The sequence below is a fragment of the Styela clava genome, chromosome 9 (genome assembly GCF_964204865.1).
Source record: "Styela clava chromosome 9, kaStyClav1.hap1.2, whole genome shotgun sequence".
Classification (NCBI taxonomy): domain Eukaryota; kingdom Metazoa; phylum Chordata; class Ascidiacea; order Stolidobranchia; family Styelidae; genus Styela; species Styela clava.
The window spans coordinates 2,448,288-2,499,188 of NC_135258.1; the positions used below are offsets into that span (position 1 = coordinate 2,448,288).

At 35.5% G+C, this 50,901-nt stretch overlaps 1 protein-coding gene and 2 non-coding genes across 4 annotated transcripts; all 3 read right to left on the bottom strand.

Annotated features, from left to right (window-relative positions):
- Positions 1–2,186: 2,186 nt before the first annotated feature.
- On the bottom strand, positions 2,187–48,648 carry LOC120340107 (helicase ARIP4-like). Of its 2 annotated transcripts, none has more exons than XM_078115812.1 (28): positions 48,631–48,648; positions 39,218–39,380; positions 29,129–29,277; positions 28,495–28,577; positions 27,709–27,827; positions 25,478–26,313; positions 23,944–24,130; positions 23,172–23,304; positions 22,716–22,898; positions 20,581–20,747; positions 19,353–19,418; positions 18,095–18,216; positions 17,283–17,431; positions 15,843–16,039; positions 14,527–14,704; positions 13,736–13,896; positions 13,291–13,420; positions 11,688–11,893; positions 10,753–10,881; positions 9,941–10,078; positions 9,039–9,106; positions 7,935–8,086; positions 7,179–7,285; positions 6,538–6,663; positions 6,181–6,268; positions 5,727–5,802; positions 5,053–5,243; positions 2,187–4,382 (listed from the first exon to the last, which is right to left on the bottom strand). In XM_078115812.1, exons 2-28 carry the CDS (start codon positions 39,298–39,300, stop codon positions 3,198–3,200), a joined length of 5,409 nt encoding a protein of 1,802 aa, XP_077971938.1. In that variant the 5' UTR covers positions 39,301–39,380; positions 48,631–48,648; the 3' UTR covers positions 2,187–3,197. The 2 variants fall into 2 exon arrangements, with proteins under 2 accessions (XP_077971938.1, XP_077971937.1); XM_078115811.1 differs by having other exon boundaries at positions 13,291–13,450.
- Positions 43,932–44,005, bottom strand: Trnai-aau (transfer RNA isoleucine (anticodon AAU)). The gene has a single exon. It is a non-coding gene; the product is annotated as a tRNA-Ile (tRNA).
- On the bottom strand, positions 45,025–45,098 carry Trnai-aau (transfer RNA isoleucine (anticodon AAU)). Its single transcript has one exon. It is a non-coding gene; the product is annotated as a tRNA-Ile (tRNA).
- Positions 48,649–50,901: the final 2,253 nt, after the last annotated feature.

Genomic DNA, 50,901 nt, shown 5'->3' on the forward strand with positions numbered 1-50,901 from the left:
ATTATTCAATGAGTTTACCCTCGTCGCCAGGGGTTTGAGGGTCGTAACCCCTCTTTTGAATTGTAAAAAAAAAGCATTTTTAGTAGCTTAAAACAATTTTTAGACCCCCAAAATGAGTTTTACTCTCGTCGCCAAGGGTTTTGAGGGACGGAATCCCGTCCTTTTAAAATGTAAAAAAAGCATCTTTCTGTATCATACATAACAATTTTTAGTAGCCTGAAACGATTTTTAGACTCTCTTAATGAGTTCCCCCTCATTACCAGCAGCGTAGCCATGGGTTTTGAGGGCCGTGGAATGTAAAAAAAGCATTTTCCTACTTTCTGTATCATACATAACAATTTTTAGCAGCTTGAAACGGTTCCTCTCAATGAGTTTACCCCCGTAACCAGGGGTTTCAAGGGTCAGAACCCCCTTATTTGAAATGTATAAAAAGCATTTTTCTGTTTTCTGTATACAAAGCAATTTTTAGTAACTTGAAACAGGTTGTTAAACCCTCAAAACTCTCGAAAACTATGAATATGATTTTATATCACTACTCGTCTCCTAAAATGAATTGAAAACATTTCTTTCAAATCATAAGAATATATTTCTTGTTAACAATCAAAAATAGAAACCAAATCCTCACTACTACATTACTTTGGGTTTGTTTGAAAGGATCAAAATTTCTTATCAGCACAGGACAATTGTAATATGCAGTTTTACTCGTTTTATCTCCCAAAAATGATGTTTCCATTTGAACAAAAATTAAAAAGATATATGAAATCAGTAATATCATAATACCCTTGTGCTACTAAATAGAATTATTATAAAATTTTATTTCTGATATACCGGTATATAGGGTGTCCATAAAGCCTAAAATTTTTAAAATTGCAAAGGGAATTTATCGATATCACGTTTTCTCCTCTAAACAATATTAAATGAAGTAAAAATACCTAAACAATTACTGATTAAAAAACTACAAACCTGTATATATTGAGAACTGACTTCATAACAAAATTGAAATTGTGAAGGAATTTATGGACACCCTGTATATCATTATATACTTTACTAAACTTGGAGTCTAGAAAGAGTCATCCAGACTAGAGTGAAGTCAATCATGGTTCCTTGTGTTCAAGTCTAACCCATTTAATTTTGAATGGATCAAGTCACTCAAGTAAGAGTTCGGGTCACAAAAAACAAACTACTACTGTTGTTGTTCAAGGAGGAAATATATTTCCATAAATCACTATTTGCTCTAAAAATTAATTGACAACACTTCCTTCAAATAATAAGAATATATATATTTCTTGTAAACCATTTAAAATATAAACCAAGACGAGTCTTCACTACTACATCACTTAATAAGTTTGTTTGAAAAGATCAAAATTTCTTCTCAGAAAAGGACAAGTATTATATGCAGTTTTACTCGTTTATCTCTCAAAAGTGATGTCAGAAGAAATTAAACAGATATAATATCCTATTACTCTTATGACCAATGCGAATCGTTATTACTACGTTACTTAATAGGTTAGTTTAAAAAGGACCATAAATTTCTTCTCAGCCTGGCATAATATTCTTAAGTGGACAGTATTTATATGCTTTTTTTTATTCATTCGTTTATCTCACAAAAAAGATGTTTCAATTCGAACAATAATTGAACAGATATTTGAAATCAGTAATATCGTAATACTCTCATGCTACTAAATAGAATTATTATTCGAGAAATATAATTCTGAAATATATAGGGTGTCCATAAAGTCTTGAAATTATTTAAATTGCCAAGGAAATTTATCGATACCATTTATATTCGTACATATACCATATATATATATATATGTCATATATATTCGTAAAAATACTAAAACAATGATTAAAAAACAACAAACCTTGTCAAGTAAGATGATATATTGAGAACTGACTTCATAACAAAACAAAATTGAAATTGTGAAGAAAACGTTATGGACACCCTGTATATCATTCATTATGCAGCGTCTGCAGTGAGCTTGTTTATCTTTTTCAACACTATTTTGTTCCGTTCTTGACTATCGTGAGGGAATTCACCAATAACCTGACTTCTGTTAGATATCAGTAACTGGCCTTGTTCGAAGCAAAGCAAAAGTACGAGGTGCGGCTAAAATGAAACGGGACTGATGTCACAGATTGCGCAACACAATTAACCATCGGTAATCAACACTTTTGCAGTGTAGCAGCTGTTTTGACACAATATCGCAATTATTTTTCCTCTCGGGATCCATAAGCGAATGTGATAAATTTCTTGTTGAAAAAAAATGCTGTGCAAGGTCTGATTGAGTTTTTTGGCGATAGGGGGTTCAATTGCAGAATGACGATTGAGCAAAGAAGCGTAAGCGTTATATTGAAAAAAAAAATGTCCTTCCCCCTTCCCACAAAAAAAGCTTGGGGGGCTAGCAAGATATATTTAAAATCATCAAATTAAACACTAGTTTACAGCTTTGGGACTAAAAGTCCATTAAGACCAATTCCTTTGAAAAACATAAAAATATTTCATACAAATTCCTTAGTACAAGTTATACAAATAATTGAAAGTGAAAAAAAAGTGCAATAAATAAATAATCAATTATACTAAATGAAGAAAAATATAAAAAGTAGCAACTGAAAAATTTAGTTCAGAATAGCTATTGATACGCAAGGCATATTTTCTCAATTGCTTCAAACGAATCCTCAGAGCTGGAATAGAAACCTAGAGGTTCTACAAGCTATCCTTTTACTTGTTGAAATATTGAATATTTTTAAATACAAAATTTTAATCTACTCCGGGACATTGATTAATATAGGTAACAATGTGTCATCGTGGAACTCCGTAAATAATATTCAACTACTTCACAGGCTCCATAATATCAAAAGTTTGAGAACCAATTTGAACGAGGTGGTGGGCGTCAGATTCAACCTGTGTTACTAACATTTGAATTAAGATGATTGATTGACATGTTGACAACGAATCAGGTGCGATTGAAAGGGCGGGGTTTTTGGCTTTCCATAAGTGTGTGTACCAATATGAAGCTAAGCTAATTTATTCGCCTATTTTACATGAAGTTGTGTAAAGGGACGGAAGTCTATGGGCATGGGTTATATCCACTTGGCAGTCCCCTTTACAGTCCCCGAACTCGTAATAAGGAAAATCGGAATGAAATTATGACCTAACATTACCTGGTACACATACTACGAGTATACCAGGTTTTCTACTCAGTGGGCATAGCTTGTATTGACGAATAGGCATCGTTCGTTTCAGTTTGATTGGCAGTTCCAGTAGTTGAGTCTGTTTGTTGGTTAGAAAGAGCGGAATCTAGCTTGTGAATATTGTGCATTTGATCACTTTTTGCTCCATTCAGCTGACTTATTAAGTTTAAAAATGTAGGGGGTAACGTACTATTTTGTTGAATCGTTGACTCTGTAACGTAGTTTGGCAAATTCAAATTTTGCTGACTCATACTTGGATAATTTTGCTGACTCATGTAATTGTTTTCATGTGTCATGTTCGCAATTTGCTGACTCATATTTTGAAGCAGCATGTTTTGCGAATTCACAGAATCTGGCAACCCTGGTACAGTTTGATGACTCATCATTCCATACGAATTGAATTGATGCGTCGTGTTTGAATCTGCTAAGGAGGAAATCTCAATTGCAGAGTTTTGCTGTGTGACCGTTGGAAAACTAGAATTAGAATCTGTATCCATAGCAACACTCTCATGGTTCATTGCACCCATGTTGCTGCCATCTTGTTGAGGACCTTGCTGACCATTCCTAGAATTTTCAGAGTTTAGTAAGTTGGATAATGACGAATTGACCGCAGAATTCTGCTGACTCGGAAAAGTATTTTGCTGCATCATATTTAAATTTCGCTGACTCATGGCTGCATTTAGCTGATTCGCTCCTGGAACAAGCTGATTCATCATTAAATTTTGCTGAGTAAGGATAGATGAGATTAGCGGATTCTGATTGGACGCTTGTTGGTCTATAGACGACTGTCGACTAATAGTTGAATAATTTTGCGGATTCATCATTGAATTCTTCTGAGTCATGTCTAAATTTTGCAGATTCGTTAGTGAATTTTGCGGAGTCAGTTGAAGATTTTGTCCGATTGAAGAATTTTGTTGCATCTGTGTTAAATTTGGTAAAATTTGCGGAGTCATATTCTGCGGGTTTCTCAAAGATGCAGAGTCATCTGATTGTCCAGCAATCATGCTCAGTAAGTTACTTGGTTGCGGAAACGACTGGTAATTTCCTATTTGAGGATACGGCGGTCTGATTGGTTGTTGAGGCAAATAGGGATATCTGATTGGTTGATTTGTGCCAGTGTTTCGACGAAGCAAAGAGTTGAATGCGGCCTTGATCAGTTGAGATTCATGCTCTTTAGATGTTATCACCTGAATAGAAAACAAAATTGAAATTTTGGAAAACAAAAAGCAGCAACTGGTATCTAGCAATATGTAAGAAGCTAATATTATATGGAAGGAACAGATATCTTTTCGTCGGGATTTTTATGTGAACACACATGTCACATAAACAAACAGCACTTAGAAATATAATATTTTCAGCTGATGCGAACAACTTATGCGCACTTTGTGTGTAATCTCATAAACTTATCATTTATTATGTGAACACGCCTGTCACATAAACAAATAGCAACAACTTATGTGCACTTTGTATTTGATCTCATAAATTTATTTATCAAGAACGCATTGTATGTGAACACACATATCACATAAACAAATAGCACATAGGAATATAATATTTTGAGCTAATGCGAACAACTTATGTGCACTTTGTGTGTGATCTCATAAACTTAGCATTTATTATGTGAACACGCCTGTCACATAAACAAATTGCACACAGAAAAACGCATGATACTTTTAGCTAACGTAAACAACTCACGTGCCAGTTGTGTGTGATCTCATGAACCTATTATTATGAGCACATTTTATGTGAACACACGTCAAACAAACACATCACATGAAGAAAGTATCAGTGATAACCCTAGCTACTGTGAACTACTTGTGTGAACACATATCACATAAATAAATCACATCATTTTACCTGCCCTCCAGGTGTTCTCACAAGGGAGGGGGATTTCCCCTCATCAACTTTATGAGATTTAAGCGCAAATATCCTTCCCGTAGTTGTCCCAATATACATTCCCTTGGTGCCTTGTATCATATAGAACGAATCGCCAGCTGCAACAAGGGGTTTTGCGCTTGGACCTGCAGCTGATTGAGGAAGAGGGATGTCTGAAATAAACAAAGAGAGTAATGATCAAATTGTATTTATACAAGGATACTCGATGGCCGAAATAACCCGATCAATATTGTTGTGCACGGATTTATTCGAGGATCAAAACTTTTTTTGCCATAAGAAAATGGCAATTATTGCATGAACCACCCTGAGGCAGCAAGGAGTTCAGGGATCTTCTTGCACATAACTATCTCCCCAGCATTCGACACTGCGAACTCACGTATGGGGTAATCAGAGGAGCAGTGACCAAGCATATTCTCAACACTTAGCATGGTACAACACACTGCCAAGTCTAATAATTAGTCATATAATAAGCTCTCATTTTCACATGGAAAAAGGCGCTCCCGAAGTATGTGTACCAAGATGTCACGCAACCTGAACCCTAACCTGGTACACATACTATGTTCAGGTTGTGTGACATCTTGGTACACATACTCCTGTAGCGACAAAAAAATATGTAAAAATTTTATGCTAGATACCTGTTGTGGCGATAGTTTTTCGCACATTGATTCCTGCTCTTTGTAGATGAGCAATGATTTGAGAATCTGTAGGGGCCTGTAATAGAAGAAATCATGAAAGCATTTCTTGTGAAAAACTAGGACTCATACAAGTACACTAGTCACAGGGCTGTGGACTCTTGAAAAATCAACAATTGCCGGAATACTGTGGTATAAAAGTCTTCTTTGATAGACTGTTAGAAATGCTTAAAAGACTTTTTGTATTTAAATACCAACTTCTTTTATAATCATTGAACGTCTGAACGCTTAATAAATTGTTAACATATTTACAAAAAAATTCGTTCCGCAAGGACACCATTCAAAATTGGCACTTCTCTGCAAGCCGCACAATTTTTCCTTGTGGGCCACATTTGACACGCAGGCTACATGTTGCACACCCCTGGTTTAAAGTAATCTTTAATGTCATGTAACTTACCGCTGAACCGCCAACTCTCATTGGATATGGCGTCGACTGAATTGGACGGACATTTGCAACAGGTCTGCCACTAGCTGGTGTTGTAGAGCTGCAAATAAAAAATAAAGTGGAATAAACGGAAATTAGATGGAATGTAGCTTACTGTTAGCTAGTTATTTTGAGGTGGGCACTAGACTTCACAAATTCTAAAAAGGAGACATGGATTAAAAAGGTTGAGAACTACTGCTTAAATTTTTGGTTCCACTATTACTAACATTTCATTTCTATTTCGTAGTTTTGAAAAGGAAAAGTTGAGTCGCCGTCAAATTTGTAATTAATCCGTTATTTACGTAATCTCTCGCAGCAGCAATCACTTACCTCTGGGCAAAAATACTTTTTGATCCGGCTTTAGTTTTCCGAGGATATCCAGCAGCTGCGTAGAAACTGACGTAGGAAGGCCGACTGTAGTTTGTTGATGAGGCAGCTCTTTTTTCTTGCTCATACCTAGAATATAGGACAATCGTTAAATACAGGGTTCTTAAACTGGAATCTAGGCCCCATAATGAGCTATGGAATGTTTATAGGGGCCCGCGATCCAAACCTTAACTATATACCATCCGCCAATGACTACACTAATTTGGTAATATTTTTGACTGTAAGCAACACAAGAGCACACAAGTCTTTGGAGGAGGATGGGGGCGTGGGCACAGGCCATGAAAGTTTATGAGGTACTGAAATAGTAGTTGGTGTTAATTGCATTATTACACCAATGATGTCATCACTCACAGATGGCTGAGCATGATCAGTGATGTCATCAGTCACAGATGACTGACCATGAAAAGTGATGTCAACAGTTACAGTAGACTTAGCATGACCAATCAACTGTGAAGAGAAGTGGCCTTGTGATCTTTACAGAGTCTGTGACTTCTTATACAAAGACTTGTATGAAAAAAAATGAATGTCTGAAGTGGGTTATATGGCCCATCAATAAAACGTCGCACATCCTGCTCCAGACCTACCCTTTCTGAGCAGCTCTTTTCTCTGCTTTGGTCAGCCTTGAACCTTTGCAGTCCATGAGAAGGGATTCATGGTGAAATGGCTTCTTTGTGAACCATTGACCGTATGTCTGTAAGAAAATATGGCAAGTTGTAAAATGAGATAGCGATCGGAGACCGCCGACTTATCGATCTTCCAAAAAAAAAATTACTTAATAACTCGCTAATTATACGACATAATTCATGCAAAATTTCGAGCAGATTCATCCTCGCTTTTCGTGAGATATCGCGTAAGATACGAAAGTGTCTAACAGACAGACAGACAAATACCTATCAACATCTTACCGATCGAGATTGATAAGTAATAATCTTAGATGACAGTATATTTGACTTGAGATAGGATTTACCTATTCATCCCGGAAAAGGGAAGTCGATAAGACGGCCTAACCATATAGCGTACCACGGCCTCTTTTGCAATTACCAGCCCATGTCTTCAGGCGGCCTAGTATTAGATCGCGACCCATAGGTTGGGAAACACAGATTTAGACCAGGGGTTTATTGCGAGTATGTTACGTCGCTTACTAAAAATTATATAATTCGAAACACCATTTTTAAACGGATATGATAAAAGGAAGTCTTCCACAATATGTAGTAAATATGGAGTCCCATTTCAAGTGGATGGCCTAAACTTCCGTCAACATCTACTGGGCATGAAGGCACTGGGCTCAATTTTGGCGATGTCATTCTGATCCAAAAGAAAAAAAATATGAAGATATTCACCTTGCAAGCGCTCACTAACGTCATATCACTGCATTCCTTCTCACATTCAGAGAGATCAACAAACGGTCGATCCTCGTCATCGTAGACAAGTAGTTTCGTGATGTCCTGTCGTTCGAGACTCTGAATTGGATTCAATTCGTCGACAACGCGATCTGGAATTAGATCGATGTTATGTTTTTCAATCTTGTTGCATGGTCTATACCTGACGTGGGCAAACTACGACCCGCTGGCCAAATAACTAAAACCAAATTTTGATGTTTTAGCTAAAAATAGCTCAAGAGATTTGTTAAGATTGCGGTTAAATTTAGATTTGGCACGAGGCTTATTGTTTTTCCCTTTTGATTTTGTGAAGATGTAACTATTATTCATAAAATGTAACTTTTAAGTCACACTTACATGGCCCGTCAGTCTAGGTGGGCCAAATTTTTGGCCCCTGCTCGAAAAGCCTGGTCCTGCCCTTGCCCAAGTCTGGTCTACATCAAGAGTGTGCAGACTTCATTACAGGAGAACCAGATACACATAATTGAGCAAAACCGCAGGATTTATTCAAAATAGGCTTTCTAGTAGTTGCAGTATAAGGGGCATCATTATCAGAAACTCGCCCAGGGCAACAAAAAAATTTGACAAGCCCCTGACTACTGGGAATTTTAAAATACAACTATAGCTGCGTGCAGCTTTAACAGGCTTCCCGCGTAAAAAAAACTGAAGACGCGTTTTGCTCACTGGAGCGTGAAAGCGTGATCAGTCATGCATAAAATTTGCATCTTATTGCTAGCTGAGAACTTCTGCACATTTGAGGTGAATTTCAAGTTTGTAGGACCAATTTGAAAAAAAAATAATAAAAATAAATAATAATAATATTAATAATGAATAAATAAATAATAATAATAAAACACAGGAATACAATAGGTTCCCTGCTGACAAGCAGCGGGAAGCCTAATTACAGCCCAAGTATTGAGAAAAAACATGCCAAACCAAAATAAATAAATGTAAATATCCAAAATAAGGAGTGTAAGACTGTTTTTTAATCAACTTCACGGCCTCTCAGAAACTTGTCCCCACCGTTTGAAAAACACAGATCTACAGCCTGAATTAAAAACTCACCAGACATTCCTTGCTTTGAGATTTGCCGATCATAAATTTTCTTTTCCATGGACTGATCGCAAATCAACCTGAAATGAGAGAAATTTAGTTGGATACAAAAAGACAATATTCGTAGGGTAGTATTTTTTGCATATAACAGAGGAGAAAAGGTGATAAGACAGCTGAATATAAGATGAACGATTGCCTCAGGTGATCAGTTACATTCCATCATCATACCATACATCAGTTACATGTATGGTGTGGGAATAATCAGAGTTATAGGTCTGACTCAGTCAGACTGAGGAGGGCATTTGGGGTTACAAGAGGCGTGACCCCCTCCGTCTGATAAACCACAGATCACTTCTGTGGCCACAGAGTCTTCGTTTATCGTGACTCAATTAAAGGCTTCATGAGCCTAAGATTTCTCTTGACACTGAAGAACAGGCCACGATAGAATAAAAGTTGAAAATAACTGATTAAGATCGGGGCTTCCCGAACTGCAAGTTGCGAACCCGCAGAGAGGCACGCAATGAATTTTAGGGGTCGCAAAAAGTACACCAATTTTTCACAAAGTAATATATCTATATTATATCTTTTTTATACATTTGATTCGAAACGCAATCATTATAACTAGTGCAAAACATAAATCTCACGATTTCGATAGAATACTTAGATTGGGAAAAGCACGCTTGCATAACAATGACAACTTTGATTGCAAGACCCGAGAAGCAGTGCGCTTGCATCGCGATGCCGACTAAACAGGATTTGCAAAATATTGAAAGGGGTCGAGAGCTTAAGAGTTTGGGAAGCGCTGATTTAAATGACATAAGTACTATGGGTCTACGTTAATGGTTTTTCGAAGCCCCTTCAACATCGATGGATTTTAGATTAATTTCAATATTAATTCAACATTAACAACTTACCTATATATGAGACATTTCTTTTTCTGTCCATACCGATAAACCCGGCAGACTGCCTGTGCATCATGGCAAGGGTTCCAAGAGATATCGAACACAACAACACGATTTGCTCCGATGAGATTGATGCCAAGACAGCCAGCTCTAAAAGTTTGGAAATAAATTGAGTAAAGTGATAGATTAAGAAAATTTGGCAGTATATTGTTGAACTAAAAATAGACAAATTAATTCATAATTGCTAGCACCCATTGAGAGTTTTGTTGCCACCATTTAGAAACTGTTATTTTGCAGCTTGTGAATCTGTTTTAATAGCCAATATCACAATAACCTTTTTATGTTATAAATTTATTTTGGAGCTCCAGAAGTATGTGCACCAACATGTCGCACAACCTGAACATAGTATGTGTGTACTGGTTATGATTCAGGTTGTGCGACATCTTGGTACATAAACTTCTGGAACACCTTTATTTTCTCCTAAATCTACCCTAGCCTCAAATTCCTTCCTAAAAAAAAACAAGGCTAATTTAGAAGTTGCAAGATTCTGTCTTTATTACATGTATAAATCTTAAAATACATTATGTTCATAAATCTAACATTACTCTGGAGTTGGATTTACATTTTCATGTGCCTGATTTTACCTTACTTTAGGTTTTTAATATTTCAATGCCAGACTGGTATGCAAGCGGCCGTACCAAACTTTCATCTTCCACCCCTTAGGAGGTGTTCAATAGTCCCACAGCACAACATAACAGCAGCTATGGTATCTCTAATGAGGACAAAAGTTCTGACTAGTTACGCTTCAATGAACATTTATTTACCTTGTAGAAAGCAGAAACAAATGAACGGTATTGTTATCTTTTGCATTGAACATCTGGATCATTTTTTCCCGAACAGCAGTGTTGGTGTTGCCGTCCAGTCGAAAGTAGGATTCATTTTTTCGCCATTTCCTAGAAAGAAAACGTTGTTTTGAGACTTTCATTTTTAACAGAAAAAGTGTGCGGTGTGTGTGTACCAGGTTAGCGTTAGGCCATCATTTTGTTCCAATTTTCCTTATTTTGGTTCTATTACGAATTCGAATTCGGGGACTGTCTGTGTTAGCCAGGTGAATATACCCCCTGCCTATAGGTTTCAGTCCCTTTACACAAATTGATGTAAAGTGGGCAAACAAAATTAGTGGTTATACCGAAGTATGTGAACCAAGATGGCGGACACCGGAAAGTAGTATGTGTACCAGGTCAGGGTTAGGCTATAATTTTGTTCCAATTTCCCTTATTTTAGTTCTATTACGAGTTTGGGGACTGTCTGTGTTAGCCAAGTGAATATACCCCCTGCCTTTAGGTTTCAGTCCCTTTACACAACTTGATGTAAAGTGGGTAAACAAAATTAGTGGTACTCCCGAAGTATGTTGTGAATCAAGATGGCGGACACCGGAAAGTAGTATGTGTACCAGGTCAGGGTTAGGCCATAATTTTATTCCAATTTTCCTTTTTATGGTTCTATTACGAGTTCGAGGACTAGCCAAGAGACTCCCGTAGTATTCGTACCTGAAATTCTGGCCTAACCCTAACCCGGTACACATACTACGTTCCGGTGTCTGCCATCTTGGTTGACATACTTCGGGATAACCACTGATTTTGTTTGCCCACTTTACATCGAGTTGTGTAAAGAGACTGAAACCTATGTACACAAGGCATATTTAACTTTGATTTTCAATTTGAACTTTAATTTGGCAATTCAGCTAAAATCAACATACCTTTGCAACTGGGGTGTCCCCGGGGGGTTTGGCACGTTCATTTCATTTAAAAACTCTTCAATCAGCGTCAATGTTGTCAGCGACTGACTAAACACGAGTAATTTATCTCCTGAGGCCACTGAGTGGTGAATTATTTGCATCAAAATCAACATTTTTCCGGACAATTCTAGACGATCAGGAACGTAGTCATGAAGAAGTTCTTTCGCCTGTCAAAGAAAAGGTTTTATATTTATAATATTTTGTATTGCTGTTCATACACAAATATGGTATTAACCAACTTTTTAGGAATCTGTATAAGTTCTGGAAAACAATGTACGGAAATATAACAATTTTTGGGAGCTGTAATTCTTACGGTTTGGCGTTGCCAACTCCTAAATCAAATTTTCCATTATAGGCAGATCAAGTAAGCCGGTGGAAGCGTATTTATATTACGACGCTTGTGTTAGGTTTTTGATCATCCTAGCTATACATCAGTTTTTGTATGAGATGACATCTTCAAAATTTAAAATTGCGCTCTTTGTGGCGGTTTCCCTTTCACAATTCTGCTGCTAAGCTGCAATACGGTACCAGTAGGCTACTTCGACAGATTGCATACCTGTACTACTTCATGTCCATAAATTTGGAACCACTGAGTTGTCTTATTAATGCAAATATGGGTGCTTCCGAAATATTCGTACCAAGATGACGCACAACCTGAACAAAGTATGTGTACCAGGTTAGGGTTATTCAGGTTGTGCGTCATCTTGGTGCGAATACTTCCGGAGCGCCCAAATATGACTCTGAATCCAATTAAAATTTCCAAACCCAACAGCCTAATTAAAACCACATATTTTTCCATTATAACTTTTTAACCCCCGCGCTCTATTACTATGACACCCACATAAAATCTATCGTCGCTTACTAAAAATAATTGCTAAGCTAAGTCTTCCACAATATGTAGTAAATATGGAGTCCCACTTCAAAAGGTAATGAACGGTGGGAATAGGTAGCACCCCAACCTGGTACACATACTACGGGAGTACCGGGTTTTGATCATTCTAGCGATACACATTTATTACTATGACCTCCAAAAAAATTATTTTCAGTCCCACTAAGTACCATGTATAACAATAAATGGCTTGTAAATTTCTGTCATAATCATGTTGGTTAGTGATATTTACAATAAATTAGCATTCTAGCAGAGCTGAATAAAGGTATAACTTGATGTTTATGTGTGTATTGTGGCTCTTCACAGTAATAACATACGAAATGCGGCTCTTGGTCTCTGACTGGTTGGCCCCGATATAAAATTTGATTCAGTACATACACATACAATGGGCAAACCGCGGCATGGAGTTTTTATGCAGCTCTTATCGCTGGCAATAATTATATATTATCTAAATTTAACTAAGAGAAACTGTAGCGTAACAGTTTTTTTTTTAATTCTTTAAGCGGTTGAAGAATATATACTTTGCAATATTGTTATTATAAGTTTGTGTAAAGTTCTTTTCAGTTCACAGTAATCTAATATTAATAATTCCAACATCACATATCACATATTTCTGACTTGCTGCATGCGGCTCTCATATTAAAAAATTTTGCCCACCGGAACATCCACTCTTACCCATTCATAATTAATTCCTTTGTCCTTTTCTTCCGATCCGAAAGGATTAAAACCGACGGATTGAACAAGTTTTCCGTTTTCTGCAGGATTTGTTGATGAGGTTGTTGTGGCGGTGGTGGTTGGAGTCGACCTGGAACAAATATCCGACAGCAAAATGTTGCTGGATATTAAAATGTGTTTTAAAGAAATGTAAAAGCTAGCTATACCGACATCGAACGTTTTATTTTTCTACCAATCGTAGATTTATGGATACTCCCATGGTATGTGTACCAGGTTAGGGTTAGGACATAAATTTATTCCGATTTTCCTTATTTCAATTCTATTACTAGTTCGAAGACTGTCTGTGTTAGCCAAGTGAAAATACCCCCTACCCATAGGTTCCAGTCCCTTTACACAACTTGAAAATACATACTTCTGGAGCGCCAAAAATCTCCAAATTAATCACCTTATATCTTTTTTCTGTCGCCTTTTCTTCGACAAAACTCCGTCTAAAATTGCATCAGGTAGGTCAAGGTCGTTATCCAGTAAACTATCGTTGTTCTGTTGCTGCTCTTCGATTGTCTTACGAACCACAGTGCGGTACAAGACATCAGGGTGGTTCCAAATCTAAAAAGTATAAGTTAAGTATAAGTACCAAAAAAATGCCAAAATATCACAAAAAAATAATTTCGGAAGGACTTTTGAACTACTCAATACAGCTGTTTGATTCTTAAAGTCGGCCTGTTCATACTAATCCACTAGGAATTTTGTACCAAGAAAAAGGAAATTTTGAGGGATGTCTTATATTTTCATCTACAAAAAAACAAAATTACAAAGTAGAGAATTACGAGATTTTTAAATATATAAATTATGAAGACTGGTATCCATTTACTTATAAATAACAAAAAAGATTTCATGCTATCGATTAGGTCTTATTTTAAGGAGAGCTTATATTAAAATTATTTTGAAATTCAGGATTTTCAGATTAGGTCAGACTAGCTTTCATTTTAAGGCTTGGTTTTTATTTTGGCGCTCTGAAGTATGAATACCAATCAATTTGTGTAAAGGAACTGAAACCGATGGACAGGGGATATATTCGCTTGGCTAAGACAGACAGTCACCGAACTCTTAAAAGAACTAAAATAAGAAAAATCGGAATCTAACCTGGCACACACACTTCGGGAGTACCCTTATTTTTGGGGAAAGACAGTATTTAAACCAATCGGCAAAATATAACATTCACTTATCACAGCTTACCTTACAACATATGGAGAAAGCTTTGATTGGATTGAGAGAACTACACCAACTGCCTGATCCACTCTCTTTCTGCATCTTGATGAAGTGATTGTACAGTTTCTTTTGCCAGGGAGAAAACCGGATCATTAAGACGTATTCTTCTTTCGGTGGAAGAGAATCTTTGAGAACTACATGAGACCTGGAGAGCAAAGGTGTATATAAAACATGAGGTCTACTGAAGTGAACGACATACCGTTAGGTGAAATGAACGCTGTAACTGCTTAAATAATGTCAAACGTAAATATGATGTGAAATTTTGATGTAACTAAAAAAGTCTGTATAGCGCAGAAAAAAAAATCTTGAAACAGGCGTTTAGTTCAAATCAAACCTAGTCAATTTTCAACTAATCAGGTATGTACAGTTCAGCGTATTGTGTTCGCGCAAGACGAACTCTAATTTAGAAAACAATGATGATTTGGATTATATTTTCACACCACGTATTTGCTTGGCGCTATTTAAGCAGTTATAGTGTACTTGGCAAGACCCAAAATGTAATAAAAAATTTACTTGAAACCACATTACGAATTCTATGTCGTATTTTAATTTTCTAAGTTTTGAATTCTGTTTTAGAGGAATTCTTCCACTTCAGTATTGACTACCCATTTTATTACACTTCAGGTGAGCTGGACATAGGATTTGAACCATTGGAATAGGGATCATCGCAACAATGATTGGTACTTCTGAAGTATGTGAAACAAGATGGCGGACACCGGAGCATAGTATGTGTACCAGGTTAGGGTTAGGCCAGAATTTCAGGTACAATTACTACGGGAGTCACTCGGCTAGTCCCGAACTCGTATTTAAACAGAAATAAGGAAAATTGGAATAAAATTATGGCCTAACCTGGTACACATACCACTGTCGGCCATCTTGGTTCTCATACTTCGAGAGTATCCAATAATTTAGCCAAATATCCTTCCACTCTGTGTTCAAAGTAATATATCACATCAATAATACTAAAACGAGAATATCGGTCAGAGACCAAAGACTTATCGATCAAAAGTTAGGGGATCCCCCAAAACAGCGCTCTTACTCCATAGTGACACCTTGTGTCCCATCACTAATTAATTAATAACTCGCTAATTATACAACATAATTCGCCCAAAATCAATAGGCTTTTGGTCCGAGATAAGATGAATGCACATGCAAAATCTGGAGCAGATTCAATCTCGCTTTCGTGAGATATCGCGTGCATCCAACAGACAGACAAACAGACATACAGACAAATACCTATCAACATACTTACTGATTAAAATCGATAAGTAACAATCACCCACCTTCTTTGAACGAACCCTTTGAGTAACGAATGAAGGACGTGCGACCTGAATCTCATTAACCTGATGTCAGATTCGTTACTGTCTGCACATTGTCCGTTACAAATCGGCCGCTCAAACATATTCGAGAATTCTTGCTTTGTCCCGAGAAAATTTGGACGAACGAAATCCACCATGCACCAGTACTCTAATAGGTTGTTCTGAAACAGAGTAGAACAGCTGGTTAGAAATTGAAGAAATCTTTCAGATAATGGTTCTCAGCCTTTTTTGAACAATATTAGGATAGGATTTACATATTTCTCCCAGTAAAAAGAAAAGCTGATAAGACGGCTCAATCATATGGCAAACCGTGAACTCTCGTCTTGTTACCAGTTCATGTCAGGTATGGTATGGGATTAGTTAGCCAGAGATTTGTTTTCAGAAGCATGGACTTGAGTGAAAAAACATAATAAATATTGTTTCCTTCCCATAAAAAGCAAAAATTCCTCGTTTGGAATAGGCTGCTTTAAACAGGGTCACTGACAGGATTGCAATGCTAGGGGAATTCATAACAGACCCCAACTCAAGGTTGGAAGAAAATTCGTCTCCAGCTCCCAGCTGAAGAATATTACAACTTTGTCCACAGCTTTCGATTATCAGAAAACTGAATTGTGACCATAAATTATGCTCATGAAATTATGAAAGTGTTCGTATTCCATCGAAAAAAAAATAGCACAAAATTTGAGTGACATTTTAGGTCGTAATGGACTCCGTACAAATGTGAAAAAACATAGACTTCTAGTAATAATCCTGAGCAAATAAAATTTGCAATCAATTGCCGAGGAAACCCACAAACAACAATCCAGCGTAGCAATCTACATTGGGGGTGGAGCGAATTACAGCTCACCGAAGTGTTTTATCTTGCCCACTCATGCCTTTACAAATCACGACTATAGCATTTATGGATATAAATATCAATGAAAATAACGAATCGTCAGCTAAAATACAAACCGTAATTCCCCACGGGTGCTCCTGAAGTATGCGAACCAAGATGGCGGACATCGAAACGTAGCATGGGTAACAGGTTAGGGTTAGGCCATAATTTTATTCCATTTTCCCTTATTTTAGTCCTACTATGAGTTCGAAGACTAGCCAAGTGCCTCTCGTAGTATTTGAACCTAAAAATATGGCCTAACCCTACCTAACCTAGTACACATATTACATTCCGATGTCCGCCATCTTGGTTCGCATACTTCAGGAGCCCCTCCCCACGTATTATCTGCACCTGAATATAATGTGCCACTTGGTTGGTACACTAGCTGTTATTCTAGTTAATTGTAAATAAACTATTTTTAACCAATAGTTTCAAATGGGTTTTGAGCATCTGGCCAGGTAACCGGTAACCGGCCCACCCCTGATACAAACATTGCATATAAAAATCTAAAATAAACAACCAATACCAACCTGAAGTGGGTACCCAGTCAATACTATTCTTCTCCTAGTGGCGATTTGTTTCAATGCTTGAGAAATACTGGCGTGGCTGTTCTTAATACGATGACCTTCATCGCAGACTATCAAGTCAGGTCCTGGCTTCACAAGGTTCTCATAAATTTCTGTCACAAATTATGTTACAAGTTTAGAAACTTGGTAAGTGTTTTATTAAAATTTCTGACTATTAGAAGATAGTTAACATATTTCATAGCATGCAACTTACTATAGGATGGGATTTATCTCGGAGGAGAGGAGAGACGCTAAGACGACTTAATCATATGACAAACCACGGCGTCTTGTCTGGTTATCAGTCCATGTCGAGTATGGGATTTTTTAACCAGTAAATCGTTTGATATGATATCCACGATGTTTGAATTTGTCACATAGCAACAAGAAAGGTCCAAATGAGAAGAAAGACTATAGATCTTGCCTATAAATTGGTTGAATTTGTTTAAAGTACTTTGGATTTGACATTAAAATCAAATAGGGACGATGGGTGGGAAAAGAAAAAGTTGAACGACACAACAGCTTAGTTTAAAAAATATATCACAGCAAACTTTACTGAAATATTCATTTAACCCCCTGGTGTTATATAAAGTGTTATGTTATATATCTCAAACTTTTGGTGTTACGGATCCTGTAAAGAGGCCATTTACAGAGCCTCACAATAAGCGTATAAAAATAAATGTATTGTTACCCCGCAACACTTCGAGAATCTAAGATGTATTCTACGGATCACACTAGAAATATTTATTCCTTCTCATAACCACAAATCAAAAACATGCCTGAAGTTAATTCCGCAATCCTATCTTCTTCATCAAGGTCTATCGTTTCAATTACGTCACCTAATGGTCGGTTCTTCGTCTTTTTTCGCCGTCTTCGTCTCAGTTTTTGATTTGTCAGTAACCTGAGATTGGAAAGATAATAAAAGATTGATCTCTTTGAAAATATAAAACACCAAAGCGGAAAATTGTTATGTTCCTATTCAAATCGAGAAAATAACAGATCCTATACGCGTAAAAATGTTATGTTCCCATTCAAATGGATAAATGAAAAATTCCATAAGCGCGAAATAATAAATTCCATAAGTGCAAAATTGTTATGTTTCCATTCAAGTTGGGAAAATAATAGATCCCATATACGTAAAAATGTATGTTCCCATTCAACTGAAAAAATAAAAAATTCCATGTGTGCGAAAATGTTATGTTCCCATTCAACTTGGGAAAATAATAAATTCGATCAGCGCAAAAATGTTATGTTCCCATTTCAAGTTGGGAAAATAATAAATCCCATATGCATAAAAATGTTATGTTCCCAATCAACTGGAAAAATGAAAAATTCCATAAGCACAAAAATGTTATGTTTCCATTCGAATTGGGAAAATAATGAATACCAAGAGCACAAAAATATCATGCCGTCATTCAACTCGAGAAAATAATAGATCCCATATGTTCCCATTCAACTTGGAAAAAAAGCGCTGAGTTGTTATAATCCCAATTAACTTGGGAAAATAATGAATTCCATGAGCGCAAAAATGCTATGTTCCCATTTAACTTAGGAAAATAATAAATTCCATAAGCGAAAAAATTGTATGTTCCCATTCGACCTGGGAAAATAATAAATCCCATACGCATAAAAATGTTATGTTCCCATTCAACTTGGGGAAATAATAAATTCCATACACAAAAATGTTATGTTCCCATTCACCTTAGGAAAATATTAAATTCCACAAGCATAAAAATGTTATGTTTCCAAAGCACAAAATGGTATGTTGCCATTCAGCTTAGGAGAATAAAAATATTGTGCTGCCATCCAAAAAATATCAAATACTAAATCTCAAAATTGTTATGCTCCCATTCATCTTAGTAAAAAAAATAAATAGCATAAGTGCAAACAGTTATATTCCCTTTCAACTTAGAAAAATAATAAGCACAATAATGCCATGTTCCCATATACCAAAAGCGCAAAAATGTTATGTTCCCATTCAACTCACAATATGGGAATACCAAATACTCTTTAGAACTTATGAGAATGAATAATTACCTGAACATTTCATATCCCATCAACAAAACACCTCCCTCCGCTCTCCATGATGATATTACTTGCGCTCTGAAAAAATGGATGAAAATATATTTGATTTAAAAACAGTGATCTATTGCAGATTGGGGAAGGTTTTTAAACCAGGGGCCAAAAATTTTGCCCGACTATTTTGTCGGGCCATGTATGTGTGACGAAAAAAGTTACATTTAATGAACAATATTTGCAGTGTTAAAACAAATTTCTCGAGTTATTTCCTAGCTAAAACATCAAAATTCGGTTTTATTCGGTTGTGGCAGCATCAGGCGGGCCAGATTGCATTACCAAACGAGCCGATCATGTCCAATCTATGGGCAATGATATTGCAAGTGGATGCCTTAAACTATATAGCTTTTACCATGCCCAGCGGTTGCATGCAAGTGTTCATTATCTGTATAAGGTAGTATAAAAATATAAGGATGAAGAAGGCAGTAAGTCACCCTACTTTTAGAGGTCTGAAAATACCCATAACATTATCATTTTAAAACAAATTTAAAGAAAAATGAAGAACTGCTTTGTTTCATCGCTTGTGGATGGCACTTTCATCTATGCCTTGCAAGCTTAAAAAGCGAAAATCTTCCCAATTACATATATATTGTTCGACTTCTTTTTATTCAACTTGTATCAAAATTAGACTTTTCTCACTTGTGTAGCTGCTGGTTCCCGAAAGTTTTTTTTTGTAACGGATTTGGTTTTTGGACATTAATCTTTTTAAGTTTATATATTGTTCGATTTATTTCTATTCTACCAGCATCAAAGATAGACTTCCAATACGGGTGTCGCTGCTCGGTAACCAGCATTAGTTTTTTCCTGTCACCCTCCAGTGTGAAATGCCATTTTCATTTTTTTTCTTAGTTTTTCTTTGCATCAAGTGTATAATGTCTAAACGGTACTCCCGAAGCATGTGAACCAAGATGGCGAACACATAGTGTATATACCAGATATAACAGTGAGTATACCAGATTAGGGTTAGGCCATAATTTTATGCCAATTTTCCTTATTTTAGTTTTATTACGAGTTCGGGGACTAGCCTTGTGACTCACTAGTATTTGTACCTGAAATTATGGTCAAACCCTAATCTGGTATACACACTATGTTCCGGTGTCCGACATCTTGGTTCACATACTATGGGAGTACGGGTACCTTAAAAACTACTGACTGAAAGTATAATTCACAATGTTCCAACATTATTCACCTGACTTCCGTTGTCTTATGAATCTCAGAAAGCAGTCGAACTTTGAATTGTCTTCTTTTTGAATTGTCGTCTCCAACGCCATCTTGCATAGATGAACTAGTATTGTTAGTTTTTGCCATTGGAAGCCACATTTCAAATTCAGCAACCCAGTTTAAAAGAGTGTTCACCTTAAAATATAAAATACCAATATATTGCATATTTTCCTCTTTAGAAGTAAACCAATAGTGTGAAGTGAACACTGGATAGGGTGACAGTGTGTGCAAGTATTTCTTGGAAATTAATAAATGAAAAGTCGATTTTCAAAGGTGGCGAGAATTTTTTTCACCAGTATAAGGCATAACATTGATCACTTGTGATGAATGACTGATTTAAAAGAGCCACGCTCAGAGTAAAATCCCGGTCTTTTCAAACCAGGGGTGTATCACATGTGTGGGGGTTAAGAGTCTGATTCCCCCTCCCCCCCTTTTGGGGTGTTTGGAGCTCACTGGTTCTCAACCAATGGGCCATGGAAGGATTTTGAGGTGGGCCGCAATACTAGTAAAAATTGCTAGTTTTATTTACATCACAATAGTTAGTTTTGATCGTAGCAGCAATGAATGACAATGCTGTTTTCTGCTACAGAGTGGTAAATCCCATTCTAATTATGAACGTTAAAGTGTCCATTTTCGCAGAAACATCTTGCTTTTTCTTTTGCAATAAAAAGTTAATGAGCCACATAAATTTGTGTGCAACAAAAATGGGCCATGAAGAAAAAAAGGTTGAGAACCACTGCATCTAGCTGTTACGGTCTTCACGATCTAACAATAAGAAATTTCAGATTTGACTAAACATAGAATGAAACCGTGAGTAAAGATTTCCATTCTCCCCAAAAAATAGTGAATCCATGGAACGTTAAATATCGATGGCTGTTTAGATAGATTAGATTAGAGCTTTGTTTTAAGACAGGGTTTCCCAAACTGGGATCCGCTGATGGCACAGGGGTCCGCAGCAATATAAAAAAAGAGTATGCTCGATATTTAATTATTGATTTTAATTCATAAGGATTGAGCGTTGCGGATATATTATATCCATTGCTGTCAGAAAAGGCAATTAAAATTTTATTGCTTTTTGCAACGACCTACGTGTGCGAGGCATCATATTCTGCTCTTACCAATATGATGACAAAATACAGGTTGAGACTTGCAATAGAGTTGGACCTACGAGATAGATGGGTTGTCACTAATTGCTCCGAGGATTGATAAACTGTGCTGTGAAAAGCAATCTCATTCATCACATTAACCCTTTCCGTGCGGTGGGCACGTATACGTACCAACGACAAAGGTCGCTAGATTGCGGCGGGTACGTTGATGTACTCCACTGTTTTATTTAGCAATCGGTCGCAAACTGTTGGTCTAGTTTTTCCGGGTTTTAGTTTATTGATAAGAAGTCTTCTTCAAGATTAACATAAGCGACGGTAAATCTCGCTTTCGTTTACGACGGGAATTTTATTTGCGGCGGAACGAGGGAGTGTTTTTGAAATTTATGCAAATTTCGGTGTTTTTTGGGTGGTAATAGAAGACATATTATCCCTTCCATCTACCAAAGTATTTTGAGTTAGATCACGAAATTGCTACAGCAATATTATGCTATTGTTTGCCAACCACGAAGCGGTAACAGTAAAGGATTTAGCGAATATTTCTATTTTTTATCACGGTTTGAAGTTTCAACTCCCAAGAAAAAAAAATGCCTTTTTTCTATCCGGTTTGTGACTCAGACCACCACTTTTGAAAAAACTTTTTTTTTTAATCGCCAATTGCAAGCTCTTTAAATAAGCTTTCCAACGTGCCGTCAGTGGGCAGCAGAGGATCATTAATTTTTCGTTAGTCGATCGATTAGTTGTGGGGGTACAAATGCATAAAATCGGCGTAGCAAATACGATTATTTAATAAAAAAAAAAAATCGCCTGGAAAGGGTTAATGTGTCGTTTGTGTTGTAAACAAAACATTATCCTCCTCGTTGGTTAGGCACAAAAATTGATAAGGCATAGGATGGGGGTCCATCAAAAATAAAATTCACAAACAGGAGTCCGCGCAGGGGTCAAAAAATTTGGGAACCACAGTTTCAAGATAAAGACATAAAAAAGCAAGCAAACTTACCGGTACAACACAAAGTGCCGTTTTAGCACCAGTGTATCTCAGAAACACATCGATGAAGGCAATCACTTGCAATGTTTTCCCTAGCCCCATCGAGTGTGCAAGTATGCATCCGAAGCCGCTGCTTTTCTTGTAATGCTCCAGTGATTCTATAATGTTATCAAACATGAATCGAATTCCACCGATCTGTAAGATAAAATATAAGAATATAGGTTAAGAAATGATAATAGGGGGACAACAAACTATAATTTGCAAGATGGAAGATAGGTAAGAAGATAAAAAAAAAATAACTGTAGACTGTAGTGTTATATATAAGCCCTAGCAGTAACATAGCCAAGACTATCGATTTGTAAGATGAGAGATAAGGGAATGACAAATGATAATCTGTATTGCTTTGAATAATCTTCAGAGGTAGCACTGGCAAGATTACTTATTTCTAAGATACACAACAACAAATACCTGGTGGGGTTTAACAGCTTTTGCAAGACGGGAGGCTAAAAATATCTCTGGCTCATCTGGTGGTCGGTTTTTATTCACAAGAACGCGTCCCTCATGGTCGGGTTGATTCATGGCATCATTGACGTGCATTCCGCTGAAAGAAATAACAAGAGAAAATTAGTCCAGTGTTTAAAGCTAATATGAGCAAACTGCAGCCTGTTGGCCCAACTTGACACACCTGATGCTGCCACAACCAAACTAAAATCAAGTTTTGATGTTTTAGCTAAAAAATATATCTCAAGGAATTTGTTGAGATTGCGATTGAATTTAGTTTTGGCACGAGGCTTATTGTTTTACACTTTTGCTTTTGTAACACTGCAAATATTGTTCATAAAATGTAACTTTATACGTCACACTTACATAGCCTGCCAGATCAGGTGGAAAAAAATAATTGGCCCCTGGCCCGAATTAATGATATTGAGGGGTTGACAAAAACGGCACGCTTTCGAAGTGTGTGGGGTTAGCGTGCTGAAGAATTTTGGGGTCAGTGGTTCTCAACATAGGCCCGGCCCGCAAGGGGGCCACTGAGGGGCCGCAATGCTATAGCCAGGACTGATTTAACTTTTCCTTTACAGGGAAACTCCTCATTCTTCCATTCTTAGTCGTACTTCAGCGTCTCCAGGTCATAAATTAGTCACCCAATTGGCGACAAAGAAACGAACAGGCCTTGTGCCAGTCTGACCCCCAAAATCACCCCCTGGGTGCGCCCCTGGTATAAAACACCCACACAAACCTGTTATTGACATCTGGGTCCTCTACGATTTCATTATCATCAGTTCCAGTGAAAATAACTTCATCAGAACTTTCACTGCCTGAGCTGATATTGATTGTTTCTGATCGTTTCATGGCGGACTTTTTCTTTGGAGATTCATCGCTACTGCTTCCACTACTTATGCAGATCACATCGGATGAGTTTTGGGCTGAAAAGAGGAAAATATAATTAATTTTCTTCCAAGATTTTAGATAATTTTACAGGTAGCTCAAGGAGGGGTGACTAAATAATTAAATCGAATACGCAAATATATTTAATGTAGTTGGGTTTTAAGCAAGCAAGCAATAATATGCTATTTTTTTTCAATAACTTTGGTAATTTTTCAGGTATCGCGTTTCCCCGAAAATAAGGCTGGGTCTTATTTAAACTTTCTTCCGAAGAATATAATTAGCGTTTTTGACTAGGGGGTGTCTTGAGGGGAGAGCTTACATTAAAATCATTTTTCAAAATTCAGGCCAGGTCTTATTTTCATGGTAGTTTTTATTTTTAGAGGAAACATGGTAGCTCAAGAAGAGCTGACCAATTAATTGAATCGAATTCGCAAATATATTTAATGTAGTAAGTTTTAAGCAAGCATTTGATGCTGTGAGCCAGTGGTAGACAAACTGCCGCTATCTGGCCAATATCATAGTACCCAGGGCGTACCCTGAAATTTTCAAGTAGGGTTCGGAAATTTTTAATTGCTAAGTTAGATCATAGCAGTCAGCGAGCGGGCTGTAGGTTTTCATAAGGTTTAAAAAAGCGTTTCAAACTCCGAAAACTGCTATGTATGATACAGAAAAATGCTTTTTTTTATTTCAAAAGGGGGGAGGTTCCGACCCTACCCCCCTCCCCCTGGCTACACCCCTGGTGAGAGTGAAAACTTTTTTCATGGCGAGTTTAGGAACCTGAGCCGAAAACTGGACACTTAGAAATATATGGGATTCATCTACAAGCAAAGCAATCACAGAAATTGTGGAGTACAGTATGTTCCCAAGCTTTTTATTTTAAAGGGGGTGTTTCCAATTTTAGGGTGTGGTAGATATTTTGTTATTGATGATGAAACTATTTGTAACTTCTGAAAATGTGTTCGACTAATCATCTTCATCGGCATATGAGCGAATTTCTGAATATTCAAACACATTTTTAGGGGCTCCCGAAGTATGCAAACCAAGATGGCGGACATCGGAATGTAATATGTGTACTAGGTTAGGGTTAGGCCATAAGTTTAGGTATAAATACTACGGGAGGCTCTTGGCTAGTCTCCGAACTGATAATAGGACTAAAATAAGGAAAATTGGAAAAAAATTATGGCCTAACCCTAACCTGTTACCCATGTTACGTTCCGATGTCCGCCATCTTGGTGCGCATACTTCGGGAGCACCCATTTTTATTTATGTTAAGAAGTATGGTATCACACTTGAAAATTAAGGAGGTTGTTTAAAATTTTAGGGTGGGTGTTCACTCTTTATCACTCACTAGTGAAGTATTCTTCGATCACAGAAAGTTACGTTACCTGCAGGTCTTCTCATCAAAGGTGCTGGAGGCCTGAAGCGCTGCTGGGTTGGGAACGGTACTATAGGTAGATTAGGAACTGCTGAAATACTGCCGCTAGATGGCGTCAATGATTTTGTTAGGGCAGCATTCAGCATACTTTCTCTTGATTGTGGTGTGGGGGTTGGGAAAGTATACTTTGGGGCAGTTTGTGTTGCGGACAATTGCATATTTGGAGAAATGTTGAGAACTGATGATAAAATTTGGTCACTGGGTGTCACCAAAAACTGTTTTTCAAGTTGTGGTTGCGATAATGATGACTGTGTCAAGTTTACGGCAGTTTGTTCCCTAGACGGCATTGTCACATTATTCTGGGTTTGGGGAGTTGGAATACTCATAGTCTGGCCGCTAGAGGGCCCTTCTCTTAGAAGTTGCTCGAAGCGTGACACTTCGCTTGATAAACTTCCTGTTGATTCTGATTGGTGCAACATGGGTGCTGCCGTGGAAACTGGTGGCAAAATAGTCTCATACGCAGTCATAGTTTCACTGACTGACACTTGCGGGGATAAAATCCTTTCGATTTCACTAACAGGGGTCGCAGACAAAATATCCAAACTCGAACTGGGTATTGCTTCATAATCCATTGTGATGTCATCAACGAGATCAAAATCGTAGGGGATTTCCGGAAAATCTGTTCTATCTTCGTCATTTTCGTCGATAAGTTTAAAAGTGACGCCAGTCTCTTCGGTTTCGTCGTCGCTCGCGTTTGCGAAAAGACCAAGACGCTTCCGCCTTTCTTCTTCATCTCTTAGTGCTTGTAACGTTTCCTCTTGCAGTTTGTCTTCTGTGAGGATTTTTCTAGAAATTTACGAAAGATTGAATAAATACCTAATGCAGTGGTTCCCACTCTTTTATGGCACACATGGCCCTTTTCCAGAGGACTTCAGCACTTATGCCCCCCTGTTTGTCATCACAGTGGTATTTATAGTGTTATTTTTATTAGTAGATTCCAAATCCTATTATGTTTGAACTATTCATGCTCAATGAAGTGAAAACACTCTGTGAAATAACCCTGCCAAGCGTTGAAACTAAGAAGGGTGAGAAATTTTCTTGCAAAAGAAAAAGTAAAATCAGTTTTGCGTCTATCATTGTGGCTAAGGCTGTCCAAAATCGAATATTTTTTTATTCGAATCGAACCGAATATTTTTCTCGAATCGAACCCAATAATCGAATATTGTTGCGCAATCCTAAATTTGTCTCTAATGTACAATAAAAACTTCCTCTTCAATATTGTGACCTATGTTCAGTTATATCTGAATTATTGCTAATATTTTGCATAACTATGTTTTCAGAGTTATAAAAGGAGATCAAAAGCCTCTTTGAACTGGTCAAAAAATTAGGGTTTCGAAAACTAAGTGTTGAGAGTTGGAAATTGCACAGACTCTTTAGTAGTTGCTATTTTAATCCTATTATCATTAGTATTATTAACTCAATATTTTTTGTGTAATTTTCAGTAAAATGATAAACAACTATCAATATAGATATAGAAAAGTACAATTATTTGTCATAGTAATGAATGGATACAAAGAGTTGCCATTGGAAAGAATTACAAATTCTATTGAAAAAGGGTATTGGACCTCCATAACGTGTTTCAGTCCTGTACCATGTTCCGATGATTACTGACTCAACAGCTACAAACTGATTCTATTTATAGAACTGGCATTTTTTGCTGACACTAACTTTGCTTTTTTCTCCTTATGTTCTCTCAAAAAACGTCATCTTCAAATCTTTGTTACTGATAACTTTTCATTTATGACCATGCATAAAATGGATAATTACATGTCACCGGGCAATAGGAGAGACCTTTTTACAGCAAAGAAAGCAATAGGAACATGTTTTTGCTTGCCCGGTGAAAAACGTGGTGCAAAAGTGGTCGTGAGGCGCATTTTGTACCAAATTTTTGTGATTCGTAAATTGGCGGAAAAACGCTTCGAATAATTTGCGATTCCATTCAATTTCGAATATTTGGTTCGCTTGGACAGCCCTAACTGTGGCCCCCCCTCCAACTGCTCTGTGGCACCCATGGAGAGCCACGGTCCCCTGGTTGGGAACCACAGGCATAACAAATAACTGAATTTGCATAAAAACACAATGACAAATTATAACTATTATTATTCACTCTTATACATTATACATTGTATTATTACAGAGCCTTGTTCAAAAAGAGAATGGGATTATAGAAAGTCATTTCACCTGATTTTCTTCCTTTTGTTAGGTTGAGATTTCGTACGTTTCTTCGTTTCTCCGGTTATTTGTCCATCTTTACCAAACATTTTTTGCTTCTTTTTTGTCCTTGAACGCTTCTTTTCGACCTTGAAAAACAAAATGGCCGACGGGTAATGAAGGTTGACAGTTGCTCTTTACCAGGAATGTAAATTCAGATTTCGGTGTTCAGAATTTGGCATTTTTCATTTACCATATTTTACCGACTATCGTAATCGCCCAAATACCGCCAAGATCACCACCATGGCGTTTGAAAAACCCTGCTTTAAACATGTAACAACTGAAAAGTCTTGATGGTCTTAAATAAACAAAATGGGTGGAACATGAGAAACAGTTGAACAAAAATTCCTTTTTTTTAGGAAATTGTTATCAACAAAATTAAAATTTATCATTGGTTACCAAATACATCCCAAGTAAGATGGTTTTCATGGGGATAGTATTGGCCCTTGGACTCTTGGCGCTCCACAAATATGTGTACCAATATGGAGGTGACTAATTTTGTTCGCCTCTTTTACATCAAGTTGTGTAAAGGGACTGCAACCTATGGGGTATATTCACTTGGCTAACACAGACAGTCCCCGAACTCGTAATAAAACTAAAAAAAGGAAAATCGGAATAAAATTATGGCTTAACCCTAACCTGGTACACACACTACGGGAGTACCGGTCTCTTCAACATGTATGTTATAGCAAGAGTGATAATGATAATTCTAAAAGATTCTTGCCGCACACAATCCTTTAACCATGTCTGGCATACCTTATCTTTCTTAGAATTCTTCGTATCAGGGATTGATTCATCAGACTCTGAATCTGCTTCTTCTCCTTTGTCTATTATTTCTTCTGAAAATAGAAAATGAGGCAAGAAGCTTAAAGTTTAGAATTCAAATTTAATGAATGCAAAAAATTCAATCAAAAGTTCATGCTGACCGCTATCTACAAATATCTTTGAAGTACAGTATATTGCTAGTTTGGTATAAAATTTTAGAAGCGGCAAACGGGGATGGCCAAAATTGAATATTTCACTATTCTGATACATTCCAGAAATATCATTTCGAATACATTCTAAATTGATGGCAAGTTCATGTGGAAAATTACATAAATCACTATATCTTCATGTTAATCACATCTAAAACAACATAAACATAATGTCATTGGTTTCTCTGTGTTATTCGTTATCAGTTGAGATATTGTATGTTTGATCTGCTTGTCTGGCGGCTCAAAATTCCTAATTTTTCAATAAAATATTCCTAATTAATCTAAAATTAAAAAAATTTTATATCTGATATAATGGACAAATTTAGATTCTTATGAATATTCAAGTCGTTTTTGTCAACTCTGGCGCCAAAACACCAAGATAACCTGACAGTTTATCAGACAATTCAAAAAATTACCTTGTCCTACTGATCCTTCTGTAGGTGATGAAACTTTTATGACATCACAATCCTCCTCATCAAAGTCATCAATGTCTTCATCAGACTCAAAACTGCTCTTCCTTCTCTCTCTCTTGCCCGGCTTCAATTCTGACGGACCAGCCTTATTCCTGTAAAACAAAATTTTAATTTGAAAAAATGCAATTGCTATTTCATAACAAAGCACAGCATAACTTAAGTATTAGATTCTCAAAAGCACTACATATGTGAAAGAAACCCAGGTGTCCTGTGAGATATTCGTTTACCTATTCACAAAATTTTAATTTGAAACAATGCAATTGCCATTTCATAACAAAGCACAGCATAACTTAAGTCTTAGATTCTCAAAGTGTTCCATACAGACCCCACGACTGACTCTGAAAGAGAAACCTAGGGGCTCCACGAGCTATTCGTTAACTTATTAAAATACTTAATATTTTTTTGAATATAAAGCAGCAAATACATTGAGTCACTAAATAAAGTAATTTTAATTTATTCAGGGACATAAATTTCTGAGTACAATGTGTTTTTGTTTTTATAAATAGATTTTGGGGTACCATTAAAAATATTCAGCCTCTTCACAGGCTCGTAACATGTAATGTTTGAGAAACCCTGATTTTAGTGTTTATTTATTTAAAATTCAACTGACTTCTAAATACCATGTCATGTGGCCTGCATTTGTGTATTATAAAAAAAAATTTAAATGTAACTCAGAGAAGGCTGATATAAATTACTCTACTATTTAGAGTACATTCTGATATAAAAATTCACAAATGTACAGGGTGAATGCAAAAAGGTTCAAAAACAAGTGTTAAAACTATTTCACTTGAGTTCGGTAGGCTGAAACTACATGACACGGTGGTTGCTAGAAAAACAGAAAATTTGTCATCTGTGCCCTTCAGAGAAATGTCATAACCTAGAAGTCCAGGCTCATGTGGCGTTTTGAAGGTTAATTTGTGGGTGTCATTCAATTTGAACTATACTTATACGCATTTTATTTGTGAACTCATCTGTCCTCCAAATTTCCTGCTTTTCTAGTGACCACCCTGTGGTTTCAGCCTGCCGAACTCAAGTGAAATAGTTTTAACACTTTGTTTTTAACCTTTTTACGTTCTAAATACCGCCAATTGTTATGTCACTATCACAGTTTAAGCGTATGTATATTCATGACTAGGGTTGCCACTTCTGGATACATTTTTTTTCGAATCGAATCTCGAATCAAAACTTTTCGAATCGAATCTTTCCGAATCTGATTCCATTAAGCTTTTTTTTTTATTACATGCGTATGTTTGCCCAAAGTCACAAAAAAGCTCAAATCTAGAAGAAAAAAATTTGAAAATGGAATAGGCTATATAGCAAGGATGATAAGGGTTTTTCAGTGAATAAGCCACACTTATTTTCATCATGATAAAAAAGATGTAGGTCATAGATATCACTAATAAATGCATTGATGAAAAACTTGCTGTTGCAACTTATCTGTGAGTCTTACAATACTGAGTTATTGTGTTATACTTGTATCAGGGCTGAGGCAATTTGATGGAATTCATATGAGAAAATAAGCAGGGAACAGTTGTACTGTTATGTCGTAAACACAGTAACAGCACTGCTTTTCCTTGTCCCACACCAGTATATGTGACCGTGGTATTTCCCTTCTTGTTATATTGAATTAAGGCCGGCCTTATTACCGATTCTTTATCTTCAAAATCTTAGTACAATATTTTATATTTATGCTAGAAGCATAGAGTAATACGACAAAAACATTCTAATTGCATCTGAATTACTATAAATGGGAAATGCTTACAAGAATATGATTGAAGACGATAAAATTAACCACGATTAAATTAAATTCGATAAAAACAATCGTTCATCCGACTACGATTGCGAACAAAAATTTCCATAAATATTAGAGAAAGTATTATTTGTGGCTAACAGCGTTATTGGCTAACTCGGGCTTCATTATTAATGTGGACTACGTTTAATTTCGTAATTCAGAAAGTCCAAATATGCATAATGGACGCCGCGCTGACGAGCGATAATTGGTTGACGCTTTATCTCGATCGGACATGGTCGCTGGGGCTAAGTAAGACAACATTCGCACAGTATGCTCGGTCTGGTATGAAATCTGCCACGTGTTGATGTAAAACAGTGCACAAGTTGCCATTCCTCAAGTATTATTTACTCCCACCTGTCCGTTATGACATTTGCTCGAAATAATCCGAATTGTTTTATTCGCTTGTATCGCGCAAACAAAATTAAAAGTAAATACTACTTTTTTTTGTAACAGCTGAAAAAAGACGTGTATGTACTATTACATTATGTCCCCCTGATTTCGTTTATCGCCACTCGAGTGGAAGCCTGACAAACGCAAACAAAATAAATATATATTTTAGGATGAGAAACATGATTGTCAATTAACATTGCCGGCCGATGAACTCATTCAGTAATAGTTCTCTTCAAATGTACGCAAAATATTGCTCTCAGAACAAAGTTTAAATTAAATTTCAATCAAAATTAAACATTATCTAGACGTCGGTGGCCGATTCTTTATCCAATCATGCCAGGGCGTACAATAACTTAGTCGCAGCGCAGGTGTGCTGTTGAAAATTTTCATCAAAATTGTCACGAATTTTCAGGTATACGATCCATTTAAATTCGCGCATAATGGAAACTTCGGCTATTTAGTGGAAAACTGAACTCGCAGTTTGCTGGTAATTACGCCACACATCATCTCGAGTGATGCGTAAAAGAGTGTGTTGTGTCGAACTTGAAACAAATGACGGCAGACAAGTAAAAAAGTCAATCACGAAAAATTCATTTTCATTTATTTACGTCCCGTAATTTGTTGCTATTTGGAGTGCCGCATAAACGCATTCGGCAGTTTTAACGCCACCGAAAACAACGATTAACAAATGTTCAATGTTTTTCTTTCGGTCCCGTAATTTGGTGTTATTTGGAGTGCTGCATAAACGCATTCGGTAGTTTTAACACCGCCGAAAACAACAATTAACACACGTTCAATGTTTTTTTTTTCGGTCCCGTAATTTGGCGTTATTTGGAGTGCCGCATAAACACACTATGGCAGATTTAAAGCCGCCGAAAACGACGATTTAACGAACGTTCAATGTTTTTTTTTTCGCTAAATCGCTCTCTTTTTCCGAATCGCGTAAATCTGATTCGAATCGATCCGGAAAAGATGCGATTCGAATCGATCCGATTCGTAAATCCAAAAGTGGCATCCCTATTCATGACAATTCAATTACTGGTATCTTAATTATAAATTTAAATTGGGTTGCGCGAGACTGACTCCCTATCTTTCCTCCATGCCTTTATGCTAGTGGATCCGTATCCGTATAATGCAATTATGCTGTCTGTTGCTGGAATAAACATGACTATTCTATCCAATTCAAGAGTCCTGCCGCACACTAACACAAATTTATTTCTGTAACGTTTCGTCCGACTAAAGTCAGACTTCTTCAGACAAGCAGTATCGTTGTAAACTGCTTGTCTGAGGAAGTCTGACATTAGTCGGGCGAAATGTTACAGAAATATATTTTTGTTAATCTCAATTATAGATATAGATTATTCACGGCTTGTTATAAAACATACAATTATACAAATACAAATTTTTTTCTATGCACATTATTATTACTAATATAAGGCTCACATACCTGTTTTAAGAAATTATACAAAAAAAATTAAAGTAATATATTCCTAAATTCGTGATCACCTCTCATTTCAAATTTCTAGATTTTTGAATGAATTGATTTTTTCAAATTACATAAGGAATGATAATTTATATATTATAAGGTTTACAAGTAGTATTTTATAGTTTTTAGGTTATAAAATTAGAATACAAAAAAAACTTGATACTTAATGAATGGCCATAGATATGCCAAGTATTATTATCATAATTTATCCAAAGAACATTATTGGCCATATATAGTTTTCGTTCTAAAATAAATTCATAAAAATAAACTAAACTATATGTAAATTCATCAGAAATAATAAATTTTTAAATTACGAAGTACAATCAAAAAGTGTAATGTATGAGATAAATTAATAATAAATCTTTAAAAAATATCAGGCTCCAACTAATCTAAAGTACTATATTAAAATCCATGAACATCTTCGGCCATTTATAAGCTAGTGTTAAAATTTCATATACAATCAAGCATATGAAACAGGATACTTATGCATATGGCATAGTGCAGCGGTTCCTAAAGTTTTTGCTTGTGTGGCGCCAAATTATCAAGGTTACGAGCACAGTTACGAGAAAAAAAACTGCTTCAAAATAGAACTTAAATTTTGTGATTGTTAATGTGTAATTCATGGCCTTAAAAGTTTGCTATCAACATGTAGGCCTAAGGATTAAGAGCGAAAGATCAATTCTTCTCATCATCACCGCACACAATTTTTCTTATCAAATGCTCCAAGTAACATTCCTGTTTGCTGAACTTGGATAGGCAGATAAATAAACTGACAGTGTGACAATCTTTATTGTTATGTAACAATAGAGGCAGATCCTACGCAACAGAACTAAACGACAAAGAAAGATGAAATAAATTCATTGATTCATGTACACAGCATTTAAAATAAGAACCAATAAAAAAATTATAATAAATACAATATGTAAGACATTCAATCATATTTCAGTTATGTTTTACACAATTCTGTTAATCTTCATCCGCACATAGCAACTCGCCCCACCCATTGAGAACTGCTGCTATAGTGGATTATCAATCCACCTATCATTATCAGGCATACATACAGTTTAAAAAATTCTAAAAAAAGTGATAAAGTAAATTTCTACAAATTTGAATTTTCTAAATTACAACAAAAATGGTTTCCCGAGCCTTTTACAGAGAAATCTACTTGTTCATTACAATCAATTTCCTCTATTTTCGGCCATTTATAAATCTGTAGCCTCAAATTTCATTGCACGCTTTGATCAAAACAGGAAATAGTCGTTACATAACATCGACACAAAACAAAATGGCGGACAGCCCAAGGCAGAACGTGTCTGGGTTTACGTAACCTACTAAACGTTGTAGACAAAATGGCTTTCAAGAAACAAGGAATTTGAAAAATGCATTGCCTTGTAGTTGATTATATTACCTGTTAACAAATGCCCATATGTTGTTAATTCATTCCTAAATTTATTAAATCTAATATCCAAAATTACTTGTATCAGTTGTATATATTACTTCAAATTCTTCATTTTAAGTGTAATTCAACGTGCCAGGCATCATATACAAAAAGGCTCCAAAACAAACACGAACAACTTTATATGATGTACTTAAATTATATACTATTACTTACGGTATATTGTTTAATATTAACCATCATTAGCCAATTGCATGGCCACACAAAATGTTTTAGTTCTAAATGTTGAATCATTGCAAAATTGCCTCCAATCAAAGGGAGAATGCCGAACTAAAATGATGATCAACAACCAAAGGTAACTTGTTAAAGCAATAAATTCTAAGAAAAAAGGAAGTAATTTTTGAACATTTTTTTCTTTGTTTATCATCATAATATCAACTCACACTTTAATATTTGAAATTTAATCACCCAATAAATTACTAAAACCTGCTGGCTAAACACAACTTTAAAATACATCAGCCGATATAAAATGTTGCTCCTATGTTGAAACAATAAATTCTAAGCGGAAAAGAGCATGTTAATTCTTTGTTTGTTTGTTTATTATAATTTCAACTCACTAGTCACTACCTCAATAATAAAAACCTAATCGCCAAATGAATTACTAAAACCTGCTGGCTAGCCACAACTCAGGAATAGATTAGTCATACAAATAGCATAATTTTAAAAGTTATATCATATATTGTATTTACTATAGTTTAACTCTATTTATTCTATTAATTAGTTTATAGTTACTAAAACATAAATTAGCAAAGTTAATATAGAAATAAAAAAAGACAACAGCATAAAAATAGGCTATTACTTTTTAAGGACTTTCTGGGTTTTGTTTCGCATGTCATAGAAGTAAGTTTAACAACCTGTTCAAAATGCAATGTCACAGGGCTATTTGTATCACTTTTGATTCTATTTTTGAGAGGACGGCCTGTTCGTGAGCAAGACAGCTTGACAGAACATGCTACATTTGTCGTTTTCCATATCTATATAAAGGTAATCAGTTACAGTTTTAAAATAGACACGAAAACTAAAGTTTAAACTTAACAAAGTTCAGAAAGAACTGCACGAAAAAGAGCATGTTTATATATAAATACATAAAATAACAAAGCAACAAACAGAAACAGTTTTTAAATTATATTTGTTTTGGCAGATGTGCCGCTAAGATTTGAGAGCCAACGCAATTTTAACAACCGTGCCTACTAGTAACAAACCGCTTAGAAATGACTGTTATAATGTCAAAATGAGCAATTTTAAAATTTGTTTCTCATCATTTTCATAATAATTTAGAATCACTGTAATCATTAATTAATTACTTTACAGGTTTATGGGTTAACTTAATTTATTAAAGATTAATTACCTAATTTAATAGAAAAAACAGAAATAAAAAAACTTATATAGACCTTGCTCTGTACTAAGGTTGTCTGAAAAATTTTGATTGATTTTATAGTAATAACAACTAAAAATTCCTTTGTCTTTGTTTATTAATAGTTCTTATTGTGCTTGTAGTCCTCATTTACCATACAATAAAATTTATTTAAACCTACAATTGTTAATAATATAAAATTGGGCGAAATTTTCAATTGTTATTATCAATTCAATAAAAATAAACTACTTTACTGATTACCGTAGTTTATTTAAGTAAGAAAATTTAATAAAATAACGTAATAGAATCCTACCGGTATACCCTTATTTTATGTATATTTTAAAGATAAAAAACAGTGTAATTTTAAAATATTTTTATTCTTCATTTATTTATCAAAACTCAACCAGTTACTTATTAATTAAAAAATAATAAGACTTTATGGACACCTTATTTAATACAAAGCTATAGAACCTAATTATCAAACGTTTTTTTTTTTGTTTTTGTTTATTATAATTTGAACATCTTAAATTACTTATTGAAAAAAATAATAATCACCCAATTTGATAATCCATAAATTTGTTAATCAAGAAAACTGAAGCAAGGTGACAAAAAAACAGGAGTTGTTTTAATCAAAAAATTTTATTTTTATTTTTCATCTGATGTACCGAAACTTTTATTTGATATAACTTGATATACTTTCTTAATTAATCAACTGGATACTTGTTCATTTATTAAAAGTCAATTACCGAATTTAATGAGAAAATAAGATACCACAAATCTATAAATTCCTCTCTGAACTCTTTCTAAAATACAGGGTGTCCATAGGGGCTATTTACAATTTCAATTTTGTTATAAAATCAGTTCTCAATATATCTTACCTAGGTTTGTTGTTTTCAATATCAGCAATAATTCAAGCAATAATTCAAGAGGGCCAAGACAATATATGGTATTGATAAATCCCCTTCGCAATTTGTAAAAAATATTAAGACTTTATGGCAACCTATATAATACAAAGCTATAGAACCTAATATTCAAAGTTTATTTGTTTGTTTATTATAATTTACACTTCTTAGATTACTTATTAAAAAATAATAATCACCCAAATTTGATAATCCACAAATTTAATAATGAAGAAACTCAAACAAAGCGGCAAAACTAACCAACGAGTCGCGAGACTCCCTTCTTGAATGTATAGTTCAAAGCAATGCTGCAGACAGTGGAGTGGCTAACATGTGCGTTTGTGGATGGTTATATAACAGTCTACGTTATGTAACAATAGGTCATTTGGTGCCATATTCTCTCCTATAGTAAAATCAGTCACCAGACCGTGCTTGATTGTTTAACAAAATTATTAAAATCTGCTATGTCATGCACGGATATAGTGCTCTAGCATGATTAAGCGTGAAAATGTGGATTTATGGTTTTTATGTACGTAACATGTATGGCACGGACCTAAATTTTTTTAAATTTAAAATGGAGGGTAAAAATAAACCCAAAGTACTTCTGGCGGGAATATCCCCTTCCTCAGTTGTTACATAATTTAAATTTAACAATAATTGTAGGTTATTTGACGATTTTAAAAGAGACTAACATTTTTCTTTGAATGTTACATAACGTAAACTGGAAGACGTTTCATTTTGGTTACAATTTGAGAAAATTTAGAGAGATTTGCTGAAAGCAGAATCACTCGGGAACAGAAAAATATCCGAACAAATTAACAGGCGACTACTGAACTGCCAATAGGTACTGAGATGATAAATAATTATAGAGCAAATATATTTGATTCGATGCATTACAACAGTGGTTCCCACAAAGGGGAAAAATGAATGTACGAATTTACAGACAATCGAGGTGCCATGCATGCGCTACGGAGATGATAAATAATTATAGCATAAATATTTGATTTGATAAGGATGCATTACAACAGTGATTCACACGAAAGGGGCTGTAGACAATTTTTGAGAAGGCGCATAACAGAATTTGGAATCAGCCAATCAAAATAACACTAGAAACACCAACGGAATGACAAACCGATGGTAATAATAGCTGAAAAAGCTTCTGGAAAAAGCTTTTATGGCCACAAGCCAGGGGGTAATGGATGCTGAAAAAGCTTGGAAAAGGAGGCTAAAAGCCATAAAAGGTTGGGGCCCACTGTGCAGGCTGATTTGTAGACCACTGGTGGGTCGCGACAGGAATCTTAGTGGGTCGTGAAAAGATGTAAAAGTTTCGGTGCTCCCGAAGTATGCGAACCAAGAGTTTTATTTTAGTCCTATTATCAGTTCGAAGACTAGCCAAGAGCCTCCCGTAGTATTTATACCTAAAATTATGGCCTAACCCTAACCTAGTACACATATTACATTCTATGTCCGCCATCTTGGTTCGCATACTTCGGGAGCCCCAAAGTTTCCTTATAACGATCTTCTCAAAGGAACAAAAATTTGCTACACAAAGAGTGACCATGTGGCTTTTTTCACGCATAGCAGTTTTGTACACTGTACAGCACTTCTTACCGTGTTTCCCCGAAATTTAGACAGAATTTAGATTTATTTTCTTTTGAAGAATAACACTATGTTTTTTTTGGAAGAGGTCTTTTGTGTTCATTTATCAAAAATAAAATTACATTGTAAAAAATCACAAGATTTTTTAATAAACATTATATAAAAACTGACATCCATTGTTTTTATTTGTATTTCCTATACAAAAATAAAGTGACAGATATCATAATTGTGATTTCCATCTTACCTCAGGTCATTGAACCTTTCCTCTCCCACACATTTTAAATTTATTTTAAGGGGAGGGTTTATTTAAAATCATTTTTAAAAATTAGGTATTATTTTCAGGCCAGGTCTTATTTTTGAGGAAACACGGTAGTTTTGCGATGATTAGCCATTTCTGTGTTCTGTGTTATGTCATAAAAAGTTAAATGGGTCGCCATAAGCTGTGGTATTAAATAGTGGGTCTCGACTCTAAAAAGTTTGGTAGACAATTTCTGTAGACAATTGACTTTATGAATTTCTGATAATAGGCCGTATAAAGAAGGTTAAAGAATCGATGCTACATTAGCGCAAGATCTATTGATGTATTGTCCCTAATGCGGTAGACCACGGGTGAAGGCTACATATAGTGGTAGCCAGAAATTTTCAGGGGGCGTGTGTTTTCATGAATCTTGAGGGGCTGAAAAGCGTTTCAAGCTTCGGAATATTGCTATGTATGATACAGAAAGATGCTTTCATTTTTTTTACATTTCGAATTGGGGGGGGTCGACCCGAAAAACCACCCCCCCTGGGGGTAGACATCACTTTTAATGAATATTAACAAAAAATAACTTTTAAAGCTTCTAAAATAATTTATGCGATTAAGCTAGTAAAAAACATGTTATTTTAATTAAATTCTAAGAGACAACCGCATTGGAAGTCAAGAATAATTAAGTCCAGAAACGTGACCCATTACCTATTTATCGTAATCGTGAAAATTTTGACTTCAACTCCAGATCGATGGAATTTAGACTCCGACCACCACGCTCACTAAACTAACTTGAACACAAAGATACTCACCCTTTTCCTTCTGTTTTTATCTCTTCCTTTTTCAACTCTTCATTTTCAAGTTCAGATTCATCCATTTTCTTCGGTTCGTTCATTCACAATTTTTTTTTCAAATGTTCAAACTTAGAACAATAATTAGTTCATACTTGATAAGAATAACTAGATTTAGTTAGAACTGGAAATAGAAAAATGGAATTTATTAATGGCCTTTGAGTTGATTTCTCGGAATTTACCAGACTTCACTGGAAGTAGATTTCCTTAACCGTAATAATTAAATGCAGCTGATGATTTAGAAATTGAGTTATGGCTGGAGGATTTGTCAAATATGATTTCCTTGCCAGTTGATTTCTCGAAATTTATGCGACTTTACTGAAGTAGATTGCATTTACCATAGTACTTCAATGATGCATATGATTTAATAATATTTAAATCAAGGGTCGCCACCTACGGCCCGCCGGCCGGCTTCACTAACCTTATAGTAACAAAACATCCGTTTTGACGAACATATTCATCAGACTGAATTATATTATAACCTAACAATTATATAATTCACAATTACTCATTTAATGAGCATATACTTTAATTAAGCAAATGGCAACAAAACACAGAAAAGTTGATGCTAAGTGCAAAGGGTTCAATGGCGCTGAAAATATTCAAATGGAATTTTATGAGATGTAATGAAGAAATAAACCAATATTCTATTCGAAAGATGTATCACTACTTGATTTTTATTATAAAAAGTACCATATGTTTGGGTTTTCAACTTTCTTAAAATATGTGCGACCCGTCAATGACTTGCAACCTTAATTTTGGCCCGCGAGCTACAAAAGCTTGCCGACTCCTGATTTGAATGTTATTTCTTTGAACAATCTTCTGCAGGCCAATTACTGTTATATGTTCAAAGCAGGGATTGTAGCCATGAACCCACTGAGGTGTTCCATCCGGTCCAGTTGTGTCTCTTACAACCATAAGTTCTATGGATATAACTTTCCATTGAAAATATCAATGAAAAAATGACCTTAATTGATACATTGTGCTTCTTAATATTATATAAACATTAGCCTAGCTGTTGTAAATTAATAGTTTTTTTCATAGTTTCTCATATTAAGTTTTAAGCCTTGGCCCACTCAGAAAAGTAAGTGCCCATCCCTGTAGTAGAGAAGTTGATAGCTGTTAATGTGAGGAATTAAGTTTTTTGTTATGAACCTTATTTATAAAGAAGTGAAAAGCACTGATTGAAGAGTTTTGACAGTCCCTTGACAAACTATGTATATATAACACAGGTTGTCCAAAAAATTTCACCCAATTTTATAGTAACAATTAAAAATTTCTTGTATTTGTTTATTAATAGTTCTTATTGTCCTTGTAGTTCTCATTTATCGCACATTAAAATTTATTTAAACTTACGATTGTTAATAATATAAAATCGGGTGAAAATTTTTGGTTAATCTGTATGTTTGGTTTATACTTGTTACTAAGATATTCGTATATGACAGGTTATTGAACTTTTAAAATAATTAAAGTTCTTGATTGATGCCTTATTTAGAGACAAAGAGAGAGAATATTATATTTAAATTCCAAAATGTCAAAAGACATTAAGACACGCATCACAATTACTTAAAATAGCATTGAAACTCTTAATATGGTAGATAAAAATGTCAGTATGACCTCATAAGCTGATAACAAATGGAATGGTTATGTAAGATTATTATGTAACAAGATGACTTAGCAAAAAGATCAATATTGGGAAACGTCATACTTCACCGCTGATCGTAAATGATTAAGTCAAGAATTGTAAACACCAAAATAAAACAACGATAAATCATTTCGTTATAACTAGTATTGACAAGTGAATGTCTAAGATGTCTCCCGATGGAGAGAAAATGCTACAAGAACGAAATTCCTGATTTCAAGGGATAAATTTTCAATTGAAATAACTATAATTCACCCTATGTATGTAAATGTAACATATGTATCCCACTGGAAAGAAATTGCTATAAAATTGCCAACATTTTTGAATTTAAAGGGATCGTTTTCACCCGATATGGAGAGAAAATGCTAGAACAACGAGCTTAAAGCCCGGTTAGATAATATCATATCGTATTCTGAGTTTATATTTTTTGAGGAGGCGTGAAGCTAATGAAAATAAAAATATTTGGTAGATTGGATATTGCGGTTCATTTTGGATATCTACATTTCTTTATTTAGGAAATTTACGTTCCATCCACGTATTCTCAATTTCCGATTGAACCACATTCCATTACGAGAAAGGAGTTGCGCAACATCCAGCACTCATTTCTAAAAATTGAATAAAATTCATGTAATAAAATCCTCGAAAACATATCATTTGCAGCCAAAATTACCCTGTCATCAGATAACTCCACCACAAATGCGTCCAGTATTAGATAACGTTTCGCAACGTGTCAGATTTGGTAACGATTACAACTTTGTGGGCAGAGCTTTGGAAATAAATACAGTGTTTGTATCGCAGGTTTAGGGATGCATGGGTTCAAACCCCGTACCCATCACCTTGAGTTAGATTATATTTACAATGCAGAAATGGCAGCGATTACCTCATGGTTGAGAACAGTGGTTTTCAAACTTTTTAGGCGCTGTCCCTTTTTTAGAATTTGTCAAGTCTCGTGCCCCACGCCCCCACCTCAAAAATAACTAGCTAACAATAAGCTACAAATAACAGATAGTGAGGCAAAAGTATGTTTTATTCCAAAAATACGTGGATGGAACGTAGATATCCAGAACAAAGAAATGTAAATACCCAAAATAAAGCGGGCAAAATGAAATCTGGCAAATTATTTTATTTTTAATTAGCTTCACGGCCCCTCAAAGAATTGTCTAAAACTTAGGAGAAGAGTGATATTCGAGGGCCGCAAGAGGGGAACGCCAGCAAGGAGCCAATACCAGCACAAGTACGTTCATTAAGATACCCTGTATAACTGAATTGTTTTGAAATTTGAATAGTCGCTCAAACTGTGATAATACGGAAACAAATGGCGGTATCTAGAATGTAAAAAAGTGAAAACAAAGTGACTATTTCACTAAAGTTTGGCGGGCTATACTAAATCGATTTGGAAACCACGGCTCTAGAAAAAAAATGCCGTACAATACATTATTACACGGCATAAATGATTATTCGAGATCAAGTTACCAATATCGAGTTTATTCTGAGAAAAACCTGAGAATTTTTTGACAAACAACTTGAAATATACGCAGATCTTATCTTATTGCAATACATCATCCTATCAATTGATGAAAAAAGGGCGCTCCAGAAGTGTGTGTACCAATACGGAGGTAACTAATTTTGTTCGCCTACTCTACATCAAGTTGTGTAAAGGGATTGAAACCTTTGGGTTTGGCTAACTTTAGCTTAGCCAAAGCTATTGGATAAACTAAAAAACAATGTGAACTTGAAATGATATAAACATCAACTAAATCTTACATGTTATATAATGAATGAGTCATGTTCCGCACTTTAATTGAATTTTCCAAATCAATTATGTCTGATGCGGTTGAGCGAATATACATGAAAATATCACCCACAAGAGATACGCTGAGCAAATTGACAAACATAATAATATCACAAATACCATGATAAATTATTATCTCACCTACCTATGTCAAAAATATAATAAAACAATAAAGAGATAAGGAACTTGATGCTTTGACATCCAAATACATTTATACATGTATACGATCTATGATTAAGATAAACGTCAATGGGTTATAAATAAATGAGATATAACAAGTAGATACAGAGAAACAATAAGATTATTATTGATAAAAGAAACAAGTGTTTAGTCTCAGTGTGGGCGCAATGGTTAAGGCAGGTGTAGGAAAGGTTATCAGATCAGGGGACAACAATTTTGCCCATCTAATCTGGTGGGCCATGTAAGTGTGATGTAAAAATAACATTTTATGAACAATATTTAGAGTGATTATTTGGTTTCTGCGAGACTAACTACTTATCCTTCTTCTATGCTTTTGTGCCGGTGGATCCGTATGCATATGAATTATGTATGTCTGAAGAAGTCTGACCTTGGTCAGACGAAACGTTAAAGAAATAAATATTTGTGTTAGTGTGCAGCAAGACTCTTGAATCACTTAGGAATATTTAGAGTGTTACAAAATCAAAAGTGAAAGCCTCGTGCCAAAACTAATTTCATTGGGGGCTCCCGAAGTATGCGAACCAAGATGGCGGACATCGGAATGTAATATGTGTACTAGGTTAGGGTTAGGCCATAATTTTTGGTATAAATACTACGGGAGGCTCTTGGCTAGTCTTCGAACTAATAATAGGACTAAAATAAGGAAACTTGGAAAGAAATTATCGCCTAACCCTAACCTGTTACCCATGTTACGTTCCGATGTCCCCCATCTTGGTTCGCATACTTCGGAAGCACCTTTCATTGAATATTTCAACAAATTCTGTGAGCTATTTTTTAGCTGAAAAATTAAAACTTGGTTTTAGTTTGGTTGTGGCATCATCAGGCGGGCCAGATTGAATTACCCAACGAGCCGGAATTGGCCCGCGGCCGTGGTTTGCCCATGTGGTATCTAAATATTGATTAGATAAAGTGATTAAGTACATAATTTTTACATGTAGCGGTATATGATTTTTTGTAAAGATAGACTTCAGTAAGATATGTAGATACAGAAAAACAATAAGCTCAGATATGACTCAAAATAATGTTTTCATAAGTAAAACAAGTGGCCAGTACGGGGATCGAACCCGCGACATTCGCGTTATTAGCACGACGCTCTAACCAACTGAGCTAACCGGCCAGACAGCCTTCGAATAGGCTAAACTGACACCTTAAACAGATAAAAGTAAAGCTATTTAAACAAACCGTCTGTGTAAACAATGGAATACTTCGGCTCATTCATACTAAAGACTCGTAAGAAGAAAAAGTAAAACTCAATTTCTAACTTAGCCTACATAAATAGTGCCATGCTGTAGGCCTACTCCTTTGATACCAACAGCGGATAACTAGTTAAGTTTTCCTGGTTTATGGTGAGGTTTTTAAATAGCTAGCCCAAGTGTGACATTGCCTCAAACCTAATGCCAGTAGTTTTACTCTAATTTAATTTAGTCACGCTTGGCTTGCGATGATGATTCATATATGTAAATGGAATTAAGTGTTGAGGTAATGAGATGGCAGTATGCTCTTGATGATCATCAAAACAATCTCCACAATGGGTAAGTGAATGAATATTGATTCAACCCAGACAAAATGAAATTCTTTACAAGTTTAATGCAGGGGTGTGCAACAGGGGACCCACGACCTGGCCCGCCAAACCATTTAGTGTGGTCCTTGCGTTCCATCCAGCATAAAATCCTAATATAATTTTTTTAAATTCGCTCTTATGGGTGAAAATGCAAAGTTTATTTAATCTTTTCTTTGTGTTAAAGCTTTCGCCATACAGACATACAAACAAATACCTATCAACATACTTACCAATCTTATTAAGATCGATAAGTAATGACTTGTGGGCAGAAAGAAATAAAACCCACATCTGAATAGACTTGACTTGATATGCTATCTTAATCAACTTTAGTAAAAGCTTCCTCACAAATATTAATAATCACTGAGGCGTGACTAGGCAGAATAATCACATACAAATATGTAAGAGTCAATGCTGTTTTCTCTCACTCCCTTGAGAACCAGTTATACAGAAGTATAATAGACAAAAATAAATGAATTAGTAATCTTGAGTTTAATTAAAATTTAATCAATATAGAAGTACGACATGAACAAGTCCTAAATGGGGATTTTTAATACCGTTTCCAAAATCAAAACACATGGCCAGTACGGGGATCGAACCCGCGACATTCGCGTTATTAGCACGACGCTCTAACCAACTGAGCTAACCGGCCAGACGGCCTTCGAGTAGGCTAAACTAACAATATAAACAGAGTATCGATAAGAGTAAGGCTATTCAAACATATTGTCTATGTAAACAATGAGATACTTTGGTTCTCACGAAAGACAGTCAGAGCTGGTTCCCCATAACTATTCAAAAAGAGGATATTTAGTCTTGGTCTGAATGATACTACGATACCTTTCTTTAAGAAGTTTTAAGTATCAACTTTATTTTAAACATTCGTTTAAAACAATGCTCTTTACATTCAAAATATTCCATGATATTTTCAGTTTGACATGGCCCGAATTATTGCACTTTGTGTAATGAAATGCAGATCTATACCTTTAGCCTGTATGAGAAATTTTGATAATAATCGGTCTTTACGTAATGATTTTTGCCAAAAAATCTCACAAATGCACTCCCTTAATACTTCAATGATCTCTTATGATTCATAACATTCGTCAAAGATGAATCTCTCTCACTCCTCATACAGCATGTGGCCTTACTAGGACAAATCCTCTTGTCAAACCCAAGGCTGATTAAAACGATAAACTCTCACCCTTAAATATATTTAAAGTGAGTAAACTCGCGATGTTTTGATCATATTTGGGTTTTTTCTGACTGCGCCCCGCAAGACATCCTGTTTTGATCAGGGAAAAGAGTGAAGAATGTTTTTTTATAAAACCATTGTAAAAATTCTAATAAATTGAAAAATTACAGATCTGATTTCAATAATCAAAATTTTATAGGAAAAATATTCAGAAGAGTCTGATGTCAAGATTTTTCAGAATTAGATTTAAATTTTCAAAAAATATAAAAGTATTTTTGTCCAGCTATTCTGACTGTATGACACCTAAAATCATATTGCTATGCCGCTTCTACAAACTCCAGGACTTTATGCCTTATATTATCAACACAAAACTGCTAATTCCAGCTTCGGGTAAGCACTAACTGTTCCACCGACTGACTTTTTAGATTTGGATGGGTTCTATTTTAATAATTGCAAGAATAATACAATACATGTACACACAGAAAGATAAAGACAGGCTCATAAAAAATAAAAAAATCATAACAAATCTAAACAAATAAACAGGATCCCAGGTCTGTAGGTAAGATGGATCATTTTAAACTCTGCCACAATACAAATAATTAGGGTTTGGGGTCTAAAAATAACGTCGAACAGAAGAAATGTGATGTGTAATTACCGCCATAACTGCTTGAAGAACGTCAAACTGATATTTGATCACATTACAGCATTATGTAGGAAAAACAACAAACTACAGAGGAATAACTATATCAGCAGTATCTGCAAAGATCTACAACAGAATGTTGCTGAACAGGATATAGGCCTACCCGCAAGTAGATAGTAAGTTGAGAAATAATTGAAACGGATTTAGACAGAACAGATCAACAGTGGCCCAAATCCTCACACTATGAAGACTTATAAAAGAGATAAAGAATAAGAATCTTCCAGCAATACTCACGTTTGTCGATTTTAGCAAGGCCTTTGACTCTGTACATCGAGGAAAGCTAATGGAGATACTGGCGGCGTACGGGATCCCTCTCAAAATAGTCACCGCTATTAACATGCTATACATGCACACTACTGCTCAAGCCATATCTCTGGACAACAACACTGAGTTTTTTTAAATACTAGCTGGATTGCTACAAAGAGACACCTTGGCGCCATGTATCTTTATAATCGCTTTAGACTATGTCATGAGGCAAACAACTGTATGGGAACAAAACCTGGGATTTATCCTTGATAGAGCTAGGAGCAGGCGACACCCAGCAAAAGTAATTTGCGATGCTGATTTTGCAGATGACTTGGCATTAATGACAAACAACCTAAACCAAGAGCAAATACTACCAACGGAACTGGAACAAGCAGCAAGGCAAACAAGACTACACATTAACAGCTGCAAAACGGAATACATGCTTTTCAATCAGGACAATGGAGAATTAAAAAAGATAGGTGGATTTGTGCTGAACCAAGTAGAGGACTTTCGATATTTGGGAGGATGGGTAAATACCTGCTCAAAGGATATAAATACCAGAATTGGAATGGCCTGGTCAGCACTATCCAAACTAGAAAAAATTTGGAGATCGGGATTGAAGGAAGAACTAAAGATAAAATTTTTCAAAGCTGCAGTAGAAACTGTTCTCTAATATGAATCAGAAACGTGGACTCTGACAAAGGCAGCAAGCAAGAAGCTGGACGGTGCATACACAAAAATGCTTAAGAGTAGTTAAAAGAGTAACATGGCAGAACAAAATTCCAAACAAAACACTATTCGGTAAATTACCAAGCATCACAACCATAATAAAGGAGAGATGCCTTAAATTTAGTGGCCACTGCTATAGAAACAAGAAAGAAATCGTACATAAACTAATCCTATGGGAACCAAAACATGGGAAAAGAAGCGTGGGTAGACAGCGACGTACATACATTGATCAACTTGAATAGGACAAGGGGATACCACGTGAGAATCTTGCCAGTGAAATGGAGGACAAGGAAAGTTGGAAGAAGATTGTTATAGCAAATGTTCGACTGCTGCCGCATTGAAGTGAAGTGACAGCATTATGTATTGTGGAATTTTTATGGTTTTTAAAAAATCTGTCTGGAGCGGAATGAAATTCTCGACAACGTGTTTATCAATCAATCAATCAATTATTTTATTTCGGCTCTCTGACTAAAACGGAACAATACAAAAAAGTAAACAGACAACAAATAAAGAACAATACAAAAAAGTATACAAACAACAAATACAGAAATACCTGGAAGGCGAGCATAACTTAAAATAAAGTTAAAAAAAGTACAAGTATGTGCCCACCTACCAAAAAATAAAATAGGAATAATACGAGTATACAAAAAATATGAACATGATTCAAAATCGGGCAGTGCTTATAACTCAATTTAAAATGATAAAAGCCAAATAATTGCTTGAATCAGTGGATAATTTACATGGAGTAAAATAAGTGTTGCTCTTGAAATAAAGACAGCAGAATTCAGGTAGATAAAATTAAATGTAATAGAATCCCAACGACTTCCTCCGTCTCTGATTGATATAAACATAATGTTTCAAATGTTCGTATACAATTATGGTAGCTGAGAAATCGCCAGGATTAGCCTTGCAGTAAATATATATAAATAAAGCTGATCTCGATTGCTGTAAATTTTGGGTCTGAGATTCCCATATAGCATAGAAATATACAATATTCATTCATTTATTTATAATCAAACCCACTCAATCTTCAGTAAGGTGGTGTGTCACATGACAATTGGGGTACCGGTATCAAGTATAGTGCGAAACTGACTTTTATTCAAAAAAAAAAACTGTGGGCAGTATTTTCACATCAGATTTTTGTTTGGCGATATTTAAGCATTTACTTTCACATCACATTTTTGCTTGGCTGCTTGGCGTTGTTTAAGAACTTACTTATAACACGCAGGACGGAAATTCATACACGCACTGAAACTTCAAATAAGGTCCAAAACACTGAAACATACCGACATAAGCTAGTCTGTTTTTGAGTTATCTTACCTTGATTTCTTCACAGTAAGTCTTCGATGTTGACCGGCAGCTACTTACCGTAACATATCACTGGAAGCTCTAATCCCTACTGTACTTCCCTGAATAATTCCAAAGAAAAGGGAACAGGATACCGGTACGCCCTTCAACGAAACCTACTCGAAACCCGAGGAAAGCCCCTAAAACAGGAAAAGCTATTTCCAGTGAATCGCTTTGATTACGAAAGAGAATCACAGTGGTGTTTGGAGTCGGAATTGTGGATTGAAATAAAATCTATAAATTTCAAGTTACGTCACATACTTAGTAACGAAATTAAAACTTGAACAGGATGCTAGATTTTTAATGCTTATCTGATAGAAAATATATCGTAACCTGGTTGTTATAAGTACCGTAGTTGTAAGTGGCTGAACCATGATTTTTTGCCGGATTTTTATACTATTAAGTGAGTCTGAATTTAAACACGTACCACTTTTTTTTGGCAAAACCTTCCATCTTTTTTCTGTACGCTTTAAATCTTATCTAAGGTTTTGTTTGCTCTCCTGATTTCATAATCAGTTTTTTATAATTTATTTTTATCAAATATTGGAACGCCTGTTATGCTGATTATGAAGTAGAATTAAACTTATACTTATTCTGAGGGTGAGCAAATTCGGTAAGCTAATACCGTACCAAATCGACCGAACTATAAGCTGTCGTCCGGTTGCCTGTGCAGATCGAGTTGATAGGTTGATAATTATCTTTTTCTTCGATCTAATAATAGAAAAGTTAATATACAACTCAATCAAAATAAAAACATATAATATCTTTCAGTATAACAGAGAAAAAAAGAGAGATTTATTTTTTCGTCGAACAAAATAATACAACAGTCATCGTGATAACAACAACAAATCTATGCTCAATCATATAGACACGTAGCTCCACATAGTGGCACATTTTGTTGGCGTCATAGCACACAAAAAACGATGAATAAAAGTAATAGCCTTCTAGCGAAAAATATAATTTTTACTTACTGAAAATTCAAAGCAATTGGTCCAGTAATCAGGGAGAAAAGCGATTTTTTTCAAAACGATAATAATAAGAAGACCAACAAGAACAAGAACAAAATCACCAAAAATATGAAAACGATCCATAGGTCCACTCACGTGTCCAATAACACCAGGTAATAATTTAGTATTGTTATACATATTCCACATTCATAAACAAGTGAAAGTATTTTGTCACTTTCGAAAATACACTTTGATGGTTCCAAGTTACTCGAATATTTTGGGACAAAACTGAGTTTTTTTTTTCGAGACATTACAAAGATTTGCATGTAGGTCATTTCCACTCGGGCCTTATTAATCGTTAAGCTGTGATACTCAGCCTCTGATTTTTTCACACAGTGGCAAACAGGCACACAGTGATGATAAATCTCACGTTTTGTCCACACCGAGATGCGTGTGCTGTTGTTTGCGTATTTTATTCAGTCTTATAATTCACAAAAACTATGCACTCCTCGGATCAATATGACAAAAAAAGTTTTTTTTTTTACTCAAAATTTCTGATCTAATGCTACTCATGTGAATTACGGTGCATCTTCATATATTTGTGAATAGTAAGTACTAGTATGTTTATTTCGATTTTCCGTCACAACAAAACAGAGAAGCAATACAGGGCAAAACAAACAAATATACGGAAAATCAGGAGAGGAGGCAAAATCTAAAAAATATTATCACGCGTGCCTACTTCCCCCAAATAGCAAACAACACATTGAAGTAATTTTAAAAAAGATAGTTCGGGCGTAGATACTTGGATGTGGAGTTTGAACATAAGCTGCAAATAGCGATAAGACAGACAGATAGATTTTATTTCGACTCATTCGCAAAAAATAAAACAATACACAAAAAAGAGAAAGGCGAACAATCTGAAAAGTAAACAAAACCTAAAAATAAGTTTATAACGTAATAAACACGTTCACTCACTGGGGAGAAAAGAAAACAAATCACAGCAAACATGAATATTAACGGTTGGTCATTATTCAGGCGTCTAACCTCAAACGTAATTTGATTTTGAAGTTAGACGCCTGAATAATGACCAACCGCTAGGGAAAAAACGTGCAAATGGCATTTTAGGGTGAAGGGTGACGCGAAATAAACAAAGATGGTTATCGAGCAGCGACACCTGTGGTACAGGTTTAATAAAGAGAAGTTGAACATTATATATATATCTATTTATCCGTATATATATATATAATCAATAATATATGATAATTTGTAATAATTGATGTGATTCTGAACTCACCTG

Excerpts from the sequence above, each read along its gene's own strand:
- LOC120340107 (XM_078115811.1), bottom strand. The coding sequence starts at position 39,300 with ATGAACGAACCGAAGAAAATGGATGAATCTGAACTTGAAAATGAAGAG. Across the intron at positions 28,578-29,128 it reads AGAAGGATCAGTAGGACAAG|AAGAAATAATAGACAAAGGA; the intron begins GTAATTTTTTGA and ends TTCTATTTTCAG. Across the intron at positions 6,664-7,178 it reads AAAAGAGCTGCTCAGAAAGG|GTATGAGCAAGAAAAAAGAG; the intron begins GTAGGTCTGGAG and ends CCTATATTCTAG.